General features: G+C 38.6%; 1 protein-coding gene across 1 annotated transcript; it reads right to left on the bottom strand.

The window, feature by feature from the left end:
* Nucleotides 1-47,700: 47,700 nt before the first annotated feature.
* TNFSF18 (TNF superfamily member 18) lies at nucleotides 47,701-62,093 on the bottom strand. The gene is made up of 3 exons (XM_040451668.1): nucleotides 61,836-62,093; nucleotides 55,269-55,299; nucleotides 47,701-52,560 (listed from the first exon to the last, which is right to left on the bottom strand). Exons 1-3 carry the CDS (start codon nucleotides 61,992-61,994, stop codon nucleotides 52,214-52,216), a joined length of 537 nt encoding a protein of 178 aa, XP_040307602.1. The 5' UTR covers nucleotides 61,995-62,093; the 3' UTR covers nucleotides 47,701-52,213.
* Nucleotides 62,094-72,089: the final 9,996 nt, after the last annotated feature.

The following is a 72,089-nucleotide window of genomic DNA, read 5'->3' as shown; positions in this document are numbered from 1 at the left end:
TCCCAAGCAGGCTCTATGGTGCCAGCTCAGAGCCCGACGTGGGGCTTGAACCCATGACACCATGAGATCATGACCTCAACTGAAACCAAGAGTCAGATGCTTAACCAACTGAGCCACCTGGATGCCCCAAGTTATAGCATTTTGCTCCCAGAAAAAATCAGTATCCATATAATGAAAATAAATTTCAATTTTAGTTTTCCTCTGCTCTCTAAAGGTTTTATGTCTTGAAACTTTGCTTTTTAAAAATATAAAAATTTTGGTTTAACTAGGATTTAAGAATTGAAGATTTCTATGAATGTATGTAAGGAAAATTCAGTGAAATTTGAATTATTATTATTATTATTAATACTGTTGACATGAAGAAATATGGGTTATATCAGGGCCCACAACTTAGTAACTGACACTGAGTGAAAGATCATCAAAAGCAGCCCAAGTTGGAAATAAGTGAAATACGGGTATGCAGCTTTTTTTGTTGTGATGACCTGGGACTCTAGAAGCCAGTAAACTGCTTACTGCTGTATTTGTCTTTCCTTCCTTCCATCTTTAAAGTGGGCTTAGTTGGGATACATGGCACCCTGATATTTATAGCAGCATTATAAAAAATAGCCAAATACAGAAAAAACCCAAATTTCAATCAACTGATGAATGGATAAAGATGTGTGTGTGTGTGTGTGTGTGTGTGTGTGTGTGTGTGTGTGTTGCTTTTCAGATATATGGTAGAATATTACTCAGCCATAAAAAAGAATGCAATCTTGACATTTGCAACAACATGGTTGGAGCTGAAGAGTATTATGCTAAATGAAATAAGTCAGTCAGAGAAAGACAAATGCCATATGATTTCACTCATGTGGAATTTAAGAAACAAAACAGATGAACATAGGGGGGACAAAAGAGAAGCAAACCAGAAAACAGACTCTTTAAAAAAATTTTTTTGTTTATTTGAAAGACAGAGAAAAAGAGCACATGAGTGGAGGAGAGGGCTAGAAGGGTGGAGAGAAAGAGAGAGAGAGAGAGAGAGAGAGAGAGAGAGAGAGAATCTTAAGCAGGCTCCACACTCAGCTCAGAGCCTGATGCAGGGCTCAATCTCACAACCCTGGGATCATGACCTGAGCCAAAATCAAGTGTCAGACCCTCAACCTACTGGGCCATCCAGGCACCCCCAGAAAACAGACTTTTAACTATAGAGAACAAAGTGAGTGTTACCAGAGTGGAGGTGGGCAGGGGGATGGGTCAAATGGGGATTCAGGAGGGCACTTGTTTTGAGTGTTGAATGTTAAGTGGTGAATCACTAACTCTACTCCTGAAGCTAATATTACATTGTATGTTAACTAACTGGAATTTATTTAAAAAAAAATTTTTTTTTTCAACATTTATTTATTTTTGGGACAGAGAGAGATAGAGCATGAACGGGGGAGGGGCAGAGAGAGAGGGAGACACAGAATCGGAAACAGGCTCCAGGCTCTGAGCCATCAGCCCAGAGCCTGACGCGGGGCTCGAGCTCACGGACAGCGAGATCGTGACCTGGCTGAAGTCGGACGCTCAACCGACTGCGCCACCCAGGCGCCCCAACTAACTGGAATTTAAATAAAAACTTGAAAAAAAAAAAAAGAGACTGACTCCAAAAAAATAAATAAATAAGGTGGGCTAATTGTAAGACCATTTATTAAGTTTATTTGGATGAAATTTATTGCTTATTGTTAAATTTTCTTTCTTTGGGGATAGGTGCTGGATGAAAAAGTAATATCAAATATTATATATTATAGGAAGACATGATTTAAGATACTGAAGTTTTAACTTGGCTTAGCAGGGCCAGATGTGAACACTAAAATGATACCTAGATACTGTGTGGGCTCTACAGCACACCCCCGGAGTCAAATTCTGGCTCTAAATATACTATGACCATAGACAGGTTGTTTAACTTCTTTAAGCCTTAATATACTTATCTTTAAAACTAAATAACACTAGTACCTGCCTCTTAAGGTTGTTTTGGGTCTTGCTGCATATAAGCACTAAAAGCAGAGAGCATGTTCAAAAATGCTAGCTATATGTACTCCTTCCTCAATTTCCTAGGAAATTCGGAATTCTCTTAAGTTCTGTAGATAATTGTGGCTAGTTAGATGTGAATACAGACTATAGGAAAAAGGAGAGCCATGCAAAGAAGTGAGAGTCTGGAGAGAATGATATTCTCAGGATTGCTTTGTAGATTCTTTGTTGTAGGTGGTACAGAGAAGATTTTAAAAGCAACACAAGTCTTTTGGGCCAAGGTAAAGGGCTTGGTTTGGACCAGCTGTTGGTCTTTTTAATGAAAGGGACTTCCATGGCAAAGAGCATTCACTGAATGCCTGCCAAAGTTGAGAATACCACTGACTGCAGAATTCCCCTGAGTAGTAGTAGCAGGACTTTGCTATGAGGTAGGCCCCCCTTCAAGGCACACAAATGCTGTCTTCTCAATGCTTCCTTAACCACCATTTTCTTGAATTGCAGTTCTTACCTCCTCCAATCACTTCCTTCATTATCAATGCCTCATTCCTTGTTACATTTTTTTTCTTCATAGAACTTATCTTCTAACTTATTATATATTTTTCTTACCTGGGTGTTCATTATTTAAAGTCAAGTCTTTTTTCATGTGAAGTTAAGTTACACAGGGCAGAGAAGTATGTCTGTTTTTGTTCCCTAGTGTATCTCTAGAGTCTAGAACAGTGCCTGATACATAGTAGGAGCTCCTTAAGTATTTGTTGATGAATGAATGAATGATTCATCGGGTGGATGGAACATGGGGAAGTAGAATGGTTTAACATGGTTCCTCACTTTTCAGTTCCTTAGACCACTCAGGCTTTCGAGGCCCACCCTGACGGAGTAGCTCAGAGAGAGAGAAAGGAGAGGACTGAAATAAACAGAAGAGCAAGTTGAAGTTCTACTCTATAATGCTTTTAGTCTCATTTGAAAGCTGCTGGTTGAACTTTGGCTCTGAAGGAAAAGTCTTTGCTTCTCAGATTTCCCCTTCTCCAGTCCCTGGGCCAAGCAGTATAAGGACTGTGGAAAATCTCTGTATCTGTTTGTGGCCAGCACCCAAGGAAGTGTACGAGAATCTGTGGGAAGCAGACCTGAGGGCAAATTCCTCTCGGTCACACCTTTTTCTTTGTGTGAAGATTGGTGTACATAGTGTTAGGCTTTATAGCTCCTTGAACAGAGATGTGTGGGCACTTCCACGGACCTGTTCAGATTCTCAGAGTCCTGTCTTAGCATGCTTTATTCATTGACTGTATCAACCTATCAGTAGGTTTCAACTGAAGTTTCATTTGTAGTAAGTGCTGATGACAAAGCCTAGGATAGTTCATCTAGTTGTTTCCAGAAGATGGGGTATACCCACCACTGACCAGTGGAAAACCCATAGCCAGGAAACAGTTCTTTTTAAGGTATGTGGTTCTAAAGTAACCAGCTAGCTGACTAAGTCTTCATCTATCTAGCTAGATGACTAATAAATAAACCACTTATGATAGCCAGAATAGAGCTGTAGATGGTAACAATTTAGACATACATATATGAATGTTATTAACCCAAGAGATATATACAAACTAGCCCCCGATGATCTCTGCAGCCCTATTTCCTAGACTCTAGATCACTGCCAACACACACACACACACACACACACACACACACACACACACACACACAGCAGTCTGTCTCTGCCTTTCATTGTTTTAACCTCTGCCTAAAATGCCTTCTTTTCCTGTCAGCCTATCTAACAACTCTTGATATTTTTATGACCTAGCTTAACTCCTCCCTAATACATGGTTTCATTCTGGTAACTTTGGTTTCTCATACTTTACCTTCCTCTGTTTGTTTTTTTTCTTTCTCTACTTTATTTATTTATATTTGAGAGAGAGGGAGAGAGAGAAGGAGGGACAGAGAGGAGAGAGAGAGAGAGAGAGAGGAGAAAGAAAATCTCCCAACGGACTCTGTGCTGTCAGCCCAGAGCCTGATGTGGAGCTCGATCTCACAACCACAAGATCACAACCTGAACCGATATCAGGAATCAGACTCTTAACTGACCGAGCCACAGGTGCCCCTACCTTCCCCTGAACAACACTTATGCCCACATCCCAGAACCTTAAACTCAAGAGTCTTGCCCTGCTCCAGGTGTGCAGAAATGGTATGATGCCTGGCTGACCCGTGATGTTGGACTGATCACTGTACTTCTCTCAATAACTTTTCTTTATTTCTCCTCCTTGGTGTCAGTTTCCTCCATTTCAGCCCTACACTAGAATAATTGTGTGGAAAAAATAGAAGTGATCATGCCATTCCTTATCTTAAAAAGCTCTGTCCCCACCCCAACCCCACCCCTTTGCCTCTGAGATAGAATCCAGTTTTAGCTAAGCAGTCAGGACTCTTCAAAATCACATCCCAACCCACATTTTCCTATTTCCCCCAATAGCCTCTTATATTTTGCTCTTTGAAATACCACTTTTTTCTCTGCAGTTCCCTTTTCCTGTGATATCCTACCCAGCATCTTTACCTATTTGTCTTTTAGAGCTTCAGTTCAAAGGTTGCCTCCTCAGTATTTATACCATTTTGTTCATATAACTAATAACAGTTAACAAGTACCTCTCTGAAAAAAAAAAAAACCACAAGTACCTCTTTGACAGTACTTAACACACACTTCATTAGCTTATCAGACATTTATTGGACATCTGTTATGTTTCAGAGATCAGCACTAGGTACTAAAAACACTGATATGAAAAATATCTCAAAAAACTCAGAGAACTTTCAGTTTAGTAGAGAAAAGTGACAATGAATAATCACGATGCCTTGAGATAAAAGCAATGCTGTACATATGCCTAGAATGCTATAGGAACACAGAGGAAGGCAGCAAGCTGATTCTGAATGCAAACGAGGAAGTTAGGAAAGTTTTCATGCATGAAATGATAATTGTTAACATATATGTTTCCCAATTCAATAAGGGCAGATACCATATCTTAATCAGTTTTTGTCCCTCATGACTAGCAGGTTACCTGAAACATGGGCCTATTGAATGAATAAATGAACAGATTAATTGTAAATAAAGGAGGCTGGATTAAAGGAACTTGATGTAACTTTCAAAGACTAAAACGTAAAAGCTATCTTTGTGGAAGTCACTAATATATTACAGAGATAATGTTAAACTTGAGGGGATTAAAATCAAATACTACCAGTTAATGAAAATGAGGCTTCTAGAACATATTTTCCCTCCATCTTCAAAGCAGGCCTGAAAATGAGGGCAGTATGGTTCTAACCCAGTGCTGCGGAATTGAAGGGCAGAATAGACCTGGAGGAGACCAGCTGCCTTGGAAGTAACTTGCTGAGAAAGGTAAAGGAGAGAGAGAGGAAAAATGATGTCATCTAGCGAAACTTAAGTTCTTTTCCACTTCTTTTTCCTTTTAAAGGAACAGGGTGACATGATACCTGGGGGTTATATATAGTCCTAACTTTCAGGTTACGAGAAATATAGGATCGAGCAATAAGTTGAAACATCACCACAAGGAAACAACAGACAAATCCAGAATGTGGTACATTCTGTAAGTCAATTTACCTCATCCCATATGAAATTCAATTTCATAAAAACAAACAAACCAACAACAACAACAACAAACACTGAAATAGTGTGGGATTGTTCTAAATTTGAAGAGATTAAATTCTAGTCAAAGGAAATTCTAGACACAACTGGGGCAGTTTGGATATTGATGAGATAGAAGATACTAGGGAATTACAGTTAATGTTTTAGGTGTCCTCATGCTATTGTTAATGTAGGAGAATGTTCTTATTTTTAGGAAATACCAGCAGAGTATGTTAGGAGAAGTGTCATGATGAATTTACTTTCAAATGGATAAAGGAGGCAGAGAGACAGAGACAGAGAAAGATAACAGATAAGGAGATTTTCCAACATGTGAACCATTGTTGTATCTAACACTGTTTACTGACCTAGTTTATCATCTTATTGGTTTATTTGAAAATTTGTCATAATTTAAATATGAGGGAAAATGAAAAAATTAATAAAGGAAATTTCTTAATGCAAAAAAAAAAAAAAAAAAAAAAGGAAAGAAAAGAAAAATCAAGTAGTCAGCCCATAGCCCCAGACTAATCCTTTGAGTTTTAGAGCACAGCAACTCTGCTGGCCAAAGTTCAAGCCTCTTGCGGCTTCTTTTGGCACCAAGTAGAAATGATAATTTTATGGTAGGGACTACTCTGAGGAAATTTTGTGGAATTTCAAGGACATAAAATGTGAGGCCTGAATTACAAAGATACACACATCTCTGATTCTGACTTATGGGAAAGGTAAATAGGTTTTGCAGGCAAAGGTTAATGAGAGCGCCCAAAGTATATATGTGTAGGTTTCCACAAACTGCATGTTGAATATACGTGTTATACAGTATTTCCTATTAATTAAACTTGTTAATACAACTTTGTGAGAGTGTTTATCCTAACATTTAGAAATTCCTAGTAGTTCTGAGAAATTAGGGAGGCAAGATAAACCAATCAGCAGCATTCTTGAGAAAACAATTACCTTGAAAAAGTTGCAGAAGTATGCTTGAAAGCTGTTTAATCTGTGCTCCCAGAACAGATTTTTTAATTTTTCCTAAGAAAAATTAAGTACACTTAATGGGAATTAAGTGGTGGGCCCTAAAATTCTTTTTCTATGTTCTTTCATTTGTTTTTTGTTTTCCCTTGAGAAGGCTAATTGTGTGTGTTGGCAAAGCATGTGTACGCTCGTGATTTCTTACCCTGGGAATGAAGAGTTAGGAGTATGAACTTCCCATTGTTCCTGGTTGCCTGCTAGAAGATGTTCCACCCTGGAATACTCCTCCATTTGACTCTGCAACTGGCTTTGCTAAGATGGGTATTGGAAACTTCACCGCTACAGGAAGCCATCCAGACTCACTGTGCACTGGACATATTCTCCAGAACTGAGGCTTTTTAGGTCTGCCCTAAAAAGTTCAGTCAGTTACCATGGAGGTTTTTCTCACACAAAAACACATATGGTCCCTAACTACCATTCTATCTTGAGAAAGTAGAAGATCAATACATACCTTTGAAATTAGAATGTTCAGGAAAGAGATTAATACCCACACAAGCTTATCCATTAACCCAGGAAGTTAATCCTCTCCCATGTAAATTAATCTCCCTTCCATTTCCAATTTACTATCAAGGTCAAATGTTTGGGATTCTATATACATAGAAAAGTCAAATACATACGCTTCTAGTATGGTTGCTGCACATTTCAAACAACTAATTTATCCTTAGTTCCTAGAATAGGGAACAGACCCTGTGGAAAAACCGCATGTCCAGCACACTTATGCAACATAACATAGTAACACATAACAACATAACGTTATGATGGTTTTTAGTCTGGTCTTGCCATTTGTCTCCGATAGCCAGCTCCCTAATTTGAAATTGGAGAGCTGACCAGATTTGAGTTCTTCCAAGAACTTCCCTGGGGCTCAAGGCAAAGGAGATAATATCCGTAATTTGCAAATCGCTTCATTTGAACACAGTGGCTGAGTAAGAACAATGGCTACCATGGAGGCTCTTCAGCTTCGCTGTGTTCAGAAAGGAAGAGGTGAATAACCACATGGAGGTCACTGAAGGTTTGTCCTCCAAAACATAATGTCTTTGAATTCTGCCTCATGCCCAAACCTCTGCCAGATCCCAGTCCACTCCCTGTGAGCAACCCAGAGTGTCTTTATTCATTTTCATGACTTTCTTTAATTCCTTTATTCATTCTCTTTTCCTGCTTCCCAGGGGAGAGATTGAGTTTTCTTCTACTACTTTCAATGCTATATATTCTACTTTTTTCTTATAAAATCCACATTTATGTTCATATGCCCTTATTGGTTGCTTGTTGATATCAATACTTTCATCATCAGACCCAGAATCTATGACATTGCCTTAAAAAAACACTTTACTATCTGTTGTTTCCATATTCATGCATACATATTGCTTAGTTTTAGTTCTTGGTTAGATACTTCCCTTTTGCTTTTATTTGGTTCTAGCTTTTTAAAAAAGGGAATAAACTTCACCAAGGTTTCTGATCACCCCTATATTCTCATCTCTTATAGCAGTTCCTGGGTGTGTTTCTCTTATTTAGAACTTTCCCCAAGAGTATATTCAATATAGTATCTTCATGAGGTGTACCTGAGGCTGTGCATGCCTAAGAATATTTTTTATTAAGCCATTTTTGAATGAAAATGTAACTCGATACAAAATTCTTGGTCCAAAGTTCTTTGCCTTCAATACGTTAAAAATAGAATTTTATCTTTTTGCATCCACTGTTGCTGTTAACAAGCCTGACCACTAATGCTCTTCCCTTAGAGCATGATATGTTCAGATGCTCCTTGTCCCCCCAAATGGATTGGGCTCCCAGTATGATCCATGTTATTAGCTACTTAGGACAAAGCTTTGCTCTCACACAAATCCTTCCACACGTGTTAAATGCCTATTTTGACTTGAGCTGAATACTGTTTGAGACTCTTAGTATGTGAAAGTTTAAGCTTGTCAAAACAAGTTCAAGTGAGAGAAATTGATGAGCAGAGCTTGCTAATATGATGCCAGAAAGCAGTAAATGGTTCATGTCCAATTCACAGAGTCATAGCCAAGAAAAACACTTGGCTTCTAGTTCAGTTTTCTCCCTCAGGCTGGTCTCAAGATGCAGGCTGTGGTGATACACAAGAGACATAACTACTTTTCCAAAAGTTTTGTCTTCCTTCCTGTAAGATTATATGGACTTCGAACAAGGAATGTAGATTGTGTGATGCAAGTCAATGACTACTGTCAACAACTTCAATACTAGGAAGTCCTAGCAATATAGTCAAAGTACTCTTCACTCATTCATCTACTCATCCATTCATCTGCTCATTAAAAGTATTCTTAAGCCCTTGCTACATGTCAAGCTCTGTGTTGACTGTGTATCAGGGATATGAACAATAGATTGCCCTTGTGGAGCCAACCAAATGGAGGAACTAGGTATTAGTCCTATACTATACCTATAAGTATCATCTCCCAGATAAATGCAAGATCACACACAAGAGGAGAGAGTTTCGAAGGAGAGATTATTGTGCTCTTCAAACATATAAAAGAGGGGTGTGACATGGTCAGGGGGTTCAGGGAAGGTTGCTTTGTGGAGATGATGACTGAACTGAGATTTGAAAGATGATCAGGAGGTAAATAGACAAAGACGAGGAGGGAAGAGTGTTCTAGGCAGGGGGCACAGCATGTGGAAAGAATATGGGTGGGGTAGCTTGGAGTTCGTGAGACACAAAGGAGGCTAATGTGGCCCAAGCACAGAACTCACCAGACAATGTCATATGACACAAGGATGGGGAAGTGGGTTGGGGTCACAATGTGTGGGACCTCCTCAGCCTTGTTGGGGATTTTGGTCTTTAGCTTGTGGGCAAGGGGAAGCTCTGAGGTTTTTAAGCCTGGGTGTGGAGGTGGTGTGATCAGTGTTGCGTGTGGAAAATTTTCCTTTGGCCGTAACATGGAGGATATATTACTGTGGGAAAGGATCCTCAAGTGTAGCAGCTGAATAATGCTTCCAGGAATTGGCAATGTGTAATCACGTGTTTAAGTAGAAGCAAACTTTCTCACATGTGTCCATTTAGCCTGCTTTGGAATATTACTGCCTGTGTGCACCAGAACAGAGACAGTTTCCTTTCCCTACTTATTTTGTACAGTTTTGGAATTTGTAATTATGTTGACTTCTAGAATAGATCAGTCAATCTACTATCATATAGAACTCTGAGCAGATCTTTTAATTTTTTTTAACATTTATTCATTTTTGAGAGAGAGAGAGAGAGAGACAGAGCGCAAGCAGGGGAGGGGCAGAAAGAGAGGGAGACACAGAATCTGAAGCAAGCTCCTCCAGGCTCTGAGCTGTCAGCACAGAGCCCAATGTGAGGCTCGAACCCACGAACTATGAGATCATGACCTGAGCTGAAGTCATACGCTTAACTCACTGAGCCACCCAGGCGCCCCTCTGAGCAGATCTTTTAAAAACAGGCTTCCTGGGGCGCCTGGGTGGCGCAGTCGGTTAAGCGTCCGACTTCAGCCAGGTCACGATCTCGCGGTCCGTGAGTTCGAGCCCCGCGTCAGGCTCTGGGCTGATGGCTCAGAGCCTGGAGCCTGTTTCCGATTCTGTGTCTCGCTCTCTCTCTGCCCCTCCCCCGTTCATGCTCTGTCTCTCTCTGTCCCAAAAATAAATAAACGTTGAAAAAAAAAAATTAAAAAAAAAAAAATAAATAAAAACAGGCTTCCTGAGGTTGATCATCCGAAAAGTGATGGCATTGTTTCTGGTGATTCCCTGACGCAGTGTTTCTTATAATTCAGCTTGCATCATAATTACGTGGAGGATTTGCCAAGACCTATTCCTGGGCCCCACCCTCAGAGTTTTCAATTCAGTTTCTGGGGTGGGGGACCAATAATTTGCCTTTTTAAATTAGATTCCAGGTGATGCTGATGATGCTGATCCAAGAACCACATTTTGAGAACCACTGCCCCAATCAATGCATGAGACCCAACTGTGGCCACACATTAAAATCCCCTGGAGAACTTTAGCAATACCAACTTAGGAGGCCCCCCAGACCAAATAAGTCTGACTATCTGAGGTGATTGTGACATCTACAAATTAGACTATGAAACACTGATCTGGTGCCTTAGACATTTAATAGTAAGCCTCAAGTTGCATTAACTTTGTCTCCCTTTTCCCTTTATTTCCAGCTGACTCATTAAGGCCTAGCCATAAAGAAATGTGGAGATTTTCAACAGAAATAACTTTGAGATGCATACATTTATAAAATATTTATCTGATTTCCTCATGTGTGTGCAATTATTTACACATTTATTTACAAAATAGGATCCTACTATTCACAGTGTATTTTGATATGTTTTTAAATATGTTTTTCTCACTCATCAATATACCTTAAACAGATTCCTATATTTCCATGTCAGTGAATATGCTTTTAAAAAATCACTTTTAATGCTAATGTATTATCTCATTGTGTGAATAGCACAATTTCTGAAAACAGTTCCAATGATATCCTTAAAAATTCCTAGAATCAGAATTACTGGATAAGTGAAATTCATGTTTTAAGACCTTCAGTACAAGTTACCAAATTCCTCTACAGAAAAGTGTATACAAATTTGTGTTCTCAAATATGAATTTCCATTTCCCCAGACTTTAACCAATTTTTGTTAGCATTATTTTTTAACTCAGTACTTGGAAATTGTATGAAAAACCTTTTTAAGTGTACCTCAGTTTACCTTTAAAAGGCCTACTAGCCAGGGGCACCTGGGTGGCTCAGTCGGTTGGGCGTCTGACTTGGGCTCAGGTCATGATCTCGTGGTTTGTGAGTTCGGGCCCTGCGTCGGGCTCTATGTTGTCAGTTCAGAGCCTGGAGCCTGCTTCGAATTCTGTGTCTCCCTCTATCTCTGCCTCTCCCCCACTCACACTCTGTCTCTGTCTCTCGAAAAATAAATAAATGTTAAAAAAAATTCTTTAAAAGGCCTACTAGCCAATGTTCATTTTTTTTTCTCAATCAGCATAGTTAACGAAAACCTAGATGCTGCATGTGAGCATCATTTGGATCTTTAAATTACCATTTTTTTGTGCATATCCTGTGACACTGGTGGGTGTTGAAGGCTAGATACTCTTTTAGTTGTCTCTATCATTTTCCCATCTTCTACTATCAAAATGGATGTCTTCAAATTCATGGTCCCCAAAAGATACTGTCATCTAGACTGGTGTGTGTGTGTGTGTGTGTGTGTGTGTGTGTGTGTATTTTAAGTTATGACTCATGTCCTTGGAAGTGAACAGCATTGGCTTCAGTAACCTAGGTGCTGATGAAACCCCAGTTACATAATTTCCTACAGCATGCATCAAGGTCAACAGGGCAGGGTTTCTCCTCTCTATTCCCCATTCCAACTTCTTCCCACAAAACCAACAGCTTTTTCCCTGCCATGCTAGAAGCTCCCACAACCAGTTTCCATCCCGTTTGAATCTGTGCCTGCTATGTAGGGGAGAGAACACTTCCTTTCCTGCATGGCCTTGGCATCCCCAAGAGGGAAGGCAGGCAGAAGATTCCTTCTAGTTCAGCAGCCTTCTTCTCCCAATTTATGAGCTCCAGTCTGTACTGCTGTTGCTGCATCAAGGTTTTGAGGACCTTGCAAAGAAGCTTCACATTGCCCAGAGGGTGTTCTTTGGCAAGAAAGGTGTAGCTCTGGAAGTTGGCTTGGCTTCAAGAGAAAGAGGGCTTGGTCTATACTGCATCATTAGTTATTTCCAAATCAAGATAAAGGGAAAGACTCCTCTCCGGGACAAGCTGAAATGCAGCCTCAGAACAAGTTGAGTGACTCAGTTGAGTGTATGACATTACCTTGAGCATTCTTGTGTGTGTTATCTTTATACCAGCTCAACTAAAAACATTTAAATGATGACATTCAAGGGGCACCTGGGTGGCTTAGTTGGTTAAGCATCCAACTGTGGCTCAGGTCATAATCTCATGGTTCATGGGTTCAAGCCCTGCATCAGGCTCTATGCTGACAGCTTGGAGCTTGGAGCCTGTTTCAGATTCTGTGTCTCCCTCCCTCTCTCTCTGCTCCTCCCCTCCTCATGCTCTGTCTCTCTCTCTCTCTCAAAAATAAATAAAAACAGTAAAAATTTTTTAAAAAATAAATGACATTCAAGCCAAAAATGATTTATATATATGTAAATATATATAAATGTTTAAAAATATAAATATGTAAAATATATTTATATATTAAATATGTAAAATAAAATATAAAAAATAAAATTTATATATAGGTATAAGTAAATATAAATATATATAAACATATATATTTATACACATATATATGTATATATAAAACATTTTTGGCTTGAATGTCATCATTTAAATGTTCATACATGGAGAAACTCTCAGGTTGAAATAATCCAGAATTTGTGTTGGCATACCCCTTATCTTCTTACTAGAAATATGCCTTCTCAACTCAGAGATGGGACTTCTTTTCATAAAATATCAGGGAGGAGTTGGTCAACATTTCTCATCTCCACATGGAACCCATTTTTCAGTGTCTTTAATTCTTAAGGGAGTCAATCCTTAAATTTACCACAAATCTGTTTTGCTGTATTTTATCTCTTGGCTGCCACACCACCATGATTGAAAGAGTCAACCAAAATTATATGAAGACATCTAGAAAAGTGATCAATATCCATAGACACATATCCAGACTCCAGTCTGCAGGAAAGTGTCATGATTCACAGACTCCTGGGGAAGGAGTTTGGACAGGATAGTCTTTCAACCCTTACTATTATAAGATTCTGTGTCCTTAGAGCTTCATGTTAGTATTGTGGGAAGAAATGAAAAAATTGTCCCTACCCAAATTTACTCCTTTTTTTTAATTTTTTTTCAACGTTTATTTATTTTTGGGACAGAGAGAGACAGAGCATGAACGGGCGAGGGGCAGAGAGAGAGGGAGACACAGAATCGGAAACAGGCTCCAGGCTCTGAGCCATCAGCCCAGAGTCCGACGCGGGGCTCGAACTCACGGACCGCGAGATCGTGACCTGGCTGAAGTCGGACGCTTAACCGACTGCGCCACCCAGGCGCCCCCCAAATTTACTTCTAAATCCCTTTTTTACTGATGTCTGACTAACATACAATGAAGTGCACAGATCTTAATTATATAGCCCTTAAGCATGACTCTGATTATGATTAGAAGAATACCAGTCCTCAAGAGAGCCCCTTTTTAGTCACAGTCTCCCCAGAGGTAAAATCTATTTTCTGCTCTGTCATGAATGTTATATTAATGGAACCATGTAGTATACATTCTTTTGTGTCTAGCTTTTTTAATGCAATATTATGTCTGTGAGATTAATCTATATTGTTGAGTGTAGCAGTAGTTCATGTTTTTCATTTCTTACATTCCATTGTGCAAACATATCACGGTTTATTTGTCCATTCTAGGAATGGATACTTGGGTTGTTTCCAGTTTTTTTACTGTCATGAATAAAGCAGCTATAAATATTCTTATATGTGTTTTATTGCACATAAGCACCCATTTTTATTGGGCATATATAGCCAGGAGTGGAATTGTTGTGTCATAGGGCCATGTTTAGCTCAGAAGATACTGCCAGTAATTTTCCAAAATGGTTTTACCAATTTACATAGCCACCAACAATGTAAATCTCTATACTCTTACTCTATACTCCTTTTAATTTAATCCGATCTGGTGTGATGTACTGGCATCTCATTATGATGTTTATCTGTATTTTCTACTAATGGTTGAACCTTTCCATATGCTTCTTTTTCTTTCTTTCTTTCTCTCTCCTTCTCTCCCCCTTCTTCCTTCCTTCCTTTCTTCCTCCCCTCCTTCCTTCCTTCCTTTCTTCAGTGTATTAGCTACAGTGTATCAGCTACCAACCTGGACTAAACGCCAGGTCATATAATGAAAGTAGTTGGTAAGCTTAGACTAAAATCTCTGTGTCCAGAGAAGACATTCAAACTGAAAATTAGCACAAGAAAATGGCAAAGTCAGCAGGTTTGGTAGTTTTTGTCACAAAAAGCAAAGATGTCTGGGCTTTGGCCCAGGGAAGAGCAAGGGAGTGGACAAATAGGTGAGAGATGCAGACTCATGACAGGTCAGTAATAAAATGGAAGGCACACAGAGTATTTGGGAGTACTTTCTATTCATTTTACATTCTGGGATCTATAGCCTGGATCCCTTAAAAGCATTTGTGGTATCAGGTGCCATGTTGGCTGGATACTACCCACAGAAGCATATTTCTAAATTTTCACCAGAGACCTAAATTTGAAGACCAAGAACAGAATAAAGTGATATGGAAGGCTTTACTGTAAGAGCTGGAGACTGTATACAAAATCAGCTGAGTTTCTTCTTCAGATTTTTGGCCACTGGACAAATTTTTCAAAGACAGTAGATGTTGGCTGGCAATCCAAACCCTCTTCCTCTAACAAAAAAGACATGTTGGCCAATAAACCACTACATGAATATTTCTATTCTTGAGTTGCTGACTGCATTTTCCCTTAATTGATAATATGTCCTTTTATTCTTCCTTCTAGGTTATAATTATAAGGAGAATAAAGTCTATAGTTAACTTATCTCTAAATCCTCTCTCCTACCACTACCTCTCCCTACCTACTCCAGTGTCTTGTACATGGCAGGAACTCAATAAATACTGTTGAATTGAATGTAAATTCCCTCAAATGTGTGAGAAGTCATATTACCCTATGGCATATTGCAAGTCTCCTACAATGTGATTTTCTCCTTTCTACTACCAGCACAACTGGATCAAACTGGTTTTCCCACACTTCCTGCCTGGGTAACTAGAGGTGAGCCTTTTGCTGATTTTAAGTATTTGTCATAATCTCATATGATAAGATCCCTACATTTTCATTCTCTGCAGGATTAATAAGATAAAACAAATGTGGGTTTATTGACAATTGATAATTGAGTTTGGAAATATTTGGGTAGTAAACATGGCCAGAGTATGTTCTGTGAACCCAAAACATCTCTCTGCAAACATTAACAATATTCTGCTTTGAAAATAAACATGAAGTGGGGCGCCTGGGTGGCGCAGTCGGTTAAGCGTCCGACTTCAGCCAGGTCACGATCTCGCGGTCCGTGAGTTCGAGCCCCGCGTCAGGCTCTGGGCTGATGGCTCAGAGCCTGGAGCCTGTTTCCGATTCTGTGTCTCCCTCTCTCTCTGCCCCTCCCCCGTTCATGCTCTGTCTCTCTCTGTCCCAAAAATAAATAAACATTGAAAAAAAAAAAAAAAGAAAATAAACATGAAGATGCTTTCTGGTATTTGGTAATGGCTCACTGCATTTAGTTTGGATTAGTCAACTCCTTCCAAAGTCACTGAGGAGAAAACAACTGTAAGTCACCATGCAATGGAGCTGAACTGGAGCTCTCACTTCTCCAGTCATTTCTCAGCTGTGAGTCAGTAGTACTGAGTTCATGGCCTGTTTGAGAAGAAGACATTGTGTAGAAGCCTGGAGTATGACTTTATTGTCCCTTTCTACTCCAGCAGTAATTACCAACAAGCAGGATGGCTGATACTGTCCAGTGGAATATGGTTTCCTTTCTACTTATAATCTCTCTTCTTTCTTAAAGATGATTACATTTCTTTTTTAATGCTTACACCTGTATTTCATCAGGGATCTTTGAAAAGAAGAAAGTTGTGAAGAAGGAGGAATAAATAGAAAGGAAGCTTGGGGTGTTAAGAAAACTCCATAAAATAGTAGAGTCTCACCTTGTCAGGAAATGATTGAAGGAAATTATGTGGGATTTTGTCTTTGGAATTTTAATAACTGAGGTTATTAAGGGTTATTTTTTCTGTTGTATAGAATCAACAAAACCATCTTTATTAAACTCTAAGGATAGGGATGTCTGGGTGGCTCAGTCCACTAAGAATTGGATTGTTGATTTCAGCTCAGGTCATGATCTCATGGGTTCATGGGTTTGAGCCCCACGTCGGGCTCTTTGCACTGACTGTGTGGAACCTGCTTGGGATTCTCCCTCTCCTCTTTCTCTGCCCCTCTCCCACTTTGCTCTCTGTCTCTCTCAAAATAAAATGAACTTAAAAAAAAAAAACTCTGAGGATAAACACAGAGATGGTTAACTTTATGTGTCAACATGGGTTTGTCACAGTGCCTAAGTATTTGGTTAGACACTAGTCAAGGTGTCCTAGTGAACCTATGTTTTAGATGAGATTAATATTTAAATCAATAGACTTTGAGGAAAGCAGATTATCCTCCATAATGTGAATGGGCCTCATCAAATCAGTTGAAGTCCTTGAGAGAAAAAGTCTGACCTCTCCCAAGAAAGAAGGAATTCTGCCTCCAGACTGTCTTTTGACTTGGGCTGCAACATCAACTCTTCTCTGGGTCTCCAGCCTACTGTCCTACCTGGCTAGCTTCTAAAATCAAACTTGATAGCCTCTGTAATTGCATGAACCAGTTTCATAAAATACATTTCTCAGATAAATGGATATAGAGTTATAGAGATATAGAGATACACACACATACATATTTTATTAGTCATATTTCTTTGGGGAATACTAATACAAATATATACTAAAAATGTTAGCATTGAGCTTCTTGGGGCCAACAGTACACTTGTTCAATATGAATCAAAGACTGAATAAACTTTAGTTTGCTCAGAAGCCATTGCCTTGATTCTGAAAGGAAATGCTAGTTTGTTGAGTATTATTTCCTGAAATGACATTTTCCCTGAGGAAGATTCTCCTGCGCACTCACTGCTTCACTTAACAGGGGGAGGTCACTTGTGATGATCTCTGATCCTAGCCCCCTTTTGGTATACAGCTCTCATCTCTCATCTGATCTCTGAGATGCTTTTGCACTCTGCTTCTTCCATTTGGGCATTTTATTTCATATGACCTATATTTTTAATCAAGATATTAAACAAATACCAAAGGAATTTTTTTTTAATTATGTGGGAAGGGTGTTTGTTTTTCCTGTTTATATAACATTTTCCCAAAGAAACCAATCCGTCTGCTTGATAATGGATGTCTACTCATGTCAGAAGCAGCTGCTATTTTCGTTTAAAATCCATTAGCTGAACACTTTATTTCCTTTGTCTAGAATTTCAAATTACTGAAAAGTCACTTTTCTTTGCTTGGCTACCCAAAATGGGAAAACAGATGCAATTTACATGAAACAAAGCATAAGATTACATTCTGCTAGAAATTTTCAAACCTTCTCCAAACTGGGAATCAGGAACATACCACAGCATTTTGAGGATCTTTCTACCTGATAACAAGATCTTCCATTAACTCAATTGAAATTCAGTCTGCCTTGCTATGTTTAGTCTGTCTGGCTATGTTTAGTCTTAGCAATGATCACCAAAAAGTGTGATTGTACTTAGACTGAACTAACAGATTTGCCTGGAAATTGTGTTGTTTTGTGGATGTGGCAAATTTATAACTTAGTTTTGCACTTGGTTTTATATTTTATTTTCATAACTGAGATTCTCTTATGCAATAATTTGCAATAAGATTCTCTTATTCTCTTATTCTCAATGAGATTCTCTTATTGCAATAATATGCAATACCGGTTAAATCTGTTTGTATTCCTTTATTCTCTTTTGTTTTTCTCTTCTTTTAGAATTGACATATACTCTCAGTTTAGGAACTAGAGTTTGACGAAAAGTTTCCTAGAAGGCCAAAATATATAAAGTTCAATCTTGAACATCCCCTTCCAACAAGAACATTCTGTGATTCTATTCTGTGCTCCTTCCTGGCGGTGGAAATTTCCCATGTCTCTATTTTGATGAGAGAGAGAGAGAGAGAGAGAGAGGAGACAGGAGAGAGGAGAGAAAGATAAGTGGGTGGATGGGTAGATGGATAGATATAGATACATAGGTAGTAATCATACTCCTCTGAATGCACACTATTGTTATAGATCATACTAGTCTCTTGCTTCTTTCATTTTTTCATTCCTTTTTATTCCTTTTCCACTCCTTCTCTCTGGCCCTGCACACCATATCAAGTATTCTGTGTTTAACATGTATCCTTTTATATGTATTTGTTCTTACAAAATATTCATTTTATGTGCATGAATTTTAAATTTGTGAAAATGGAATCATTTATAGATTTCATTCCCGTTTATGTTTTTTCTTTCTTTTTAAAAAGTCAGCCATAAATTTTTTAGCATTCATACATGGAGCTGTGGACATATGTAGTCTGTTATTTCTTTCCCTGTATAGTTCTTCGTGGTGGAAAGTCTTCATTTTCAACCTATCTTTTCCCCAGGATTGGACACCAGGATTTCCTCTAATTTTTATCACCAAAAACAAGGCTGTGATGAGTTTCCTTAAAATATTTTCCCTTAAAGAACTGTGTAAGAATGTATAGATTATTCAGAAGTATACAATTGCTGGGCCATAAAGTATGGGGATACTTATTTGAACTAAGTATTGCTGAAGAGTTCTCTGTACCAGTCTTAACTCTCTAAGAAAGATATCCCCATATCTCTATCAACACTTTGGCAATGTCCAGCTTTCTCTCTGGTTTTTTTTTTTTTTTTTTTTATTTTTTTTTTTTTTGCCGGTTAAACAAACATAAAATGATGTATTATTGTTGACTGATCTGCATTTCTCTGATTACTAGAGTATTTGAGCAGTTTTCATATACTTGTTAGCCCTTTGGATTTCCTCTTTGTAAATTGGCCAGTCATGTGCTTAGCTCATCTTTTGACTGGGGATTCCTATCTTGTTGATTTTCTTGTGTTGCTTATATTAAACATTAGCCTTTTGTGGTTTTAGACATTGAAACATCTCCTGATGCTGTAACCTGTCTGTAAATTTTACTCATGATGCCCTTCATTGAACAGAAAGACTTGATTATGATATAATCAAATTCATTAATTATTTTAGTAACAGTTTGTGGTATTATTTTAGGGAGAAGCATTATTTCAGAATACTTTCTCCCACCTTGACATTACAAAAGTATCCCTTTACATTTTCTGATATAAACTTTATAAGATTTGGTTTTAACATTTGGTTCTGAATCCGTCTGCAATCTGCCACTGCATTTACTATTTAAAAAAAGGACCCAGTTTTACTGTCCCACATATTGCAAGCCTGTTTTCTTAACACTATTCACAAAACCATTTGCTCTTTCCCCACTGGTTTGCAGAACTATCTTTGCATATATATATATATATATATATATATATATCCATCTCTCTGGGCTTTATGATCTTGAAACTGTTTTTATTACTGAATCTTTGGTATTCTTCATGACTGATCAGGTATGTCTTCTCTCTATAATCTTTTTCTGACTTTTTCTTTTAAGTCTTCATGTACAAGGTAATATAACCCCTCTCTAATTGTTAAGGTGGTCTTCTAGAAATCTTGTCTTTTCTTGGGTAACCTAATTTTTTTTTTGGTTTTTAAAAAATGTAATAATTAAAATGTTTATTACCAAATTGTGCTTTTAAAGTAGAACAGATAAAGAAAATAAAAATACAAGTTTTAATTACCTTAATACCAGACCAAAATGCATTTGCATTCATTCTGATAACTTTCTTGTTGTTATATATAACTGATATATGTATGTATTGATTGATACATGTATGTATCAATTGATATATGTATGTACATATATGTATGTACATATATGATATATGTATGTACATAATTGATATATGTATGTATGATATATATATCAGTTACGTATAACTGATATATGTATGTATTGCATTTTCTGTTTGAGTACTACTGGTAAAGGAATGTGTTCTTATTGCAAAGTAACATTGAATCCAGCAAACACATTGAACTCTTAATAGTTCAAAGAATTAATATGTACCTCTGTTGTTTTTTTAGGTAAATAATTATATCACATAAAATTTATCTCTTTTCTTCCAATCCTTGAATTTATTTCTTTTTCTTTCCAGGTAACATTCATCAGCATATCTAGTATTGTGTGAAATAGTACCAGTGTATCCTTATATTATTCCCTGTCTTTAAAGGGAGGAATCTAAGTTTTCTTCATTAACCACAATATTTGTTCTAGGTTTTTTGTTTTGTTTTGTTTTGTTTTATGTAAGTTTTACCAAGCTAAGGGATTTCCTGGCTATTCCTAGTTTTCTAAGGTTTGGTGGTTGTTGTTGTTATTTTTTCAATTATAAGTAAGTGTTGAATCATCCGTATTTGCTTTTGGAATCAAGACTACCCTAAGTTCATAAAATAATTTGGACAGTGGTGCTCCTTTCCTGTTATCTGGGAGAGCATAAGTAAGTTAGAAATTAAATAGAAAATCAGGGTTATTTTCTAATATAGACAGTCTGTGCTTTCAGGAAATACACAGACTATTACATTTCCAGCTAGAAAATATTTGCCTTGTTCAAATTCAGCACTGGTTCTTGTTGGTGTCTTCTACCTTGGTAGGAAGATGCTTGGTCTTTTTAGCCATTGCTTTGCATAAACCGTAATTCCAAGGAGGAATTTGCTTCTATTTTTCAAACGTAGTTTCAGTTCTAAATGAGCAAAAGCAGTAGAGAGGGATTCTAAAACCATCTCTTGTGAGGTAATTATTTTTGTTTCTTTTTTGTCCATGAGCTTAATTACCCCAAGCACCGAGATGTGAGCATGTAAGAAAAAGGAGTGTTAAGTTGTACCTGGCAAAATGCCATCACTGAGGCAGATATGGCTTTAATGTTTCCTTCAGCTTGACTGAACTTTAGACAGGCTTCCTCCTAACTCTAGGCTCTGGTCTCTTTCTTAGAGATTTTACTTTAAAAAACTTGTAATTGTAAATTCTTTCTATGACCCTTTGAGAGGTAAATCTTTTTGAATGCCTCTTGATAGTTTTATAACCAAGAATATCTTTCTCAAGAACCTGGGAGCAATCCCTTTGAAATATAATCATCAAGGGAGATATCACCATATGTCTGTGGAAGAGTATCTGTGGGAGAGTAGGAGCCTAATAGTAGGTGACTTGTCCAAATTGCAGAATTACCTCCTGTCATAACATACAAGTAATACGACTTTCGCCTAATGTCCTTGAGCCCATCTAGTGCATAAAAATCCTCCTGCCCTTTGTTTCACTGGACTTGAGTTCAGACTGAGTTCTGTCATCTCCCCCACTATTTTAATAGCCTTGAATGAAGTCTTCCTTGTCTAACTTTGCCTGGTGTAGTTTGTGTTTTAAAAGAAACAAAGATGGTTGAATGAAAATTTTTGGATGGGAAATGTGGAAGTGTTTGGAGTTAGGCTTTCTGAATTGGCCAGTCTTTCATTGAGACCAGGAAGACATAGTAGCAGGGTCTCATGAAGAACAAAGGATACTTAATTGACTATGATGATTGAGTTTCGAGTCAGGTTGTCCCTCTGCTGAACAGTCTAATCAACTAAAGATCCATGTCAGCCTCACACAGAGCCCCTGAATTATATTAAAAAGGAAAACTCCAACTCCCCCCCCCCCCACCAGTGGACTGGGAAGGAAGCTTGGAACTTTGGGATCGTAATTGTAGCTATGTGGTGATCAAATAACAGCCTTTGACTTCTCTCTAATGATAGGTATTCTCTTGGAAAAGATGTTTCAAAATTAATATGTCCTCTGCCAACCATAAAAATATCTTGGAAAAGAGGTTTTATATAGGAGAGCATGTGCATGAAAAAGAAAAATGGAGGTATCTTCAACCTTCCATCAGCCTGGAATATTGTCATCCGACCCCTGGATACCCCACTTCCCAGCCACTAGGGAAATCCCTACCCATCTTTCCAAAATTAGTTCAAACATTTTCTCTTCTATAAAGCCTTCCTAGAAACCCTACATCTGACTTTAATCCACCCTGTGTATACCTCTGTCACAGCATTGCCTATCATATTGCAGTTATTTCTTTGTATGTCTGTCTCCATGAAGTCAGGGACTACCTCTTATTTAGCTCTGTAGCCTGAGCACCTGCCATACTACTTGACACTCAGTAAATATTGTTGAGTGATAGATTTGTTTCATATTCTCCTTTTCAACCTAAGGGGCAAAAAGTTTTGTGGTATGTGCTCAGGATTTCATAATTAGGCTTGTGTTACAAAGTTACATACCTATTACTATTGCTCTGACCAGCAGAAGGTACTAACACAGTTTAACATTATCTGTGGAACTCTACCACTACACCTTACTAGCCTTTTTGACACCAGAGAAGACTGCTCCAGCTCAGCAGTTAGTGGGAAGCTGGGATTAATGATACATGATCTTAGCCAAAAGGCCGAGAACCAGAAAGGCTGAGTAATGAGTTCTGAGTGGCCCTCCAGTCACTTAAAACCAAAAAATCAAAATATGACCAATTATTGAACAATTGTTTGGGTGAAGGCAAAAGTCAGAGACATTTCACTTGTTGGGTGCCATTCTCTTTCTCCCATCGTTTCTCACAGGAAATGCCAAGAACTAGCTAGCTCACATGGATTTTACCATGGCATTCACAAGTCCCAAATAGAGATTTAGGATGTTTTAGAAGTTTTGTTTTGTTTTTGTTTCCTGTCTGCTGTCAGTTCACTGCTACATCAGGAATTCTCATCATCATTGAGTATTTGCTAAATTAGCACCTACAGACTCAGGCATTAATAACACAAAGAGCACAACATGATCTCTGCCCTGTCAAAGCTGAGAAATCCGTAAGAAAGCAGAACATGCTGTTCTCTACTTCTAGAGATGCTGATCTTCCAGGTTTCTTCTTCTGATAATATTCACGATCCAGTTTGCAAGAATTTCCAGATTCCTCTTTGTAATAGAGAGGTTGCAGAGAGAAATCCCAAAGGTAGTTAGGATTTCAGCAGTTCTGAAGATAAAGCTCAACATTTAGATTCTAGCTTCAAAAGGTCATGGTAAAGCATGTTAAATCCCTGTGGCCACCTAAATCTGCCTCCTATACATGATAAAATGAAGCAAAATCATTTCTTTTTAGCATTTGTGAATTGAGGCTGTCTCTCCCATGTGGCAATCTAAAGCTAGATACGGGCTGCATGCTGATTGACAGTAATGTTGAGGTGAATTTGGGAGTGCCTAACTATAGCTCAGAACTGCCATGTGATCTCCAGATACTTTCTCTACCTAAGTTTGCCTCCACCCCTTTCTTCTCTGACTTCTACCCTCCAGGTAACACCATTTACACCACAACGGAAGTTGTGAAGGCAAGGGTGAGGCTGAAGAAAGAGTTTCTTTAGGTCATTACCAGCCCTGCTGAGGCAATACATCAGGGTATGTTTTTAATCCCCAAAGGATCTGATTGCCAGTTGCCCACACTTGTCTCAAGCGGCTAGACCAGTGGATGGAACCTGGCATCATTCCTTGAAATGACTCAATGTTCCCTGAGCACAAGAGAGACAAAAAATGGGATAGAGGAGATCAGTCCTTGACAAGAGGGAACAACAACCAAATATGCATGTTTAAATACCGTGCCTATCAAATTCCCATAGCCTTTTGTTTCAGTGAGTTTCAATGAGAAGGTGTATGTAAAAGAACTTAGAAAAATATCAAGCCTATAAGTGAAAGATAATGTTACTTTTAGCGTGTGTTTATTTAGCAATCCTCCATTGTCATTAATTCTGTTATGGAATTGTCTTTGCTCCACATCATAGGTGGGAAAGAGAGAAAAGTTAAACTTAATAACACATTAAAGGTCAAGTATGTGACAATTTCCTTCTCATTCCTCATCTGACTCCCAGACTCATTGATGTACTCATTCAACAAATATTTTGTGAGCCACAATTCAGTACACCTATATCTTAAAAAAAAAAAGTGTGTATTTGTCAGTTGAATCTGATCTTGTGGCACATGATGATTTTTTTTTCTCCCCACCCCCAACAGTCCTCTCAGACACTTCCAAACAGAAGGCTAAGAAATGTTTTCCCACAGTCACAGCAAGTCAGGAAAGACTTGAAATGTGACCCTGCCCCCTTGTCTCTTCGCCCCCTCTCCGGACCCGCCCCTGCTGCTGGACCAGGTCACAGCACTGCTTATTGTGATTTTAGATCATCAAAACCCTTTTTCTCTTCTAACAAGTGCATCCATCTTACCATATTCAGCTATCCTGTTTTGGGGTTTTTTTTCTTCCTCTTTCTTCCATCCCTTCTTTTTTTTCCTCCTTCTTCTTTCAGGTAAAACAAATTTGTATGTCATCAAGCCAAATTAAGAAAAATCCTCATTTATCCAATTCACAAGCTTAACAGAGAAATCTAATAAATTTACTTACAGCCTTATTATTGCACCTTTAGCAACCAGTTGTTGAAAATTAATACAAAGCAGAAACTTAAACTTTAAAAAGTGGCAGTTTGCATTTTCTTCAACATCATTCTGTGGAGGAGTTGTAACCATTCTCTAATATTAGTGACTCACTGTGGTACGTATTGCACTTAACACATTACAAAATACTTTTAGACATGTCCCATTTGAAATTTCATATAACCCTTGGAAGGTGAAAGCCAAAGAAAGATTAATGGTATTTTGCAGGAGATTAACAGATGTGGTAAGTTTAGTGACTAATGACATAAGGTCATACAAGTTATATTTGGCAAATCCAAGTTTTCTTGTGTGACTAATGCCTTTTTCAAGAACTTTAGTTGAGACAGAAGTTTAGTTGTAATAATCAAAACCAAATTTGTTTGTATGTCACACAAAGCAGAGCCATGTAATACAGACACTAGTATCTTTGTATACCATTTTCTCATCAGTGATACAGACTTGGCCAGCCATGAACAAAAATGAGATGTCCAATAAGCTTGTCATTTGGGATCCTATTATTCTCCATCTTTTCCCCTCCATCTGGCTTCCCTTCTCCCTCCAGACACCCTTTGGCCTTCTGCTTTCTTCATACTTCTCCATTCATCCAAAAAGAAAAAAGCATTTCAAAGATCAACGTGTTATCTTTCTGGTTGTGGAAGGGGCATAATGCTACCAACAGTAAGGACAACCCCTGTGTGATCCTAAGGAGGTGGCTCTCTTTTTCCCTTATCTGTGTGTGCATATGTTAAGAGGTAGGTTGAAGGAATAGACGGGTGAGTTGAAGAGTGTTTCTGACACCGAGGAGAAATTATAAGCTTCATACATTTCTACCACTAAAAAACACAGTCATTCATGTATTCATTCACTCATCATTTATTAATGCAACAATTTACTGAATACCTACTCTGCATCTATTCTGTGCTTTAGAGATCTAGTAGTACTTTCCCAGGCTATTGGTCTAGACATGAGTGAAGAAAGAAAAACAAAAACATAATAATGTTGGTAAGTACTATGTATAATAGTGGTATTAAGGAGGAAGTAATCAATTTGTGAGACAGACGTCAGCAAAGCCTTCTCAAAGAAGAAGATATTTTAGCTGGAGTTGTAAAGAGAAATAAAACTTAGCCCTCCAGGCATTCTAGGCAGAGAAAATAGTATTTGCAAAGGCATGAAGGCCTGAAATGGACTAGTACATTCAAGAGACTACAGGGATGTAGTCTCTTGAATGTAGTCCAGGGATGGAAAGGAGTAGAGTCAGGAGAGACTGACAGTAATCAAGATCATGGAGAGATAACTACACCTCCCATGACATGCATAAGTTATTTTTGCTGGATCACCATCTCTTCGCCTTTCAAGTGATAGCAGCACCCTGATACTCTTTGGGGAACCACATTTCCTTGTGGTCTTGGGCTTTCATGGCAACCTTCTGGAGACAATGACAAGCCACCCAGTCAATCTTCCTTGGCTACAATGATTAGTTCAAGGCACATGACCCAGGCTAGGCCAATAAGAACGTTTCCTAAGATTAGATGTTTGGAAATTGGGATAGAGGGTCTTATCTTTCTTCCTTTGGAATCTTGAACCATATAGAACATACAAGCCTGAAGTTATATTGTAAGTAGCTTCCTTCTCTGGCTGCCTACAAGTTGTTTGCCAAATGAACCAAACACACAGAGGAAAGCAGAATCCAGGGACAGAAAGAGGGAAGGGAGAGGCAAGAATGGAGCCCTGGTAATATCACTTGAACCATGTGCTTGAAGCTTTTGATCGATTCCTGGACATTCTCATTACATAGGTTCTATTTAGGCCACTTTAAATTGAATTTCAGTAACTTATGACCAAAAAAAGTTCTGAATATTAAACTGTATTAAGGACTTTGGACTTTACTATAGGAGCAGTGAAGGGATCTTTGAAAATTTTGGTGCACTGAATGGATTTGTATTTTAGAAACCTATGCTGGCAACAGTTTAGAGAATGGGTGGGAATAAAGGAGGGATTGTCAGGGACCCTGCTATGAAGGTAGTATGACAATCTAGATAAGAGACCAGAAAAGCCTAAACTAAGGTGGTGGCAATAGGTATGAAAAGAAAGAATCTATTTTAAGGAAGATTTAAGAGGTAATCAACTAGGTAAGGGGAATTGTGGGGAGGAAGGACTCACAGGTCCCTCTCCTGGGACCCTATTATTTTTATCTCACTCAACTCAGTGAAACCACTAGTGTGTACTGTGATAGAAAGCCCTACAATAAGCTACAGATTGTTGAGAAATCCTCAGCCTAGTCAGGCACTGGTGAGTATTCCCTGTGGGGTGCTCAGGAAATGAAGGAGGATTTATAGAATGTCTTCCCCCACCTTATCCAATTATGGTTTTATTTCTTGTCAAAGAATAAAATGTCTTTTCACATGCAGACATCCGCAACTTTGATATATTATCCAAGGCGAATCATAGCAGCAGCTCTTTTCCAGATGTGAACTCCTACTTGGGTAGCTGTCTGCATTTTTTTGATTCTTGAGGCTAGAAAAAAAGCTCCAGAAATAATTTTATGATGCACTAACAACTCTAAGCTCATTTCCTGTCTCAGGTAGGTCCAGAGCATTCCAGTAAGTACACAAGTGCGGTACAGACTGTAGAAACATAGAAAACATGTTCCATTGATTTGTGTCTCACCAAGGTCTATGTGAAAATGAAGTACTCTGGCCTCATGCTTTTGTGCAAAATATTATAGATACCAGCCAGAGCTAATAAAGGCAAAGGGTGGAATGGGCCATCCAAAGACTGAGCTGGCAAATGCTGACAGCATGTTTGGCATCTAGCATGTCTTTGAGAACCTTGAAGATCATCCATGCTTATTTATCCTTCCTGTGATACATACACACTTGTAGCTACCCAGTTGCTCTCTGAGTCTTCTACCTATCACGGCCATCATCTTATTTGTGTTTGCAGCTTCCTTTGGTCCTGAGTCTTTACTCCTTTACCCATTCTAGCCGGCTACAGTACAGACTGCCACAGAGTCAATCAAGCAAGCATCTCTGTATAGGCCCACTTATGGGCCAAGGGCTGTGTACTTTCCATTGTGTACGTAAAGGAATTCTGTGACTTAGTCCCTTTCTGTGCAGTTTGAAAGACAAAGTGAGCACATCCAAAGCAATTAAAATGCTATAAAGTATCTAAATCATAATGCATACCTCCCAGATAGGTGTCCTGAAGGAAGGGAATTCCAGGTTTGGTTTAGTTGTGTGATGGAAACGACCTGAGGAAGAGGAATTCAGCTGAGCCTCGAAGGACTAGCAGGTTAGAGAAGGAAGGCAGAGAAGGGTGTTCTAAACAGTGGGGACTAAAAACACAAAAGCCAAACTGTGCAAAGAGAGTGTGTGGGACTGTGACAGGGAAGTGAGGGACAGGGAGAGACCAAATGATGGAGCAGAAAGTTTTAGGAAATTTAATTGCCCTCCTTGGATTTTAGCCATCTTTCTTTATGCTTTGGAGACTGTTTATGAATCCTAGGACTTCCTTTGAAAGAGGAAACTGAGAAAACAGTGTTGTTCAGGGAGTTGCATAAAGTCAGGGTGAGCTAGATGCTATGTTTTCCTTCTTGTTAGGGCTACTTTGAGGGACTGGCACAGAAGGCTCTCATTTTCCCATTCTCCTTTCTCTCACTCCTACCCCACATCAGCACCACCATCAGTCATCAAGAAGAGCTGTTCATACCAAGAAACCCAGCATGGTGTTAACCAGGAACAAAGCTGACTCTTAAACACCCTGTTAAGGCCATGGCCTCTGTCACACTGGCCTGGGACTCCAAGAGGGCCCCAACTGCTTTCTAGAGTTTTTACCACTTGCTTTTCTGCTTCCTGATTGTAAAACCAGAACTTTTGGCATGATTTTAGTTCTTGCAACACTTGCCAAGTGAAAGAATGCAAAGGAGAGAATTCTCTTTCTCATTATTCCCTGAGGAACATTCCCTCAGGAACACAGGCCTTTTTCCCTTCACCATGCCAGAATACAAATTCTTACCTGATTCTGGGTCCTGATACAATCTAGAAGTAGGGTTTATATGTACATTTCTTTGGCTGGACTGTGGGTCCTCTGAAGATAGGACACTGTGCCACACGTGCCACATTCACCTGTGCACCCCAATGCTTAACAGAGTGGCTAATGCTTAGAAAATGTTCAGTAATGGAAAAGGAAGAAAGACCCTAAAAGAGGATCTAGCCATCATCCTGGAATTCTTTCTAGAACAAAGCAGATCATAAATGAATGAATGTTTACTCCATCTAACACAGTGCCTTTTAAACTCTTTAAGTTTAGGTTAATGCTTCCTTTAAATTGAAAAACACTAGATGTCCCCATTAAATCATCAGGTCTTTTTCAAAGTGGCAGCTAGCTATAAACAAGATCTTATGATCACACAGGGTAATTTTGCTACAGAGGAGAGTGGAGGTTAGGATATCTGATTTCAGGTATTTATTGGGAAAGTAGAATATGGTGATGCCACACAATGAAAGCTTTATGTGTCTTGTGTGATGGAGGGAAGGGCCCAGGTTATGGGAAAGGTGCCAATGAGGGACATAAAAGGATACAAAAGACTGCATTACGTCTTCATTTGACCTATAGTTAGTTGACTTCAACAATTTTTGCCACATTCGTGGAGGAGACCTGTTATTATTCCTAGAAAACCATTCTTTCCCTCAAAATATAGAAATCAGCAATTTTTCCAGAAGTTTTCCTGCACATATCAGGTTGAAGTCTTTTTTCTCTCTCCAAAAACTTTTCTATAGAGAAGAGACAACAATGAGCATTTTGAAACCAGATGGAAAACTAGAGGAGGAAAAGAACAAGACACTACACGGGCTTGCTAAGAAAATATGTGTCACAAATAAGTGGTCAAGAAACAGCAGTGCTGTCTTTGAAGAAATTTCTTCAAGGTCCCTGAAATGTAGCCAGGATAAAGCTGGCAAATTGGTGCCCTTTTCTAGGTCTGCCTGTGAAGATACTGAGAAAAATACCCCCATGGATCTTGCATGGCTTTCTCCAACAGGGTCATTACCTTACTTTTTGTGGGACCTTAGTACTTTTTATCACCAACTCAGGAGGTAACTGAAAATAATTTATCTTGTTCAAACTTGTCCCAGTGTTTAAAAGGACACACCATCCAGTGGCATCATAGTTTGGTCAATTTGCAATTCTGCCAAGAAAAGGGCATAGAAGTGGAATACTACAGTCACACTGGCAAGAGAATATTCCGAAAGCTGGAGACCACAGATGTCCCCTTTGACTATCATACCACAGCAGAGCCCTGAGTCCCATGCTTTTTAATACCCATTAGCTCCACCCCTACCACACACACACACAGTGCACTCATACACCCTCATGTCTACTTCCTCCTGGCTACCCAACTCTCACTCATTGCTCCTTTCTGTAAACACCTGTCAGTGATAATACCCACTTTGCATTTAATTATCTGGGTCTTCTAGTGTTTTATAGAAGTACTTTCTGTCTCTAATAAAACTGCAAAGTCCTTGAGGATCAGGGACTGTGCTTAAATAATGCTCCTCTTGAGACCCTCACATGGACCTTGTATTGTGTTAAAATTGTCCTAAGCACTGGGAAACTAACGGTTGATGAATTGTTCTGTGTGGAACCTCTCCTCCTGCAGGTCTGTTTAGCATCCCTGTCTTCTGCAAAAAATTTTCAAACATAATGACTTCCAGAGTTACTAAGAGAAAAAGGATAGTAAAAGTTATCATTTTTTCTAACACAGCAAAAGAAAAAGTGACTAAACAAATTAAACACAGGGGCAACTGTAAAGGGTTTTCTCATCTGGTTTTATTTCCCTCACTGGATTGTACCTCCTATGTTATGGAATGACTGTGTGAGACTCAAAGGGCCACAAATTTACCCCAGGACTTCAGAAATAAAAGCAAACAGAAAACAGATATTCTTCCTCAAAAACTCTGGTGTTAACCCCCTAGGGGGAAGCCTTGATGTCAGAAATCATGTAGAAGCTCCATTTCCTGGTAATTACAGACATGTTCCATCAGTGGCAGATTTCCAAAGGAAACCTCCCCTCCTTGATATTGCCGGTCTTGCCCTCGGGTTACAGCTCCTTCAGGCCAATACTCAGTTCCCATTCTTCTGCAGCTTCCTCAGTTTCTCTCCAAGGTTCGTTATGTGGCACTGAATAAATCCTTGATTCAATAATGCCTTTAGTTGTGGTTTTTATTTCAGTTACCATTATGTGTCATAATAGTTACTCTCCTCCCACCAACATGGTATCTTAAAAGAATTTCATGCCTTAACTGAGGTTTATGATCTGGATTGATGAATGACCTAACAGGGAAGAATGGTCAGGTGTTCATTCTCAAACTCAAACTGCCTGAGCTTGTAGCCTGGCTTTGCTGCTTATTTCTTATGTGAACTTGAACAAGTTTTTTATCTTCTTTACATTTCAGTTCCCTTACCTGGCATGGATTTGTTATGAGGATTAGGTGAGATGATCCACATGAAGTGGTACGCTACACCTGGTACACTAAATGTTCAATAGATGTTAATTATTATTAGTTATTCTTCTTGTCTAGCCCCAGACAGTATGTCAGCCACCTGGAGTTCTGGACACATCCTGTCTGTGCTCTGAATTTGGGGCCTCCACGCTATAACAGACTCATACCCACTTTATGGGAGGGCTGCTCCCTCCCACATGGCCAGATGTGAAAGAACAGGGAACGCCCTGCTGCACTATGGAGCTGGAGCAGGAAGCATTGAGCGTAGGCCAGAGCAGCCAACTTGCCAGAGTTCAAATGAACAACGATGAGCCAAGACATTCCATGACAGCAGTTTCTGTTTCCTCTTTCCTTGCATCTTCCTTTTCAGTAAAACACTAGTACAAACCAGACCACTGTACAAGAAAGAAATTTCCAGGCCCTCAGACAAATGATCTGTTTCTTTTTTTTTTTTTTTTAATTTTTTTAATGTTTATTTATTTTTGACAGAGAGAGAGACAGAGCATGAGCAGGGGAGGGGCAGAGAGAGAGGGAGACACAGAATCAAAAGCAGGCTGATCTGTTTCTTAAATGTTACCTGATCAGATCAAAGTCCAGTACAAATACTTGGAATTGGATAGTACTTTGGAGTGTGTTATGATCAACATCAATTGTAAGCTGATGAGAACAGCTTAGTAATTAACTTCTTCAAGTGGGTGTCAAAAGATTATCTTATTTCTAATTCTGAGACTGCACTCTCGAGAGCTTCCTTCTTGGATTACTTCCTTCTTGGATTTGGATTTTCCTCAACATAATCTCTGAAAAATAATATTTATTCCTACTCTACTGTCAGAGGATATCTAAAAGCACTGCAAGAATTCTCCCCCAAACAGTAGGTCAAGGTGAAGAAATAAAAACTCTTCCTGGTTTGGTAATTTCTCAAACCTATCTCTCTGTGTTTCCATGATAAGCCAATGAACAAAGAAGTTGAACAATTTTTTTGCATCAAAAACAAAATTCAGAAAGAGTATCCTACTATATGAGGAAGGACATTGTTTAATATGGATTAACTTTCAGGGTAGAATACCTTTAGGTAGGAATTATTTTGTTGAAATTTTTCTGTGATCTAAGATTGCAAAATGCTAACCTTAAATTATCCTGACACTCTGCAAGGTGTCAGTAATTTTACAACTCTCATCTAAACCCTTTTGATTCTTTGGTTAATCAGAATAACACAAATATGCCAGATCTCAGAAGTCCCCAAGAATTCCAATACAAATATTTCTTTCTTTAATTGAAACATATTTGAAAAATAATATTGTGTAAATTTAAGATGTACAATGTTAATTTTATATATTTACACATTGTAGTATGATTGCCAGTGTCCTGATAATTAACATCTCTATCTTGTTACATAATTAATTATGCTTTCCTTTAAGTGGGTGGAATAATTAAGGTCTAGTCTTTTATCAAGTTTAGTGATTATAATACAATATTTGTTATCTGTATTCACCAAACCATGCATTAGACCTCTGGGGCCTATTTGCCACTCGTTGCAAGTTTGTACCCTTAAACAACATCTGTCCTAATACTAATATTTCTGAAGTCATTCTTCACCACAGAAGACAAAGTCTTGTTAATGAGGAAACGATAATAATAGCAAGTGGCATCTTTCCATATCATTTTATAATTTATAAATAAGGCATTTAATATATATTACCCCATTTAATCCTCACACTACTGTGAAATAGTTATAAGAGATGTAATTATCCCAATTTTTATATATGAGAGGATGGAAAAAAAGAAGAGGAATCAGTAGAGATGACAGAGAATGGATTGCCACTCATTCATGTATCCATCCATTCTTTCAACAATCACTAGAGACTAATTACATGTTTCAAACTATGAGAGGATATAGCAATAAACCAAATATTTACAAAACTGATAGCTTAATGAAAGCTACTGACAGTTAAAGATACAATAAAATAAGATAAATGTTGTGATATGGGTCTCTGAGATCAGAGAGCAGAGACCTCTACCTTAAAGGTTGCAGAACTTACATTTTAAGGAACTTACATTTCAGCTGAGATATAAGAGATGAATAAGGAGTTAGATGAAATGGAAGTAGGGATGAGTATTCCTAGAGGAGGGAACATCATGTCCCAAGGATCAGAGTTGAGTGAAGACAAATAACACTTTTTACGGAACCAAAAGAATTCTAGCATGATGACAAAATGCAAAATGGAAAAGGAACAAGATGAGGCTAGGCTAGAGAGTTAGAAAAAGGACCAAAGCCAGATAGAGCCATATCATTTATTTTAAGGGCAATGACAAATCAAAAACTAGGACAGCATAAAATACTAGGATAATAAGATATTTTGGAGGTCAAGGACCAAGAAGAGTTTTAGGAATTCAGTCAATGGCATCCTTCAAAGAAGTCAAGGAATAAGAGAACTGAGAAGAGGCCCCTTGAGACGTCATGAATGATATTAACATTTTCAGTTGGGTGATAGAGGGGGAACACAAGCTCCATGTGTGTAGAAACAAGGAAGTAGAAACAAAGAGTATGTAGACTATGGTTTGAAAAATTCAGTTCCCCTACTGCTAAGTTAGTAGCAGGGTCAAAGAAAGTTTATCAAGACAGAAAAACTTATACATGTTTGAAGACACAGGGAAAAGTTTGAGGATAAAGGTATAAATTAAAGATGTCATTAAGTCATTGAAGATTATGGAAGGGGTAATATACAACATGGTGACTATAGTTAATATTGTATTGCATATTTGGAAGTTGCTAACAGAGTAGATCATAAAATTTCTTATAACAAAGAAGAGCATTGTAACTATGTATAGTGACAGATGTTAACTACACCTCTTGCGATCATTTTGCAATATATACAAATATTGACTCATTATTGTTCGCCTGAAACTAATATGCTTTATCAGTTATGTGAATTTAGAAAATTAAGGAAGTGGGATATATGGGAAGTGTTAAAATGAAATACTCAGGTGAGCAAGAAGACTGAGAAAAAAATCTGTGTGTATATTTTTAAAGCCCAAGTACCAAAGCCAATCCTACCCATTGCCCTCTCCCTGGCTACCTAATCTGTAACATTCCTGAAAAGCTTTTTCTTTTAATCATGTGGTCTGTCTGTAATGGGACACTTTCATGTTGGACCCAATTCACTTACCTTCATCTTTGAGATGATGTTAGGATGATGTTAAGAATTGTTACATCACATATCCTTGGAACATGGAAAGACAACTTAGAATATAAATTCTGGCAAATGAGGACATTCTTCTCCATTCCCATGCAAAGGGGAAGTGCTCATATGCAATAAATGGAAAGGTCCTCAGAATCTGAAGTGAGATGAGTCAGGCTGTTGTCTTTCATCATTGCTGTAACCAAAATGGAAAGTTCTCAGATCATCATCTTCCACTAGGGTATTGTCAATCTTTCATCAAAAAAGAAAGACCTCTCACAAGCATTTGCAAGGAAAATAAGCCACCTAATAGCTCTTCTCCATGCTACCAACGCCCCCACCCCTGCTCAACTCACACACACATCAAAATGCCAATAATGGGGCTTTTCTTAGATGTTTCAAAGGATTACGGAGTTAGATACCTTGGAGGATCGCATCTCAAAAGTATTTCAGGACCTCCTACATCTATAGGTACAGATCCTTCTAACTCTGCAATGGAAAAGTAGAGGACAAACCTATTCCTAATGCAGGCTAGAATCAAAGGATATTGAAAAGAAAATTGATGTGTTTGTGGATGCCGCAAAGCTGGATAGTAGAACTCATCCAGAAGATTCACTCAATATTCTAAATATCCTCAGCATACTGAAGCATTGCGCCAGGACCAACAGTGTGAAATTTAACTGACGCAAAGATTAATTCCTGCAACTAGGTTCATATGCAATACCATAATTGCATGTGAACAAAGTAGAGGCAACCTGCGAAAAAGATCTAGGTGTTTTAGTTGATCACAGGTTTAAGATGAGCCAGTACAGCTACTAGCAACATCTAAAGCCACTTAAGACCTACTAAAGATAGTGTCCCTGTTGAGAGAGCAAATTATCTCCCTATAACCTTCACAGATAAGCTCCATTCTTTATTCCAGTTTAACAACTGGACTGCGAGCAGGGGCAGGACAGCCACGAACACATTTACATACCAATTCATAGCTTGCAGGTCTTTAACACATTCTCTGATATTGATTTTGATCCCTATAATGATCCTATGAGATAAATGTTATTATATCCACTTTTATAGATGGCAGTACTGAAGTTGAAAGGCATTAAGTGCCTTGACCAAGGTAGTAAGTGGCAGAGCCAGGTCAATGGCTCTTAGACCTCTGGTCTTTCATCTGTACCATTCTATAACAACTGTGATATTTTGCCTGGGGAGAGAAGACTTAGTGGTTCATGTTAACACTATTCAAACATTGGAAGGAGCATTATATGAGATAGTGGGTAGATGTTAAGAGAACTGGATATCAGTAAAGGCTAAATGACTATCACTGGAGGAGTACAAAGCTGAAGAAGGAGAGTGAAAGACAAACATAATATAACTAAAAGGAGTCAGTGGACTAAACTGTATTCCCTAATAAAACTTAGGGTTTTAAAAAAATTTTTTATTAAAAAAATTTAACCTTTATTTATTTCTTATATTTTGGGAGAGAGACAGAGCATGAACGGGGGATGGGCAGAGAGAGAGGGAGACACAGAATCGGAAACAGGCTCCAGGCTCTGAGCCATCAGCCCAGAGCCTGACGCGGGGCTCAAACTCATGGACCGCGAGATCGTGACCTGGCTGAAGTCGGACGCTTAACCGACTGTGCCACCCAGGCGCCCCAACCTTTATTTATTTTTAAGAGACAGAAAGAGACAGAGCATGAGCAGGAGAGGGGTAGATAGAGAGGGAGACACAGAATCAGAAGCAGGCTCCAGGCTCTGAGCTGTCAGCACAGATCTCATGAACTATGAGATCATGACCTGAGCCGAAATCGGACACTTAACTGAGTGAGCCACCCAGGGGTCCCAGTTTTTTTTTTTTAAAGCCTCAGAGAAACTCTGAACAAGAGTTTATGCAAAATTTTCCTTAACTCTCATTTTCTCTATAAATTTCTATATTTATTGTAAAAGCAGAAGTGAAAAAAAATAGGAGGGAGGATGCATTAAAAATGACTCCAGAAAAGCAATCAATGATGGTGCCACCTGCCTATACTTTAGGATTACATCAGTAAAGCCTTTTATGAAACATACCAATTATTCCCATTCCATGTAAAGGAAGACAGGCAGTAAAGGATGAGAGGCTCAACTTTTTCCAAGACAGTCTTTATTGTATGGGGTAAGATAGTAGGAAAAGAACTGGGCTAGGATTTGGACCGTCCAGATTCCAATTCCGGCATTACTTCTTACCTTCTCTGTGTCTCCGTTTTCCCATTTGTAAGTTAGAAATGTGGGATGACTTACAGACGGTCCCTGACTCAGGATGGTTTGACTTACGATTTGTCGACTTTACAATGTGCCAAAAGCGATACACATTCAGCAGAAACTGTACTTCAAATTTTGATCTTCTTTGATCCTGGGCTAGTGATATGTAGGACGATCATCCCTCGTGATGGTAGGCAGGGGCAGTGACCTGCAGTTCCCAGTCAGCCAGGCAATCAGGAGGGTAAACAACCAATACCCTCAATAGCCATTCTGTACCCTACAACCATGGTTTCTCACTTTCAGTATAGTATTCAATAAATTACACGAGATACTCAACACTTTATTATAAAATAGGCCTTGTGATCACTTTGTCCAACGGTAGGCTAATGCTAGTGTTCTGCTAGCAGGACTGAACTAATCAATTCCTACACGTCAACCTAAGCACATGATAAGCTTATCAATTCTGTTTAAAGTTTCTCAGGGATTTTAAACCTGATTTATGTAACAAAAAACCCCTCGGGTTTTTGGAAACCCGTGTTAACCGTTTTGTTTTTTTTTTCCCCCCCCCCCCCCCCACTTCTCCCCTCTTTAAAAACTCCTGCCTACATGAGCAGGGAAGGTGGTTTTTAATGGACATTAATTTGCCATCTTCTCAGTTAGGTGACTTTCTCAAATGAAGTTGCTCTCCCTGCCCCAACACCTTGTCTCTCAACTTAATGGCCTGTCACAGGGTGAGCAGATGAGACTGGAGTTTGATAACAATGTTGGTGAGCCAACCAGGAGAGGTGCTGCTCATCGTTAGCTAGCCCAGTGCGGGAAAGACTTTGGGGATGGTCTGTAACAAGTGCCAGAACTGCTTTCAAGGGGGGACCCTCCCTTTGTTTCTGAGGCCAGCGCAGGTAGCCCCAGCTTCCTGTAGGAGCAAGGAGTCAACCTCTGGATGAGTTCAGGGACTCCAGTACTGGGTGAGTTGCAGCTCCAGTGTGTACAGCCAAGTGTGTACCTGGCTAGTAAAAATAATTGTTGGGCTCTGTGCCCAATTTGGTTTTTGTTTGTTGGGAGAGCAGCTCTTTTGTGATTGTATTTGATAGTCATGGGGAATTTAATGTTTATTCTACCTGACAGCCTGTTCAGGTGCATTTTGAAGAAATAGTCCGATTTTAGTTATTCATCTATGTCCATGAAAGTGATTTTTTTTTATTGTGACACAGCATGGCCACAATATACATTGGAATCTGTGAATGATGGACTTTAAACAACTCTTTGAATTACCATACTGCTTTGTAGTTGGAGTTGTATTGCCAGAGAGCTGGCCAAGATGATGAAATTCCCCTATGTGCAAGCTTTCGTGCTCCTCTATCAGGAGGAGATTAAAAGGGAGAGGTCTAGGCTGATGGTACAGAGACCAGAAAAGAAGGCTGTGCTCTGGGTAATACAAGAAGATGGGAGCAATTTAAGGGAGGAAGAAGACAGGATGATGTTACAAACTCTAAATCCTTCACCTGCCCTTCCATTCCTGCCCCTTGTGGCCCATTTTCCATCTCCTTGGGCTCAAATGCTTGATTCTCTGGAACCTTCTAGGGCTTCAGCTCCTCCTCAATAGCATTCCAGGGAAGCACCAGGGCCTGGAGTAGTCTCCCCTTATAAGACTCAGGGAGGGAATCAATTTGGCCAGAAAGCAATTCCAGCCAGAGCAGAGCAGTTTCCTACTGGAGGTTTAAACCACCATGGACACCTGGGCTGGCCCTTTTCTACTTCAGCTCTGTTGCATTGGAAGAACAATAATTCCTCCTGCCAGGATGATCCCCTTGAAATGATTAAGCTATTTACATCAATATTTGCAACTCACTGACTCTCTTGGGAAGGTATTCAAACTCTTAAATATGCTTCTCATGGTTGATGGAAATGGTTAGTGATAGAGAAAGCTTGTGTAGAGGCATCAGTCTCCATTACAGAGGAGCCAAAGACACTCCCAAGGTGGATGTTGTGGTTTCCTTAGTGGAACCAAATTGGGATCCCAATGACAGGGGCATGCCTGCACTTGATTACTACCAGAAGTGCATTTTGGTTGGTCTCAGGGGGTTTCTAAACAAAAGAAGTCTGAATAAAATACAGGAATTGCAACAAAAATCTAATGATCACTTTGTGTTCTTGGAGCACATTTACCAAACACACCGCAAGTATACAGATGCTGATCCTGAGGCACCCAAAAATGTTCAGATGGTTAAATGACCTTTATCACACAGAGTGCTCCTGACACTAAAAGAAAACTGCAAAAGTTGGATGAAGCATGAGAGATGAATCTATCACAGCTGGTGGATATAGCATTCAAAGTGTACGATGACAGAGAACAGACACCAAAAAAAAAAAAAAAGATGCAAAGAGACAGACACCATCTTTGTGGAAGTCCTATGTGGCTCTCACAAATTCAGGGCTCCTAAGAAAAATAAGGGAGGTCCTTTAGTTGAAAACCAATTTGCAGCCTGTAAGAAAGAAGCACATTGGAAGAAAAGCGTCCCTAAGTTAAGAAAAAATAAAAAGGTTAAGGAGGGGAAGGAAAGGAAGTCTCAAATGATCCAACAAGATGCAGGCTCTGATAAAGAATGAAGGGCCCAGGGACTCCCACTGATCTAGCTAAGCCAATAGTAATTTCCACATAGGGGCCCTGGAGAAAATTGACATTAGAAAATCAATTAATGGACTTTTAGCAGACACTGGAGCCATCTCTCAGTTATCAATACTGAAATAGCAAAAATTTCCAGTAGAAAAGTCTCCATAATGTAGATTACTGGATAACTACAACAGAAAGCCTTTCTGCAACCTATGAAATGTAAGTTGGGAGATCAGAAACTACGACAGTTTTTGTACCTTCCTGAGTATCCCATTAGTTGATCGAGACTTGCTCTGTAAATTGAATGCTCAAGTCACTTTTTCTCCAGGAAAAAAAAAGCATTTGAGACTCCAAATGCCTCCTTACCAAGCTTTAAGACTGCAGATGATTCTGCTGGGAGATGAGGCTTCGACTGCTGACCTATCCCCACCTGAGATCTGTGAACACTTAAGTGAGTAAAGCTGTAGGGGTAGATGGGAAACCAGGTAAGGCTAACAATGTAGAACCCATTTCTGTTACATTGAAAGAAGATACTAAATAAAACCACCTCTGATACCTCATATAGATCTCTCCAGTTATCCCCAGTATACTGTGAGAGATGAAGAACAAGCTAAAGAATGGAGATTTACTAATACAGAGACTACATTCCTTCTGGAAGCCTCAATGTACAGGAAAGCCTGAGAAAAATGATTCACACCTTGAAAAAAAATACTATAGCCAAAATTTGTCAAGAGACTAGCTTAACTTGGGATAAAACACTGCCTTTGTACTACTCAGGATAAGGGTAGCTCCATGAAGCAGGCTAAAACTAAGCCCTTTTGAAATCGTGTATGGAATACCTTTCTAGGCTACAGTTTTGACCTCCCTGTCCTCTGAAATCAATCATGAATTAAATGTTATAAGATAGGTTCAAATTTTAAATATTAAACAGTATGCATGGGTTTGTTTCCACTAGATTGTTACCCACCCAATGAACCACTGCACCCCTCATCTCTGGTGATTGCATGCTACTCAAGACCTGGAGGGAACAGGAACCTGATTACCAACTTGCTGAGATATGGACAGAGACAGAGCCACATGCTATTTTCGTGACTACTTAATCATGTCTTAGGTCAACTGTGGTGCAACCTTGGATACATCACAGCCGGGTGAAAGGAGCCCCACTTGAGAGATCAGAAACACAACCTGAGGCTTCTCCATGGACATGTGAGTCAGTGGAAAATGTATTCCACAAACTTCCTTAAACTTCCGATGCTACTCATTTTACTACTAAAATAGGGCTTAATAATATTTATACTAGGAGTTGGCATGTATATGTTTGTCAAGTTGATTATGATTTGCATAGTGAAGGGATGCTCTAAACTGGAGAAAACTGCTGAGATACAGTGCCCAGTTTTTATGTCCTCACTTAATAAGGTTAGTAAGAGTAATTTTCTAAAACAAGTCCAGGGGCGCCTGGGTGGCGCAGTTGGTTAAGCGTCCGACTTCAGCCAGGTCACGATCTCGCGGTCCGTGAGTTCGAGCCCCGCGTCAGGCTCTGGGCTGATGGCTCAGAGCCTGGAGCCTGTTTCCGATTCTGTGTCTCCCTCTCTCTCTGCCCCTCCCCCGTTCATGCTCTGTCTCTTTCTGTCCCAAAAATAAATAAACGTTGAAAAAAAAATTAAAACAAAAAAAAACAAGTCCAGTTGTTTCACTTCCGTGACCTCCCTCCGACGTCCCAGTTGAGTAGGAACTAGTTAGACTCTAGATGACGTCCTTTTCTTTTAGTTTCTGTAATGTGACAGAAGGAAACCGCTGACGAGGGAGATTTGTAGCAGGACTTAGCTATAATCAGCACATTCCTGCATATCAACCCCTAAGCACATTGTAAAGCTCATAGCAATCAATTGTTTAAAGTTTCTCCAGGAACTTGGAAGAAACTGGCCTACATTAACTGAAGACACCTGACTGATTGCTCAGGCCCAAGTGGCAGCTAAAGTTGGTTTCTTTTGTCCCCCCAGTTTTCTCCCCTTTTAAAATCTTCTGCCTGCACTAAGATGGGAAAATGGTTTTTTGGGACATTAGTCTGACACCTTCTCGGTTAGCTGGATTTCTCAAATAAAGTCCCTTTCTCTGCTCCAATACCTTGTCTCTCAACTTATTAGCCTGTTGTGCAGTGAACATATTGGACCTGAGTTCAATACTGTTCTCAGCATGTTTAAGGTAGGCTAGGTGAAGCTATGATGTTTGGTAGGCTAGATGTATGAAATGCATTCTCAACTTTTATTTTCAATTTATGGGTTTATTGGGACGTAAGTCGAGGAAGATCTGTATCTTTATATAAGATATCTTTTAGCTCTATAATTCTGTGATTTGAATTCATCTGTCTTACTAGCTGTAGCTTCTTAAATCACCATACCTTATAAGTCTTCACATTGTCTATAGCACCTAATGGCACTTTGTACCTAGGAGAACCGTGATAAATATTTGTGGAGTAAAGGAGAGAGGTTCCTGGGTGGCTCAGTCAGTTAAGCATCCAGCTCTTGATCTGAGCTCAGGTTGGTGAGTTCAAGCCCCGTGGAACCCACTTTAAAAAGGTGGGGGGCACCTGGGTGGCTCAGGCAGTTAAGCATCTGACTTCAGCTCAGGTCATGATATCGTGGTTCATGGGTTTGAGCCTGTGTCAGACTCTGTGCTGACAGCCTGCTTCAGATTCTCTCTCTCTCTCCTTCTCCGTCTCCCTCCCCTGCTCATGATCTCTCTCAAAAATAAACTTAAAAATATTTTTTAAAATTAAAAAAAAATATATATATATATATAATTTGTGGAATAAAGGAATGAATGAGTGAATGAATAACTAAGGTCTTTTCTGTATATAAAATTGAGTCACCATTATGTATGTAATTTAAATACTGTATTTAAAGTATATCTTCCATGTAAATATGGTTCTAGAAAAGATCTAGAAAAGACAACTAATCACAAGCTAGAGAGATTTAAGTTTATTTTAATATTCATCATTCCAAACACAGTGCAAATATATAAGAATGAAGAGGCTGAATATATACTTGGTTGCTAGAAGGAACTCATTAAAGCTTAAAAAAATGAATTTAAGATAGAGAAAAGACTACCTACCTAATATAGCTAGTTGTAAGCTGATAATAATACAAAAATAATTGGCATCTATTGAACTTTCTCTTGCCAGAAACTGAAACCATACTGTGTAGCATGAATAATTTTCCTTACTTTGTAGATGAAAACACCTCCCTCCAGATAAGTTATGCAAAGTGCTCAAGCTCACGTGAAGTGCAATTGGCAGTCAAGATTTAAATTGAGGCCTATCTAAATCTAAATGCATCTCCTAACCACAGCACTTAATTTCCTCTCCTGAGATGATACAGCCTAGAAAATAATAGGTGTTCTCAAACATTTCAAAAAGACCTCTTAGAGTTGATGGACCTTGTTTGGTTGAAGGGAAGGAGACCCATTTACACTAGCTCATGGAGAAAGGGTGTTTGTTAAGGTGATCTATAAGTCCTAGAACAGGACTTATTCATATGGCAGCACCTGCTTCTTCTCTTACATCAGCTCTATTCTTCCTGCACATTAGCAGCTCCATGGCATCATTTAACTTTTCTACTGCTAAATGATAGGTTTTCCTTTTATGTTCTAGATCAAATTCCTAAGAAAGGAAATTGGATTTTCTCAGTTCAATTTTTTTGTGTAAGCCTGTCTTATACTGTGTGTCTCCTGAACATCCAACGTTAATACCTGGTCTGCTTGCCGGGTAGATGCCTCTCTCTTTCCTTTGGCCTTGAGATTACCAACTCTGTACCATTGCACAACTCTTTTCACAACCAAGTCTTTACAATGACTAGTGTAACTCATTGTCTCACCTTCCATTAATTGCACATCTGACAAACTGTGCTTCTCATGTGTTCCTCTGTCCTGGAAATCTGGATTCTTCCACCATTCTGCCACTGTAAATGATCTTGCTGACGTCACCAACAATTGTCTACCAGCAAAATCCAATGAGCAATCTTCAATCCTCATAGTGTTTGATTTCTTGGAGCCTGTAAAATTGTTGACTACTCCCTCATTTCTTAATCACTCGTGGCCTTTTTCTGTGTACTCTCTCCTCCAGTTGACCTCATTTGTCCATGGTTGCTACTCTATAGGATTCCTTTTCTATGCCTGTCCTCCAATCTTTGTACTCCCAGTTGTCAGTCACTGGCTCCCTTTTCATTCTAAACCCTCTCTGGTGTGATTCCATTCACAACAGTGACTTTACCCTCAAGGCTGTTGACTTCCATGTGTTCATCCCATCCCATGTGGTTCTGCCTGAGTTCTAACTGTATACTACATATGCCAATTGGATATTCTACAAACACCTCAAACTACACACTTATAAAACTGAACTCATTGTCTTATCCACTCCAGACTTTCTCTAGATTCTCCTTCCTATCCCCTACTGTGAAAACATCACCATCTCCTCAGTATACCAAGAAGGTCCTTCCTTCTTTATCTCAAGTCTTAACTTCATTAGTTAAGACTCTGATTCCAATTAATAGAAACCTACTAAAGCTATCTAAGTGTGGGGAAAGAGGAATTTGTCACAAAGGTACAGTGATTCTCATATAATCCAAGGACAAGAACATAGCTGAGCCCTATGGGTCAATAATTCAATGGAGTTTCTTCCTATCTTTCATTGTTGCTTCTGTCTGCATATTTCTTTCATTTGTCTGTCTCAGCCAGATAAGCTTACTCTGCTCCTCACAGAAAACCACAGGGAATATGGGCTACCCAATAGATCTACATTTTTATCTTGTCCAGTCAAGAGACCATCCCAGGGTAATTAATCCTGGACAAGTCAACTTCAACTAAGAGAACAGGCTTACATGGTAAAAATGAAGCTGCTGAAACCTACTCCTCTGGATAAGAAAGTCTGATAAGGAAACCACTATGAACTTGGCAGAAACCCCAGTGGTATCTACCACAATCACTTAGGTCTGATGATTCTATGACATAAATTTTTCTCACAGTCTGTTCCCTATCCCCATCACCAATGCCATTGTCTTTGTTCAGGTTCTCCTCCATCTCCATTGTAGACTTATTTACTGCCATGAGTGTTATTTATCATATATACAGTTCTCTGATCATTTGTGCATATACCTGTTTTTTTGCTAAATTCTAAACTGCTTGAGGACAAGCAGTATATCTTTATATTTTTGTATCCCCTCTGGTACTTAGCAATAATATCTGAGATATAATTGGCCTCAGGAAATACTTATTCAGTGAATAAAAGATGTATTTTGTATCCTAGGCCATTATTCACTTGGATCCTCTATGTGACCACCCTGGCTTGTAAATTATGCCTGCCAATAGCCTTCTGGTTTTAATTTGAATTCCCATTCAGTGCTCCCTAGGGAGAGAATGTGCTAATTAACTTCAACCTTAATTTATATCTCTTCTCTTATGAGTTTGGTTATATAGTGTCTGAGATATTTATAAATTCTAATACCTGGATGAAATTCCATTTCTGTACCTATAAATCTGAAGATTGGACTTTAGACATGGTAACTTCACCATTCTGAAATAACCATTAGCAAAAGCCTTGTTGAAAAAGCAGCTTCTTAAGGCAGCATCTGTCGACATCTGTGCTCAGGAACTACAGTTTGTGTTTATGAAAATATTCACTTGGAGTAAGTAATAACAAATTTAAGTTTCTAAAGACTGACAGTGCTTTTGAAGAATATGTACACATTGTAAAACCTCACATATTTCTGAATGTTTTAATTTTAATCTATAAAAAATATGTGAGGAAAAAATCCATTAGAGATATGAATGATTTCAAGTTCATGAGAGATCAGTTTTCCTGAATGTCTTTGCCATAAAGAGTGATCAGTAACATGGGACTCATGGGGGGCTCAGTCAGTTGAGCAACTGACTTGATTTTGGCTCAGGTCATGATCCCAGAGTTGTGGGATCGAGCCCCACATCAGGCTTGGCATTGAGCATGGAGCCTGCTTGGGATTCTCTCTCTTCCCCACTCGTGCTTGCACACGCACTCTCTCACTGTCTTTCTCTCTCTTTCTCAAATAAATAAAATTAAAATATTTTTACAAAGAATGATAACGTAATAAACATTGTTTCAAGAACCATTTTTGAAGATGCCTATGGATGTTTCTAAATATAAATTTTCAATAAAAGCCAAAGGCACAAACTTAACTTAAAATTTGGTGAAAACATTCCTGTGATAAAGCAAGCTAATGTGTTCCAGAATACTGCTTCCTAGGGAAATGAGGATAATGAAATGATGCCTATCGTGATGGTGTAGTAATAGGAGTGCAATGGTGATAGCAGCCAACTTTTAGTGAGCACTTGTTATGTATGTACTTTGAATTTGTAGTGCATTACTTAAAGGTTTAAAAAACCTAGAGTAATCCTAAAAAAAAAAAAGGAGGAGGCAGGGGGGGATACCTGGGTGGCTCAGTCCGTTAAGCATCTGACTCTTGATTTCGGCTCAGGTTGTGGTCTCACAGTTGTGAGATCGAGCCCTGTGTCGAGCTCTGTGCTGAGCATGGAGTCTGCTTAGGATTCTCTCATTCTCTCTCTCTCTCTCTCTCTCTCTCTCTCTCTCTCTTTCTCTCAAAAAATAAATAAAAGATAGATAGATATCCTAGAGGAATGGAAATGAGCATAGCATTTAACGGGTTGTTTGCCACATTATGTATCTTATATCTTGCTGGTCATTCTAACCAAGAACCAGAGTCCCATCTTTTTTGCCCATTCATTTCAGTATGTCTTGAGCTCTTTTAATGTTCCAAGCACTATCTCAGGTGCTAGTGATACCACATTAAACAAATCCTGGCACTTAATTTATCTTGGGGAGGAGAAAGAATAAGAAAGATGTTAAATAAATATCTCAGCTTGAGAAATGACAAAGTTCAGAAACTTAAGAATAAATCCAAATCTGTAATAAAAAGTCATGGCAGCCACCATTTTAGTGTCTACTCTGTATCAGGAATTTTACATAAATTAGTTGGTATGTTAAACCTATTTAAAGTTTATTTGATTCAACAAATATTTATTAAGGTCCAACTATGTGTTATGGATTGGGTAAATAACAAGAAGCAAAATAAACAAGAAATTAAGCTCCAAAAAGGGCAAGTAATTTGTCCAAGATCCAAATAAGTAGTAAATGGCAAAACTGGGACTTGAAAACAAATTTGTCTGATTAGAAGGGTAGAAATTATTAAGCTATTGAAATGGTCTTGGTGGCACAGACAAGAGTCCTAGCAAAAAGGAGGTCAGATTTTCTCTGAAGGTAAAGACAACAGAATTTCCTAATAGTAAATGTATGAAAGACAGGAGTCAAGAATGACTTCATGACTCAGGGATTTTTGCCCTATGCAATATAATTGAAATGAGGGAGGCTTCAAGAAAAGCTGATTAGGGGCATCATTTTGGATATGTTGGATTTGAGATGTCTGCTCTACCTCCAAGGTGAAATTGCTGAGCAAACAGTTGCATTTACAAATCTGAAGTAAAGGAGAGCAACTCGGGCAAAAGATGAATATTTGAGAGTTGACAGCATACAGGCAGATAATGTAGCGCTGATGGTGGCAAGACTCAGATGCCTTAGGTTGCTGGTGTTCAAGTGGCAACGTTGCCATTAGGTTATGAAAAGTGAAGAGCCCAACCTTTTTTCAGACTTGGAGGCTAGAAAGCCATTTGCTTTTGTGAAGAGAGATAGATTATGGTAAGTCCCATGCGCAGCACCAGCATTAGTTTTGTTGTTGCTCTTGCTTTTGTTTTGCTTTTTTATTTTATTGTTTTGTTTAGAAGCTTTGACTCTTTTTAAATACTGGAGAAATCTTCGGCTGAGATTCATTATATGCCATAAAACAGTGGTTCTTAAACTGTAGTGTGCATAAAAATAGGTCAGAGCTGGTTAAAAAATCCATTTGATTCCTAGACCTCAGTAGACTTGCATGAGGCCTATCATTCAAAACAATCATGTTTTTTCCAAGCATCCTCTGTGAATCTTACGTAGTGAGTCCATAGGCTTCACTATGAAAACTTCTGCTATTGATTATTAAATAAATTGAATAAGTTGTTTTGCCTTAGGATACTGTAAAGTTAGTTGCTTCTTGGTACATCTGGCCAGCAAAGCTTAAAACAAATAGGATTTTGTCCTGTTTTAGTGATGCAACACAAGGTAGCTTACTGGCTATTTTCCCTTAGTGTGAGTGAATTTATAAGTTTCTTTACCTTATTTACATTAACAGTGTAGGGAAGGAGGAGAGCACTTGAGATGATTAGGTGATGGGATGGGAGACTGTAGGAACAGGGACTGAAGGCTTTCCCCATTGGACTGCCTTATCCAGAGAGCACACAATAATGCTAAGTTCTCACCAATGCTCAAGTAAATTTATGATTTATTTGTTCAGTCAATAGACAATAAGGACTATTAGTCAGGCACTGTGTCAGATCCTGGACACTTGAACATCAGATTCTTCTCAGAGACTATGCCATTGGGTAAGAGATACAACCCATAAGCAGGGAAAGTAGGTAAGAAGCTCTGTCTTCCATTCTGCAAAACTTAAACTCACCAATTCACCCCAGTCCACCTCAAATTCTGCATGTTTAGGACCCAGTGTGAGGAACATGCTACCCCTGTAGTGTCCCTGGAAAACACCAAAGCTGGGTGGAAACAATCACCCTGGACACTAAAATCAGAGGTTCCCACTCTGATTATGCAATTGAAGCAATGAGGAAGTTGACTTAATTCTAATGATTCTGTTCATTGAATTTCCATATTCTTATTCCCAAACACTTCTTGAGTTCTTTGAAACATGTCCTATAAACCCTCCAGCCTACTTTCCCAAATAGTATATTGGGATTCATCAATACTGTTGTGTTTTGGAGTAATAGCCCAACTAAGCTGTTTTCAAGTCCTTAAACTAGCTAACTGCTAGCAGAATCCAGTACATTCAAATAAATGGAAAGTCTGAATTTTACTATCTAGAGCATTCATTGTGGATCTGGAGAGTCTGCTAGAGCTCAGTGCTCAGTGCTGAAGAGAAGTTTCTTGGCTTTTTTTTTTTTTTTTTGAAAGAGAGAGAAAGAGAGAGAGAGAGAGAATGAGAATGAGAATCTTACACAAGCTCTATACTTAGCTCAGTCAGACACAGGGCTTGATCCCATGATGCTGGGATTATGACCTGAGCCAAAATCAAGAGTCAGATGCTCCACCTACTGAGCCATGCTGGTGCCCTGAAAGTTTCTTCTTCCTAATAAAACAGTGTGTATTAAAACAGTATTTTTAGATAAGACAATTTTATTTCCTTCATGCTTCTCTATTTTCCTTGATTTTCAAGAAATTAACAGCATTGTTTTATGTTCATTTGTAACAATGTTCTTAAGCCTAACTTTTCTGAACAATAATTTTCCTCTCCCTCTGCCTTTGTATTAAACTCTTATTTTATTGCTCCTGTGGTGAGAGTTTGGGGCTTTTTGTATTTTTGCATATTATCATAGGTCTCTCAGATCCCTTTTAGACATCTAAGAGTATAACTGGATATTAAAGTGGGATTCTACCTGATTCAGTTTCAACTCAAGCATAATATTATTGGCACTAAGATATCAAAGTGAGGGTAAGACCATTGCCCTCACCAATATGGCAAAATTTACAAAGGAATGAAGGTGAGCCCCTTTCCCCCACTACTCTTTGACACATTGGCTGGATTAAGGACCTAAAATGAGGCCAGAGTGGTAAAAAGGAGAGCTTGAGATACAATTTACAAAGAAAAACCTGGGGCCATGCTGTGAGTCCTCACCCACTCCATTTGCAGGAGGAATGGGATGCAATGAAACTTTCTAATGTTAAACCTGGTAGGAGGACTTCAAGGGAACCCCTAAAAGAGCTTTATTTCTTGCAATTGGGAGGTAACAGAGAACTAGTGCCTGACTTCCACCTGAAAAAGCAAAAGTTGACAGTGAGCTAGAGTTTGACCCCACCCAGTAAATCTGTCAGGAAGATAAAAACCAACTCCTTGGGCCTAGAGACAGGAGAATCTTGCTGCAGTCGTACTCTGAGTTTGTAGGCACAAAGTGTGTGTACTGGTCTCTTGTGGATAAATGTGGGACTCACAGGAGAGTCATGACCTGTAGAGTGACTTTGCCAGGGTCACAAATGACCCCCAAAATGGAGACGCATCCATTCAGATCAAGAAAAGTGTAGGTACCAAGGTATCCTTTATAACTTATACTTGAAGGTAATCCTCAGACTCCTTGCCCGTAAATCAATCAGGTTTTTTCTTTTTCTCTCTAATAAAAAAATATCCTCTCACCTCCACCAATGAAATTGCTTCTTTGAGATCAAACACAAAAAGACAGGAATTTCATCTCCAAGATAAACAGATATATTTAAGGAGTTAGTTTGCCCCCATCAAATGCACAAAAGTGCGTTGCTTTCCAGTCAACTGCTATCTTCAGGAGGCACTCAACCCATAGTGCTGTAACACACTCTAGGTCAGTTTTGATGGGCAAGAGTGAAGGTAAAAAACAGTATGAAAGGGGTTGGTGACGGCTTTGTTAGTGAGGATGGCTGATGTGGAGTTGAGGGGAGGGACAGAAGTCAGAATGTGAAACTGTCTGACTAACCCATCAAAAATTGGAACAGCTATAATCAAAAGCTGATTGCATCCAGCTCTCACTTTTGCCTAACACTAGCCAAACAGTGTTTCATTTGGGCAAGGATTTCTCTGATGCACCCTTAAGTTCTCAATATCACTGATGCTAAACTGATAATCCACGGATAAGTTAGCTACAGCCCACTTACCAACAGAACATTTATATAGGTTTCATGTATTTGAAGAAACAAGGAAATAGTATACGTTGAAAACAAAGGCTGAAATTACAACACCAGGAAAATTCAAAGATCGTCTGTTGGTAGCCTTCACTCTCCCTGCAGCTGCTGAGCTCATCCTTGCCCTGAGAAATCATTACCATGGGGGCTCTTCCTGGGAGTATGATAATTTCACTCTCTTGCCTACCTTGAATGTCCCAGGAATAAGGCAGGAGCAGAGAGAAGTCATTAAGGAGTGTTTTACAAATAGCCATGTGCTGGTTAACAGGCTCTCCACAAGGAAAATCCCTAATTTGTGTTTGCCAGTTCCCATGGTATAAATAGTCCCACCATGGCCAATTTCAAGAATGACTAATTAATAACCAGATTGCAAAATTTTGAAAATGTAACAATCAGCTATCATGAGCTTAGTGCTAGCTCACTCCAGCACTTCAGCACACTGCTGCTTATAACTCAACAACAATCAATACCAGTGGGCTTCTATAAATACGTGATATAATTTTAATTTCCTGAGAAGATATGCAAATACAAGAGAAACAAGGTATCCAGGTTTAGGCCATATAGCTACTCAGCAGATGTTTTTTTTTTTTGCCTCAGGCTTAGCCTGAGCAATTTTTTTTTGTAAACAATACAAATATTTTTAAATTAGCTTTATATGTAATAGTATTAATTAACAATGTAGCTTTTTACAAATATCCATAAATATTTTAAATTGGGTTATCATATAGTCATATTACATACCTTTCAACAAGAATCCACAAGCAGCTAATTAATTTAACAGAGTCTAAAATTTTAGCAGGCTGTTATTGAATTGAGTGCTATTCATTATTTTCAGAAGTTAACACATTTGACCAAGGCAGCAAGGGGATTTGTTTGAAGGAAGCCCTGAGCAATACCCTTGTGTTTCCTGCTATAAGCAGGGAAAGGAAAAGTTTGCTAAGAAAGGAGAGATGTGTTGTAGCTTTATTCTACCCACCTTGGGCTGAAAGGGAATGTATCTCCTGATAATTAAATCTGCTAAACTTTATAGACTATAACATGAAAGCTGAAATATCAACTCTTAAGCTAAGGCAGTACGAGACAGTGGGGAAGCCCACTGTTAATCTCTAGTTCTATGGGTTGAGGCAAATTACAGATGTTCTCTCTGCCTTTATATTCTCATTGTTTAAATTGTGCCAAAACACCTGCCCCGTTAGCTTCCTGGAGTTGCCCTGTGATCTATTGAAAGCACTTGGCAAAGTGTGAAGAGCCAGCTAAAAACAGGAAACTATTACATGACATAATACAGTACTGATGATACCAATTTCTGGGGGTTAATTTTTATGATTACTCTTTCTTTACCACTGACAACATGTAGACACAATAAACAAGTTCCCAGGAGCCCTCTGTGAAGGTTCAGAATGAGTCCTTTGACCAACTGGTTTTATAAAGCACTCTGCATCCTGAACATGATGAAATCCAGGGATGTTCCCAAGTAAAGTGCATCCATTCCATGCCACCTATGCCTCTGTCCCAATAGACGATAGTGTTCCCTATCATCTAACATCATCACATCTAAAGTGGGGTGTTGTTGGCATGTTTGTGGCCACCCTCCCAGTCTGACTACTTTTAATAGGAGGGCCTCAAAAGACAGGAGTATGGGAAGAATAAGGTGAAGCAGCCCAAGAATATGAGAACAAAGCCAGACCATTGCTCTGGATCTTTTGGCATACCAGTTAAGATTCCCAGGGATATAAGACAATTTTCTCACCGAAGGATTTAAGAATTAGACAAAGACTCTTTGAGAAGCTTCTGTCCTCGAGCCACCCATAGTCATTTATCGTGGATTAGTAAAGTGTTTTTGTCAACCCAATGTCGGCGGTAATCAAATGTCTCTGGCCTGTCTTCAGTTAAGCTTGAGAGATGAAAACTCACATGCAGACAAGAGTTCTGTTTATGCTGATTTGTGCACGCAGGCAAACTGTGTGTGTTGAAAATCTGCCTCCTTCAACCCACCCATCAGCCTCTCTGCATGTGCTAAAGATGATGAGGAGACCAAATTGAGTCTCTAGGAGATAAATTGGGGATTTGTTAGCAATAAGATCCCCCAGTAGGTATTATTTTTAAGAACCTGATGTTCATCGTTGAATTTCAAATGAAGCGTATCTCCAGCATCCAGTTCATAAGTCCCTCCTACATTTTGAATTGTAGAGTTGTTTGTTAGAGTTTGTATGACGTCTTTGTTTTTACATAGCCGCACCTCAAAGGGAGCTGGTTCCTTGTAGGTTGTATTTGGAGCTACTTGACCATAAATTAAATACAAGCCATTCCGAAGTATCTTCAGGTTCCAATCAGCTGTATTATTCACACAAGGAAGCTTAGGAGATGTCATATGCCATTTTGAAGGAAGTGGTCCTATAAGAAATTTACAAAAGAGAAAAAAGAGGGCATAGTTACTTCATTCCTTTCCTGACTATAGTTCTTTCCCACTTAACAAGTTGTTTCTTTACCTAGTCCACATTAGTTCTCTCCAACCACAATTTTAATATTTTAAATACCTACTCCTTGTTTAGAGATATTACAGATCCTAAGTGTATCTCTTGCTTGGGGAGTTCTAAAGAAATGGATTTGGAACAGAAAGATGTGTTAAGTTTTAGGTGGCATTTGTATCTCTTGTCAATCAGTATTTGTGAAAAGAAAGAAAGGAGGAGGAAGGGAGAGTAGAATCACACACCAGGATTGTGATAACCAATTGGCAGTCCAGGATGCATATTCATGCTTTGCTTTTTTTTTTTTTTAATGGTTGTTTATTTTGAGAGAGAGAGTGCACATGTGTGCACACGTGGGGAAGTGGCAGAGAGAGAGAATCCCAAGCACACTCTTCACTGTCAGCTCACAGCACAACGTGGGGCTCAGTCCCACGAACCATGAAATCATGACCTGAGCCAAAATCAGGAGTCCCAACACTCAGTCAACTGAGCCATCTGGGCACCCCACATATTCATGCTTTTCTATGTAAATACTATCATACTACGTATCACTTTATCAATGAGATCTTCCTCATCAATCTATATAAAAGAGTGCTCTCCTGTCATTCTCTCTCTTCATCCTGCTTTAGTTTTCTTCGCAGAAGGTATATCACCATCTAATGTATTATGAATTAAGTTCCTCAGTTGTTTATTGTCTATCTTATACCTGCTTGAAGATAACATCTTTGAAAATAAGTACTTCTCTATTTTGTTCATTGCTAAATCTTCACCTAAAAGAGTTCCTAGGGCCTAGTATGTGCTCAGTAAATATTTACTGATTGAATGATACATCCATGTTCCTGAATTAGGTGCATTGTGTCTAAATTATGGCTCTTCTCTTTAGTTTAGGGTATATACCCAAGATCTACTTAGGATATCATTATCCAACTCTTCAAAAACAGCTACTGGTAAATTCATTAGTTTATAAATGAAAATTATTTGTTTAAATGTAAGTATTCCTAGTTTAATATTGTCACGGGTGGAGGGTGGGGAAGAGTCTACACTAGATCACGTATTTTCATAGGTATAAGTAGAATTTACATATTTTCTTAATGTTAATTGTTTTAGCACAGTAGTTTGATTTCAGAGCCCCAGGATGTGTTTTGATCATTCAAAATACTTATTTGGCCTAGTCCCTAATTCTCCATAACTTATTTTTTATGAGGGCAAAGCCTTTATCTCATAATTAGAAAGACACCTTAATAAGAAAGCACCCTGGGAGAGATCACACATTGACTTAAATTCTTGTTTATATAAATGATTGCTATAAGGCTCTGAGGGCAGATTCTAAAGGAGAATAAAGGAGAGCTATTAGAACAAGAAGCAAAGCCTCTGTATCTCCAGTGAGTCCAAAGCCTAGTAAATTTCTTCCTGCTGTGTAGGACCGTGTAATATGCAATAGACAATAGGCAAGTCACTGCAAAAAGGTGCCCCTGGTTCTCTTGTTCTGTTACAGGGGCCACTAGCCCTGAGGGCACCTATTAGCAGCATGTGATATTCTTAACATTTTATCACATCAAGAAGGAATTTCAAACATATCGTTATTTCCTCTCCATTCACTAGAAAAACAAAAACAGGGGCGCCTAGGTGGCTCAGTCAGTTAAACATCCAGCTTCGCCTCCGGTCATGATCTCACAGTTCACAAGTTTGAGCCCCGCATCGGGCTCTGTGCTAACAGCTCAGAGTCTAGAGCCTGCTTTAGGGATACTGGGATCCCTTTAGGGATACAGGGATACTGTATCTCCCTCTCTCTCTGTCCTCCCCTCCCCCTCAAAAATAAATAAACATTAAAAAAAATAAAAACAAATTACAAAGGCAGAGACAAGTAGAGCTTCCCTAACTCTCCCAAACCAGGGAAGGCTGGCAATTTGAACTGTATAGGAAAACAAGGATTGCAGTTAACACTAGAAATGTTCTGCTCTCAGCCGAAAATATGTATTTGGCTTCAAATATCCAATTAATAATCCAAATGTACTTACTTTCAATTTTGTATGTAGGCTAAGAAATACCCTAAGGCTCAGTGTAACTATAAACTGTAATGTGTTTTCTTAGCAAATCCCAGGTCTCTATAAGGGAAAGTGGCTTGGAAGCTGAAAGGTGAGGAGAAGGGCACAAGGGGAGTGGCCATTTCCCTAGTTTCCATCCCTTCTCTGTACATTCAGAAACAAAAATGGCACCCTACACACACTCTACAAGGCACTGGCAATATGTGGTATGTGAGCAGAACTTTGAGTTTGTCACAGGGAAAAGTTATAGAAATATGAAACTTGTGCTTATTAAAACACAGAAATTTTTAGGAAAAAAAGTTTCTTAAAAAACCACAGAATTAAAAGTAGATTCCTGGATTTCATGTTTCTGGGCCTTAAGAGTGATGTACATTCCTGCCCAGAGATGTGGCCTTGAATGTCAGCTTTATCAAGGCATGGACTTGTCTGCCTAGTTAATCTCTGAAGTCTCAGCAACTAGACAACTGCTTGGCACTTGAAAAACAGCTATAAATCGTAGCTGAAAAATGAATAAAATAGAATACAGGCTTCCTTCTTGTATCAAATACTAAGAAAAGTAAAACAGAGATACACAAGACAGGTTACTCACCGAACTTAGCTACGCAGGGCTCACTGGCAGTCTGTACGGGAAGAAAAAGAGGAATTTGTCAGGATAATGACCATATCATGGCTTTACTTGTTGGTTTATTTAGAGCTTCAGATCCTAAAGCCAACTTCATTTCCCTAGCCATATAAAAAATCCTTTCCTCCACCTTGTCTCTCCTGTCCTCAGCTTCCCTTTGTAGATGGCCGGTTCTGTCCTTTCCCTTCCATTACCTAGCTGCCCTGTTGGGTCTTCTCAGCAAAAGTTGAGGTCTCATTCCATCCACCTAACCTATACCCACAGGACAACTATCTGCTCTTGGACTCTCCTCCTCTTGGGCTACAGAAATTGTCGGTAAACACTAGTCTTCACACTCCACTCACTGTACCAGGTGATCCATTGACATGGGAGAAGAAAATAATAAAATTCCTAGTTGTGTTTATTTTTATCTTTAATAAACCGTAGAAATATTCACAATGCAGATTTGTAAAACCACCTTCATTTAATATTCAGACAATCACACCATTTACGGTAACTGAGATACCATGAGGAGACTTCAGTTTCAAACTGTGGCAGCATACCACAGTTTACTTGCTACAAGAACCCATCAGTGTGATTAATTCTATAAATACTGGTATTTAAATGCTAAAGCCCTTAAAATACTCAAGAGCAAAATAAGGTATAACCACAAAAAAAATTTTTTTTGTACCACGTAAAGTTCATTGGTTTCCTTGTGGCAAAGTGCTTAAAAGGCCTTTTGAACTCAAAGATAATTGCACGTGTTTCTTTTGTGGGATTTCTCTGGCTGCTATGGTAGGAATAAAGCAAAGAGAGGCTAGGATAAAAGCAGTGAGGCCAGTTAAGAGATCATTGTAATCATCTAGGCAAGAAAGCATGGTGCCTCTGACCAAGGTGCTAGCTATCCTGACATGGATATGGGATGAGATAATGAGAAGAAAACAGATAACTCCAAGATACTGGGCATGAGTAACTGAAAAGATAAAGCTGCTAATCACTGGAATGAGCAAGATTTAAGAGAAAGAAACAAAGGAAGGATTCATGAGTTCATTTTTGGACACATCAAGTTTGTGATGCTTACCACATATCCAGGTAGGAGTGTCAGGTAGGCATTTGGACCTATGAGGATGGAATTTAAGGAGTTCTGATGATATAAATTCAGGAATCTTCAGCTTCTAGGTGATGCTTTAAGATGTGAGACTGTGTAAGATTGTCGAGGCAGTGAATATAGATAGAGAGGAACATTGGAGCACTGCAATGCTTGGAGGTCAGGGAATGAGGAAGAACCAGCAAAAGAGACTAAGAAGGAAAGACCAGTGAGTCAGAAGGGAAACCTGGAAAGTGTGATGTTGCAAACTAAGAGAAGAAAGTATTTTAGGGAGAAGTGATCAGCTGTATCAAATGCTGCTGATGGGCCAAGTGAGAAGAGGATAGGCAATTAACTGATGGATTTACCAACATAGTAGTCATTGGGGTTCTTGGCAAAAGTAGTTTCTGCAATGTGATGAGGACAGAAACTTAAAGTGGATTTAAGTCTAAATGAGAAAAGAGAAATTGAGAAGAATTTTCTTGTGAGGGAGAACAGAAAAATTGAGTGGAGCCTAGGTGGGGATGAGAGATTATTATTTTTTTCTTGTCTTTGGTTTTGTTTTAACATGAAGGAACTGACAACATGGTCATCTGTTGCCATTTGATGGGAATGTTCCAGTGAAGTGGCAAGAGGTAGAATGTAAGAGCTAGGAAATAATTGTTAGAGCAATGTCTTTGAGTAGGTAAGAGGGGACAGAATCTGGATCAGAGGTGGCCTTAGATAGGCACATGAACAGTTCATATGCAGTGCCATGAGGGAAGCACACTCTACATGGGAAAAAAATGCAGGTAAGTGGTAGGTACGATGGGAAGTTTTGGAACTTCCTTCCCGCCTACTTCAATTTTCTTATAGAACCAGGAGACAGGTTTTCAGGTTTTCAGGTGAGAGAGAGAAGGGGGAGGACATTGGTTGTTTAAAGAGAAGTCAAGGGCGCCTGGGTGGCGCAGTCGGTTAAGCGTCCGGCTTTAGCTCAGGTCACGATCTCGCAGTCCGTGAGTTCGAGCCTCGCGTCAGGCTCTGGGCTGATGGCTCAGAGCCTGGAGCCTGTTTCCGATTCTGTGTCTCCCTCTCTCTCTGCCCCTCCCCCGTTCATGTCTCTCTCTGTCCCAAAAATAAATAAAAACGTTGAAAAAAAAATAAAAAAAAAATAATAAAGAGAAGTCAAAGGAATGAAATAGTCCAGGTGAGGAGAGTGCGCAACTATAGGTTATGAGAGTCAAAATCATGAATCAAGGTAAATTAACTTAGAATATAACCTTCAAATTATTATGTCGCAAAGCATTTTAAACTAAGATTAAGAAAATAAAAGATGCATTTATCAAATTACTCTATTAAAGTATTGTTTCAATTACTTTAGAAATGTTTATGTTATATTAAGATATTAAATATAATATTTTGACAAAAGCAAAACAGTTTTGCACTGTGAAGAAACTAGATCAAGCATGTTATTCAGTTCATTCTTATGAGTTTCCATTTTGTGTATCTTTTTATTATACATAGTATTAGTATTTATATATAACATAATAAATTAGCATATATGTTGGGATTATATTCAAAAACATTTTGTTTCGTTGCTAAGGAGATGCAATCAAAAAGTTTTGATTCCTGGGGTGCCTGGGTGGCTCAATCGGTTAAGCCTCTGACTTCGGCTCAGGTCATGATCTCCTGGTTCATGAGTTCGAGTCCCATGTCGGGCTCTGTGCTGACAGCTCAGAGCCTGGAGCCTGCTTAGGATTCTGTGTCTCCCTCTCTCTCTGCCCCTCCCCCACTCACGCTGTGTCTCTCTCTCAAAAATAAGTAAACATCAAAAAAAAATTTTTTTTTAAAGTTTGGACTCCTACAATTATGTTTGCTCTTGCAATTATTCCATCCTCCTTTTGGTGTTTCTTAGAAAAAAAAAAAAATGCTGAGGGGCGCCTGGGTGGCTCAGTCGGTTAAGCGGCCGACTTCGGCTCAGGTCATGATCTCGCGGTTCGAGCCCCGCGTTGGGCTCTGCTGACAGCTCAGAGCCTGGAGCCTGTTTCAGATTCTGTGTCTCCCTCTCTCTGACCCTCCCCCATTCATGCTCTGTCTCTCTCTGTCTCAAAAATAAATAGACGTTAAAAAAAAATTTTTTTTAAAAAAAAGAAAAAAAATGCTGAAATCCAGCTTCTTTTGATCCATGATAGGCATGTGATAGGGATTCCCTTATCTTCAATTTTCTCATTTATAAAATGGAAACAATAGCACCTAGTTTACTGAGAGTGTTTATGGGTTTAAATATAATAATTGTCATGAAGGGCTTTGCCCAGACAGACCTGGTCCTGCTTATTAAATATTAGCTATTTTGATAATGATGCTGATTTTAATGAAAAATTGAACAAAATATTGAATTGCCTATATTCCCAGCTAGCATTGTCAGCAAGGGAACCACGTAACTTATAGTCCTTGCCTCTTAGGAAATTTATAATCTTTCTAGAAAGACAGGATTACACACATGAGGCAATTGGGTAGCAATCTAAATATAAATGAGTGCCAAAATATGTGGCACAGATCATATCTGTGGTGTCTACTGTCATGCATAATGAGTGTGTGGAGAAACCTAAGGCCACAGACAAATTAATTGCCAGAAACTGAAATCCTGGATACTCTACTTGGACCGCTTTAATGTCTACTCAGTACTACAGAAACCATCACTGATATTCCCTATTGCCACAAATGAAAATCTGTCTAATCACAAAAATCATCTATTTGGCAACAAGGTATAGTCTTTAGATGAAGAAACTAAATAGATGAGCAAGGAATATCCATTTTGTTAAAAGTCTTTTTAAATTTATCTTCCTTATAATGTCAATAATAAGGATGCAAATATTAATCACTACAATCTATTCAGAGCCTACTATGGGTCCAGCACTATACTGTCCCATTTATCCTTACTGCAAGTCTATGGGATAAGAAGTAGCATGCTCATTTGCAGATGAGGAAGTGTGTCTGAGAGGGATTAAGTAACACTAGCCCAAAGTCATGCTGCTGATAAGAAGCTATGCTGAGTTCCAAACAACCTGTCTGATTCAAAAGTCTCACCCCAGTACTCTGTGGGGTAGTTTCTATTTATAATTCTGGTTTAGAAGGGGTAAATATCCATTTATAAGAAGCATATGGGACTTTCCATTGAGTTAAATTCGTTTTTGCTTAGAAGGATCAATTGCTCTTGTAATCTCATTTTGATTTAAGCCCAGATTTAAATGCTTGGGTTCAAATGGCCAAAATAATAATTCTTTCTATAAACCAACCACAACCAGATTATCATTTGGAAATAGAATCTATTCTGCTTTTAAGTACAAGCGCAATTTCCCCTTTTGGAAACTTCCTTCATTTCATTGAAAGAAAGGGTGGGGGGAGAAAAAAAAAAGTTCTTCCAAGGAAACCTCTGTTGGTCTAAAAGGAGCAAATCTTCCTGTCTAACACTTTTTGGATTAGTGCCTAGAGAAGTTGGAAAGTGGGATTTTGTATATAAAAACTAGAGTGGAGACCAAAAATACACTCCAGGGTTCATGCGTATTGTGAAAAGGTGAAAGCAGCCACCTCATAATGAGTCATCATCTGCTAGCCACTCAGACCTTCTTTCCTAAGATACTTATTTGTGGTCAGTTGGGAAAGGGAAGCACAGGCAAGCGGAAAGTGGAATACTTGAGTTAAATATCATTGCACTGTCAGCCAGGCCATTGGCTTTTCCTATAGGAAATAAGCCTTTATGGCATCCAATCAGGACAATATCCTAAAAACCTTTTAAATTTTCCAAAATTTGAAATAAATTCTGGACTATTTCATTAGAGGCAGAACCTTTCATTGAGAAGATGCATGTTGTCTAGGATAGGGAATCAGAGCTTAAATACATGGGATTGGTCAAGTTCAGTTCTGGAAAGAGGTGTCCTAGGTGCTGCTGGCATTTTTACACTTCCTCTTAGTCTTTGCAAGAGCCAGCATTGGTTCTCCAGTTACATGCAGGAACGGATGACACCTATAACATATCCTATGTTTTTCAGGGTCCTCTGGCTAAAATTTGAGGCGGTTTCTAGAGGGATAAAGTGTTTCCAAAGTTAAGCTATTGCTATTCACACCCTTCCCCTTCTTCAGAAATAAAACACTCAGGATTCCTGACAGTTCTTTTCTTTCAGCTCATAGCTTCACTGCTCCAGAAAGTTCAGGCTTCTCCTTGATACATTTCTGGAGAAGGTAGGGATGTCATTAGAAAGCCTCTGTTGCATACCCTTGTGTACAGTTAGGGAATACAGATTAAAGGACTACTGTGTAAAAATTTGGCCAAAGCTACACTTGTCCTAACTAAATTAACAACAGCAAATACCATGTACTGCTTCCTCCTACATATTTTCTCAATTGCTTTCAAATATTTTAAATAGTAGAACCTTATCTCTGAAATCTTCACTGGCCAATCTCCTTAGAAAAATGTTTCCACTGGCACTAATTTCATATCCTAGCCCTTTCTTAGATAGGCATATACTACCTTATTCTCTCCAGGGCCCAGAATCTTCAGATATACCCAGAAATGGGTTAAATCCTAAATTAAATAAAGAATTTATTATTTTCTTTTTGGTCAGTGCTATGTAGTCAACAGTCAGTAAAACTGCTAAGAAGAACCTAATATATCTCCATTTCCTTTACTAGACCAACAACTTGGACTGGAGCTCAATGGGAAATTTCTGATAAACATCAGGGGCTTCCCAAACAGCAATGTGCTTTCTCCTTCCCCCATGAAACTTTTCCTGATCACCCTAGCCCAAAATCGTTGTCCCCTATTTTGAATTCCTAAAGCATTTATGTTCTATACTACCCTTAGGTAAATTATTAATCACTGTATTTTATAGCTAGAAGGGGCATTGTAATGAACAAATCCATTCTCCTGCCACCAATTTTCAGATGAAGAAACTGAGAACTGGAAAGATTAAATGTCTTTCTTAAATTCATAGAGTTAGGGAGGCTTAGAACCGGAATCCAGATCTTACTCCTAGTTCAGTGCCATTTCCTTCCATAAAGATGCACTGGCCACCTGTCACTTACCTTGTTCTGTCTTCCATTATCTTATGTCTTTCCCCTCATTAAGGCTATAGCTTGCATCCCATTCCTTGAAAGCAAACATATGTTTTTTCCTTTATTCCACCAAGAGGGTTTAGCAGAGTTCCAGAAAAGGAGAAAATATTCCAAGGCATCTGTCAATTGACTGATTTAATTGATTCTATCTAACTCAGTAATGCAGCTAACATTTAGCATTTTCTAAACCTTTCATTTCAAAATATTTAGGTAAACCTCAAAAGCCATATGACATGACAAAATTGAAATTCTGTTTACATTATCTATACCCACATGTCTCTTTCTTCCAACTAGCTCTAACAATACTGAATGGCAATAACTAGACTTGCAAAAAAAAAAAAAAAAAAAAGCAACCTTAGGTACTATTGTCTCCTTACCTTGAGTGGAAGAAAAGTAAGAATTAGTGTACTGAAGGAGCAGAGAAACAGCAAAATAACTATGGTTGAGTAGAGGAACCATTGCTTCCAGGGTGGTCTGTGTGTTCCTTGAGGGCCTGAATGGCTTACAGGCATGTCTTCCATGTGGCTCAAACTCATTCTGTGCAGGAATGAGAGCTCTGGAAAGCAGATATTCACAAGTGATGGGCCAGTGATGCAACTAGTCAGTTTTGTGGTATGGTAATTAGTAGTGGGTGTAAGAGGCGGGGTTTTCCTTCTGATTCTGTGTGCTGGAAAATGATACTTTTGGGCTAAGTGCTGACTCTCGTTTGGCACCAGACCAAATGCACTGAAAGGAACAGAAGGCTTAAAGCCAACACAGGCAGGATGAAAAAACCAACACAAGGAAATTCAGAGGAAAAAAATTCTTTCCTAAAGCAGGAGGAAGTACAGTGCTGTACAGCATTACAAATTATTTTCAGATAGGAAAATTACTTTTATAAGAAGAAATAAAGTTCAAGATCAAGTCCTATCATGTTCTAGATACTATGTATGTGTAAGGCAGGAGTTGGGGAGCTTGGGAGGCTAGGATATATTTGGAAAAAATAAAGAATTTTATCAATTTCTTACACATAAAATATGTTCATTTTGAAATAGTCTCTGGTAAACAACTGAAGTACTAGAATTTCTTTTTTTTTTTTTTGCAGTTAGCTAAAATATACTTTTATGTGACTTTTGTATTTTTTCAACTGTGACAAAGTAAACTCTTTTTTTTAAAGGCTCTTTGTATAACATAAGAAATCAGTTAGCATATCCCGAGACAAGTTCTACAAGCAGAACAAAGGTAGATTACAATTAGTTGTTTTGTAAGTGTGATTTTTGGAAAGCCCAGTGTTTATTTCAGCTTTGCACATGCTGTGAAATAATAGAGTATATCTGGAACCTTACACATTTAGAGACCATAATTATAGCAATGCTGCACTTCACTCCCTTATTTGAGTTGAAAACTAAAGCTAAGCAGAATCAGAGTCTATCAGTTTATTCTACAAATTTATCCCAGTTAGAAAACAATTAAGAATTAAAACAACGTAATGCCTTTAAAAAATATAAATACAACAAGCTCAGCTCTCTCAAATTTCATCATTTTAAAACCCTGAAAATTCATGGGGTGCCTGGGTGGCACAGTCGGTTAAGCGTCCGACTTCAGCCAGGTCATGATCTTGCGGTCCGTGAGTTCGAGCCCCGCGTCGGGCTCTGGGCTGATGGCTCAGAGCCTGGAGCCTGTTTCCGATTCTGTGTCTCCCTCTCTCTCTGCCCCTCGCCCGTTCATGCTCTGTCTCTCTCTGTCCCAAAAATAAATAAACGTTGAAAAAAAAAATAAAACCCTGAAAATTCAATGCTGCCATCAAAGTTATCATACAAAAAAATATTTTCCTACACCCTGTGATGCGAACTTACACTCTACTCCAAAATATTTGAGTTTCTGCCTGGCACCAGAAATGCTGATTACTATGAAACCTAGGAAGTCCCTGGTTCTCAGTAACTCAGTCTTTCCATCTGTTAAATGGAATACCTACCTTTTTTACAGAATGCCAGCACCAACCAAGTACTAGAAAGAACATGGATTTTTAAATCAAACCTGGGAGGGGAACCTGGAGCTTCCCATCCCTTACCTGGCCTGCAGCATGCTATATGGCCTGTGTTCTTACATTTAAAAGTGGAGAAAATTTCCATTTCATAAGGCTTGAGAATGAAATAAATATGAAAAATTTGGCTCATATGAGATGTTCTTTAACAGTTTCTCTCTTTTTTCCCCCTCTTAGAGATTTTCAAGACTGAGTCCATCATAAAATCCTAGAAAAGAATGATTTAAAAGAAATGTTTATGAGGGGGTTAATTCAACTGACGTTCATTTAAATAAAAGGAGTTTAAATGAAAGTATTTTGGAGAAATGCTTTTTAATACGAGGAATCAAAGATTTTTTTTTCAAGTGAGGGGGGAAAGGGTAGAGATTTAAGATCCTCATTTTTGAAAGAGGAAGCTGAGTGAGGATAATAGAGGTTGAGTGGTGGATCACACCACCAATGGCTGGGTCCAGTGGAAAGAGAACCTGAGCTCAGGGAAACTGTTATGTCACCTAACCTTCTTTTAGTACCTTCTTTTTGTAACAAGATTTCCCACTATGTTGTCACATTTTTAACTTGGTCCTCTGTTTTACCTTGATCAATAAACTGTCTCTGGAGAAGTCCAGAGTCACACAGGAACAATTTTTCAGTACAAGTGTTTCTGTGACTGTACTAGCTGTTGAGGTGCAGAGATGAATAATGACCCTAGAAGAAGAACGGTACATTGTACCTAGAACTCCTCTACTGTTTTGTCTGTGATGCACAGGCAAAGAGCTTAAAATCGAATCCTGAAGATGTAGCCTCCTGCCTCTCTGAACTTCCCCTTCTCCTGTCTCCTCTCCAAGTTTTAGATGGAAATGCCTCTGCTTACTCACTTCAGTAAACATTTACTCAAGTAAGGAACTGCTCCAAATAAAATCCAGTTCCTTCTTCTGCCCTTAGCCAAGGTTGGGCTCTGCTATATCCTCAATAATTATTTTAACCTAGTGAAATTATCTCAAGAAAGGTAACATGCTTATCTCAAGAAGAATACATTCCAAGGCTTCTTTTCATGAAACAGGGTTCAGAAATGAAGGAATTTCAAGTTAGGACAAGTGATAGTAGGGAAGGCCTTTTGAAATTTTGGAGCAATGAGTCACCATTGGTACCTTTTTGGTGTCAACTAGAAGAATTCACATCTCACATGTGACATCTTAGGATTTGACAAGAGGTACAAGAGCACCAAACTCAAGCTTTTGTATTCATAACTTGCCACTGGCTCACATACTTAGAATAAAATTTTTTTTTTAGTTAAGTACAAGCAACAAAAGCATGTTGAACATTTACTGTCAGCCTGTTACTGTGCTAAGAACTTGGGGGATACAAAAAGTCACAGGTGTTGAGGGATTTTGCCACCCAACTAAATTAAAACCTTAAATGTAGGAAAACAGGTGCCCAGATGAATACTAGAGGACAGAGCCTCAGAGAACAGAAAATCTAGATAAAATAGTTGAGGAGCCAGGTTGGAAATGGATTGAGAGAAGAAAAGAGGGAGATTTTTCCTGAGTGAGCCGTAAAACCTGATGAATATTCAGAGGTGTAAACATCAGCAAAAGTTAGAAAACTTTTTAAAAGCTCAATATGAACAAAGGCAAAATACCGAATTTTTGAATGGATCTAATAGCACTTATTCAAGAGCTGCAAAGTGAGGAATTTCAGAAAAACTTATAAAAGAAAATCTTCTTCCTACATTTTTCAGATTTAAAAAAAAAGCATGCAAGATATGCTTTATTAAGCTATTTTAACTGTCTTCATGGTTTTGAATTCAAATGAATTACATATTTGGAAAGTTGGCTCTGGTTCTGTTATTGACCACATTATACCAAAATGAATTGGGAACCTATTATGTATCTTCTGTGTGCACAAATGATTGCATTTGAATGTCAAGCAGCCCTGTATGGACATCTCCATATGTAAGAATGAAGAGACTGGCATTCCAGAGGATAAATCACTTGCCCATCCTGATAGAGCAGGGATTGAATCCCCATCTTTTGGATTCCAAAACTCATATTTTCCTACCTCTCTATGCCAAAATATATGCCAGGTGGTTGCTGTGTGGAGTAAATAGAGTGGGATGTGTATTAAAATCTGTGAGAGGGGCGCCTGGGTGGCGCAGTCGGTTAAGCGTCCGACTTCAGCCAGGTCACGATCTCGCGGTCCGTGAGTTTGAGCCCCACGTCGGGCTCTGGGCTGATGGCTCGGAGCCTGGAGCCTGTTTCTGATTCTGTGTCTCCCTCTCTCTCTGCCCCTTCCCTGTTCATGCTCTGTCTCTCTCTGTCCCAAAAATAAATAATAAAAAAAATGTTAAAAAAAAATCTGTGAGAAAATATTAAATGGACATCAGATTCCCTCCAAAACCCTGTATCACTCGGGTCTGCAGTCCTCATCACGTTCCTTTATACATTATTTACCATGACTTTATCCTCGTGATAGTGTATGGTGTAGCATTTTTAGTCAGAAATGTTCAATATACCAGAACTCAGTGAGGAATACTGCACAACTGATTTTGCCTACTCTAGATATCAGATTATTCATCTAATGACAAATAGGGCACATTTGGCTTGAAGTTACATAGATGGTACGTAGGTAGGTAGGTAGGTAGAAAATAGACATGATACATAAATAGGGTCTTAAACTTAGAATTTTTAAAAAGTAGCAACAGTATCTGTTAAGATTAATAAACACTTTGTAAAGAGAATTATGTACAGTTCATTGTACATAAATATATATAACATACATATTTATACATTTATATATTATATGTACAATAAATGCTAAAATATATACAGAGACTTCTCATATGTATCTCCAGATCATCCTAAGGAACTAAAAACAATCCTAATTAGGATGGTCTAGAAAATTGTTTAAATTCGAATTATGTTTTCCTTCTTTCACTATTTGCAGATGACATGATACTATATAGAGAAAATCCTAAAGACTCCGCCAAAAAACTACTGGAACTGATAAATGAATTCAGTAAAGTCACAGGATACAAAATCAATGTACAGAAATCTGTTGCATCCCTATACACTAATGAAGCAGCAGAAAGTGAAACCACGTGAAAGTGACCATTAAGAAAACAATCCAATTTGCAGTTGCACCAAAAACAATAAAATCTTTATCTAGGAATAAACTTAACCAAAGAGGTAAAAGATATGTACTCTGAAAACTATAAAACATTGATGAAAGAAATTCAAGACTGTAAAAGGAATGGAAAGACATTCCATGCTCACAGGTTGGAAGAACAAATAATGTTAAAATATCTATACCACCAAAAGCAAGATTAGCAAGAAAGCCGATTTAATGCAATCCTATCAGTATACCAACAACGTTTCCACAGAACTAGAACAAACAGTCCTACAATTTGTATGGAACCACAAAAGACCCCAAATAGCCAAAGCAATCTTGAAAAAGAAAAATAAAACTTCAAGTATCACAATTCCAGACTTCAAGTTGTATTACAAAGCTACAGTAATCAAAACAGTATGGTACTGGCACAAAAACAAATATATAGATGACTAGAACAGAATAGAAAACCCAGAAATAAACCCACAAATATATGGTTAATTAATATTCGACAAGGGAGAAATGAATATCCAGTGGAAAAAAATGGTGTTGAACCAACAAATGGTTCAACAAACTGGACAGCTACATGCAAAAAAATGAAACTGGACCATTTTCTTATACCATACACAAACTCAAAGTGGATTAAAGACCTACATGTGAGACCTGAAACAATAAAAATCTTAGAAGTGAGCACAGGCAGTAATTTCTTTGACACTGGCCATAGCAGCAGTTTTCTAGATATGTATCCTGAGGCAAGAGACATAAAAGCAAACATAAACTATTGGGACTACATCAAAATAAAAGCCTTCTGCACAGTGAAAAAAACAATCAACAAAGCTAAAAGGCAACCTATGGAATGGGAAAAGGTATTTACAAATGACATATCTGATAAAAGGTTAGTATCCAAAATACATAAAGAACTTATAAAACTCAACACCCAAAAAACAAATAATCCAATTAAAAAAATAGGGCAGAAGACATGAACAGACATTTCTCCAAAGAAGACATACAGATGCCTAACAGACATGTGAAAAGATGCTCAACGTCATTCATCATCAGGGAAATGCAAGTCCAAACTATAATGAGATATCACCTCACACCTGTCAAAATGTCTAAAGTCAAAAACAAGAAACAAGTGTTGGTGAGGATATGGAGAAAAAGGAATCCTTGTGCACTATTGATGGGAATGTGAACGGCTGCAGACACTGTGGAAATACTTTTCCATCAGTTATCAAGTTCTTAACATTGTACTTGGTACATAGAAGACATTCAATAATGTTTTCTAAATGAAAAGGAGGGAAAAATATGTCCTTTTGTTATATTTTAGAATCATTTCATATTAGAAAAGCCACGAACTTTCTTTATTCATTTAGGTTCCCATTGCCAAAACCAACAAATCTAGCCATGAACCACAACATCTAAATTGAATCATGTAAGGTCAGTGATAAAAACGGAAAACCAGAAGATAAAGTGTCATGTAGATTTCTGTATGAATACATGTCACAGTTGGATGTTTAATGCAGTAAACATAATGACCATTCTCTGCTGGTGGAACTGGCATGTAGTAGTTTGTCAAATGGGGAGACCAAGTAGAAGAGTAAAGGGAAGAATATATCCTCTTTGCCAGAGCTACCCAAAGAAATCCAGGAGATTTGAGGAATGCTTAGTCTCAGGAACATTAAGACCCTCTTATTTCAGTTAGGTTGATAGGTATGCAAACTTCATGCTTCTCTGGTGATCTATGTGATCTTTTGGGCAAGATATGATTTAACAGCAATGTTCATTCATTATGGCTTCTAAGGCGATGTTTGATGGTTTTAAATAGGAACTGATGTGCCATTTTGCATAATGGAAGTCGATTTTCAGTCAAGATTCCAAGTAGGAAGTAATTCTTCAAATTTTGTATTGCTTTTTCGTCTGGATTGACTTACATTTTACAGGTGCCTTGGGAAAAAGACAAATATACAAAGCCATTGCAGAAAAAAAGTTTGATAGTAGGATGAGAACAAAATATCTGACCTTATTGAGGGTAAGGAGAAGTTTATAAAAGGGAGGCAATATCTGGGCTGAGATACATACCTGAAAAGAGAGAGGTTGACCAGATGAAAAAAACCTCATACCATTCTCCTAAGTTAAATAATTACACTTCAGTAAATATATTAATATATAATATGAGTGGGTTTTGGTATATATTGATAGTTTTTGAAACAGCATGATATATAAATGTGTATTATAGTATAATGTATAAATATATACTGAATGTATGTGCAAGTGTGTGTGTGTGTGTGTGTGCGCGTGCGTCGTGCATGTGTGTGCGTGTGTGTAGTCTTACGGCTTCTCAGGCACTTTACTTGGCAGTGGAGACATCAGAAGTAAGACAGGATCTCTTATCTTAAGAAATCTGTTGTCTGATTTTTTTTTTACATTTGATCCTTCCCAACTTGGCATGGAACATACGTTCCATTTCAAGATAATTTTCACTTCTTGTGTGTGATTTTACATAACTTCCCCAGAGTTACCAGTTAATTCAGGTGAGAACTGGCAAAGCATCTAGAGTTGTTCAGGCCAAGGGACTCGTCTATCCGGTTCGGTGACACTAACCATGAATACAGTAGGATGTCCTACCATCAAGAGGAAATCTCAGGCTGGTGTGCCAATGGAAAAAACACTGGGTCACAAACAACACTGTGGAATGTTGCTTGATGAAATGGCGCCAACTGAAGGTATCAGGCAGTTTCCATTTGCTAAATAAAGAACAAACAACCCTGAGGGGTTAGCTATGAATATTATACTAAGATAAGGCCCCAAATCACTTCAGAGCTTTTGTCACCCAGTAAAGCCTAAAGGAAGTATTTTTGGCTGAAAATAAGGATATTCTCATCCCTACACGTACAGAGCCTCTTACATCCTCTTCTGGTCCCTCATCCTGTGCATTCACAGATCATGTCAGACACCACCCTCTCTGATTGCAACATCACTGAGTGCTGATTTCAAATGTAAACCATAGAAAAAGAAGATAGAAAATTATGAAGAGTGAAAACAAGGAAACAGATATGTATTAAAAGCCTGCTCTCTTCTAGGCACTGTGTTTAAAGAGTAAACTCTCACATGCATTGTTAGATTCCTTCAATCCTCACAACAGCATTACATAGGAGCCCATGTTAGTCACATTCTGTGAATGAGAACATTGAGGTTAAGAGATGTTAACAACTTAACCACTGTCACAAAACTACAAATTCAAATCCAGGTCCGTTTAACTCCTTTGGTAGGAGAAGGATTTTAAACTCAGAAACAATTAACAATGTTAAGGATGCAGATCCTGTTAAGGATGTTCAGAAGTGCTCGACTTCTGAATATGACATCTAATATACCTTTTGAAGGGAAAGCTCTTAGTAAATAATTAGTAAATAACAATATCTTTTTAAACAGACATTATTTTTGCTGTGTATTCAATTTCATATTCTTTCTTTTATTTCTTCTTACCTCAAAATGACTCAGGTTTGCAGATGGAACCAAATGTGAATCAAATTTTAAATTAGGATAAAGATATTCATTGTGGTGGGAATATCACAAGTATTTCCAGTCATGTACTTTACCCATGGTGTTCAGTTTTTCTTAGCAGAAAATGATGTCAATTGAGAAAAGAAAATCTCTTTACATTCTAACACTGTATGTATAGCATGCATCTGTTTTAAATTTTACCCTTCATTTAAGGATGAGAGTAATAATAATAAAGTTTATGGGCAAACACAGAGCCAGAGGGAGTATTAATTAAAAAAGAAACTTAGAACCTCGTAGAATTGTAGGTTAGTTGTGGTAGTTTCAATGTAGAAGAAAATAGAGGTCCCAGAAGGTTCAAAGAGAAGACAGTAGGACAGTTACTGTAGAAAAGATGACAGATTATCTCAACAACTGTTAGAGTCATTCATAAATGTGCTGAAAGCACAAAGACTGGTATGAAGATCCTACTGATAGTAATATTGGCAGAAATCACAACAGCAATAACAGCTAACATTTATTGAGGACTTTCTGTCTTTTAAATAGGAGTTGAGTAGCTCATAATAAGGACTCAACCATACTGATTTGAAGTCAACCTATGGGTAAGACTATCTTAGGTTCAAGGTAGGGAATATGTAAATCCACCACCAATTGTATTTCTATGAACCCATAAAGCATGTGGTTTGCCAGTGAGTGGAGGGATAAGAAAACTAAATGGCATGGACTTCTGAAGTGAATCAGCTGAGGAAAGGAGAAATGGCTCTGGCTCCATCTTTTCCCTTTTCCAAGTCCTGCTGCAATTTATCCACCTCAGTCTTGCATAGTGGCTGGAGCTGGGGGACATGGGGAAGCCAGACCTTCCCAGCTAGTGTTGTTCTGCTGTGTTATGAGATAGGAGAAAGAGCTTCAGGAAAGCACTTTGATAAGTATATAGAACCCAAACAAGAGGTCAAGAATTCCAGATTCTAGGTCTGAAAACTCTAAAACCTTATACAAATGTGAGATGTTTAGGATGCTTTCCTGCCTTTGAAATTGAATTCACCAGACCACTTCATACTTAGTATTTATTTTATTTTATTCTCTGTTTCAAAGAGGTTTCTGTTCGTTTCATGCACACTCACATACACACGCACACCACACACATTAATTTATGATGGGAAATGAATAGAACCATAAAGTAGCCAAGTTGGTAAACTATTTATTTAGTTGCTGTGTTCACATATCTAAATGACATAGCAGAGAATTTAGATACTTTTGAGTCTAGTATGTGAGTGTACAGATGGGATCCTTAGGATGTTCTTTTGTCATCTTGCAAGCCTAGAATGTAAAAGCTGGAAATGATTACTTTAACTCCCTCATTTTTCCAACAAGGGAACTGTGGACACTACTTAAAACTCTTGATGAACTACTAGTATTTCTCTAAGTAATTAAATACTTACTTTTAAAGTGTTCAGTGCTAGTCAAGACAGTGACATAGGAGGCTCCTGAACTTACCCCCTCCCCCATACACATCAAGTGCACAGCTACACATAAAGCAATTCCCTCTGAAAGAAATCTGGAAGCTATCTGAGCAACTTCTACACATTGAATATTGGTTACCATATTGAAACTGGTGGGAAAAGCTGAGACATACTGTCATCATAAACCCCATCCCTACAATAGGAATATACAATTGGGACAGAACGCTCAACTCCCAGCTCTTCCATGAGGAGTGAAGGGTTTGGACTCCACGTTTAGCACCCCAAATTTGATGACTCCCACCCAAGGATGGTCCTTCAAAACACCTCACTTTGAAGCCACTGGGGCTTGCATCCAGAGACCCACAAGACCAATACCAAAAAAGAAACAATTGTTAACAGGCTCTAGAGGACTCCTACAGCTATACCACAGGGTTTAGCAGAAGCAAAGACATGTCCACTTCTCAGTCTTTCTCTGAAAAGAGTCTGTTAATAATAAAAGGCACTGCTTGAGGGTCAGGCTTCTTTTTTAGTACACATCTAGAAGTTGACTGCCATCCTCTCCAGAG

This window comes from Herpailurus yagouaroundi, unplaced genomic scaffold (assembly GCF_014898765.1).
Source record: "Herpailurus yagouaroundi ecotype Mexico unplaced genomic scaffold, PumYag 205, whole genome shotgun sequence".
Lineage (NCBI taxonomy): Eukaryota > Metazoa > Chordata > Mammalia > Carnivora > Felidae > Herpailurus > Herpailurus yagouaroundi.
The sequence above is the reverse complement of the archived record's forward strand: the minus strand, read 5'-3'. Positions and strand labels throughout refer to the sequence as shown.

Coding starts and splice junctions, on each gene's coding strand:
- TNFSF18 (XM_040451668.1), bottom strand. CDS start 61,994: ATGAGTTTGAGCCACATGGAAGACATGCCTGTAAGCCATTCAGGCCCT. Junction 55,300..61,835: donor TTACTTTTCTTCCACTCAAG/GTAAGGAGACAA, acceptor CTTCCCGTACAG/ACTGCCAGTGAGCCCTGCGT. Junction 52,561..55,268: donor GCCCTGCGTAGCTAAGTTCG/GTGAGTAACCTG, acceptor AATTTCTTATAG/GACCACTTCCTTCAAAATGG.